The 72,089-nt window shown below is 40.1% G+C and overlaps 2 protein-coding genes across 2 annotated transcripts; both read left to right on the forward strand.

Moving 5' to 3' along the window:
- The first annotated feature begins 2,502 nt into the window (after window positions 1-2,502).
- SCIN (scinderin) lies at window positions 2,503-51,017 on the forward strand. The gene is made up of 16 exons (XM_071560815.1): window positions 2,503-2,758; window positions 7,030-7,184; window positions 8,677-8,838; window positions 19,278-19,427; window positions 34,251-34,343; window positions 37,131-37,263; window positions 39,027-39,115; window positions 39,318-39,533; window positions 40,644-40,765; window positions 40,950-41,040; window positions 43,473-43,643; window positions 44,151-44,328; window positions 45,174-45,295; window positions 46,954-47,031; window positions 48,352-48,412; window positions 49,334-51,017. Exons 1-16 carry the CDS (start codon window positions 2,560-2,562, stop codon window positions 49,465-49,467), a joined length of 2,154 nt encoding a protein of 717 aa, XP_071416916.1. The 5' UTR covers window positions 2,503-2,559; the 3' UTR covers window positions 49,468-51,017.
- Window positions 51,018-65,062: 14,045 nt separating this feature from the next.
- On the forward strand, window positions 65,063-67,982 carry ARL4A (ARF like GTPase 4A). Its single transcript, XM_071560816.1, has 2 exons — window positions 65,063-65,284; window positions 65,482-67,982. Exon 2 carries the CDS (start codon window positions 65,548-65,550, stop codon window positions 66,148-66,150), a length of 603 nt encoding a protein of 200 aa, XP_071416917.1. The 5' UTR covers window positions 65,063-65,284; window positions 65,482-65,547; the 3' UTR covers window positions 66,151-67,982.
- Window positions 67,983-72,089: the final 4,107 nt, after the last annotated feature.

A 72,089-nucleotide genomic window follows, 5' to 3' on the forward strand; every position in this document is an offset into this window, starting at 1 on the left:
GGTTTGTCCCCCCCTCCACATGTCTCTCTCGGCTGAGGGCATTCCCCATCGCGCCTTCTCGGAGTCAGGATTTAAATAAAACTCACTCACGGTTTGGTTTCCTGCGGCGTGTCTCGTGGGGTTCCAAGGTTGCTGCTGAGGTCCGGCCGCTTCTACAGCGGCAGCCGGTGGTCTCATTCGCTGTACAGAGGCGACTTCTTGGCTTTTCGCGGCGACGAACGGCGTGGAAAAGCTTTGATTCCATGGTTGCTGTGATTCTGTCGGGTTTTCCGGAGCGGGAGCGGGCGGTGCCGCGTCTGGGTACCGCGGTGGCGTTTCTGCGAGCGGCGGTGCCCACGGCGGTGCAGAAGGATGTTCAGGGGAAAAACTGCTATGTAGAAGCTGACTTTTTTCCCTTCTCTCCGGTAGATCGAGGTTTTTACGGGCTCGTTCTACCTCTAACAGCATTTTTCTTACAGCTGCATATGACGGAATCAGCTGTAAAAATTCTTCGGGTGCAGTTTGCACTAAATTCCACAAATCTGCCCCAATATTGTCCCATAATTTTATGGAAAGCGTGGAATTGGCATCTGTTAGGTGCCCTCGACTGAAGCACCAATCCAAAAATTCCTGTAATGCTTGTCTTTCAATGTTTGTTTTTGTAACACGAGCTAGTTTCTCAAATTTATCAAGCAATAACTTCGTTTTAGTCGAGTTGGAATTTCCCATGTTTCTTTAACTCACCGGTTCGAAGGTCGTGGTTCCTTCAGTCTCGTTCTTCCAGCAGCTCTCAAGGCTACTACACAAAACTCCCAAGTTTACAGGAGACAGAAGCTCTCAGGGGCTTCTCCACAAAGCACCCAAAAAAACTGGGGCATAGCAGCTCTCAGGGGCCACTTCTTAAGGCTCTAGGCAGGCCTGCAGGTGGGTTTCATGTTCTGAGACACGTTGGGGTCCACCATTTGTTGCCGCCATGGCCTAGCGGAGACTGCACCCACCAATGTGATGTAAAGCAAATCCCAAGTTTATTCAAATACACAGGTATATATGACCTCAAGTGACCCCACCCCAGGTGCGGTGGTCTGACTCCAATTGGTTGAGGCTGGAAACATGTCCTTTTAAGGTGAAAACGAAACCTGTAAGGTGGTCCTCCAGAGCCACCTGAATCGGGCTGCAACAGAGGGGTAGTGCATTTGGGAAGCATAGTGCTTTGTCAAGCAGGCTTACTACAGCCCTGGCAGATGGGGGACAAAATTCTTGGCCTTGTACTTGTGAAGGTGAGCTGTAACATATTCTCATCTGAGCTTTAGATAAAGCAGAGCACTCACAGTTTCCTTTTGTAAACAGTGAGGATAAAGCTTACAGTGTCTGTACACCTCTGACAAACTGATGAGAGAGTGCTCACCAAAATGGGAGATGATAGTAGGCACACATTGTGTAATGGCATCTTTTTCCTCAAGACAGTAAAAAGAGAAGGAAGAAAGGTAGTTAAACAAATTTCTTAGTTGTGGTGTGTTTTTTTAACTTTTTCTTTTTTTGCTTTTTCCCAGAGAAGATGATCTCCAAATGCTTTGTTGCATTTAGCAGTGCCTCTCCCATTTACTGAGGCAACCCCATTCTGCACTCTTCTGGTATTAACTTGGTAAAACAACCCAGTGGAGAGAAATCATGAGTTTCAAAAGTCATCCAGGTGGATAAGATGATGAAACTAAACAAAACATTTTTGAATTGTATCTTTTGATATATTGACACCTTGAGCTGCATCTACTTGTATCATGCCCAGGCTGATCTTTTCAATATCAGATGAAAACAGTTGTTGCAATGAAAACTGTGATGGCCACGCTGATGTACCAACCATTGATAAAGGAGATACACAAACAAGTGGGTTTAAACCTTTTGGGTGGTTGCACAGTGTTGAAAACACACCAGCTTCAAATTTTCTGAGAAGGGGAAATTGGTATAAATTCTGGGCTTCATCTAAAATCTTCAAAAAGATTTTTCCCCCTAGAAAATGATTGCTGGCAATATTAGACTAACGAAGTGGGATTACTGGGTGAATGAGAGCTGTGCTCTGCCATTCCAGCCCGGGGTGAAAAAGAGCTCAGCTCAAGTGCAAGCTACAGAAACTCTTTGTGTTCTGGTATGAACATCTTACAGAAACAAGCCAGATGTGATAGTTATAGAAACACACCTCACAGCTCTGTAACGCCCGTGGATACTGGTGTTAGCCCGCTTGTACTTTCCTTTCTTGACTTCTACTGTTTTTTCACTTATTATTTTAGAATAGAGAAACCATGCAGTGAGTGAGGCTGATTTTTTTTTTTAAATAGCACCCCTGCTTCGGCGTTGGGCACAGAAGGAAAAAGGACGCTTCGTGCGTTTTGCGGGCATGTAAAAAACGAATAACTGAAAGCTCAGCTGGTCCCGGGAGCAGCTGTAAAGGGGTGGGACAGGGCCATCCCGCCGCCCGCACCGCACCGCGCCGCGCCCCGCCCCGGCCGGGCACTATATAAGGGGCCGCGCCCCGCGCGGCGTTGTTGGTGTGGGTTCTCTCGCAGCGCTTGTTCTCCTAGTCCCGTTATGACTCCCGAGAGGCACCCGCCGGCCTTCGCCGAGGCCGGGCGCCAGAGCGGGCTGCAGGTGTGGCGCGTCGAGAAGCTGGAGCTGGTGCCGGTGCCTCCCAGCCGGCACGGAGACTTCTTCGTGGGGGACGCGTACCTGGTGCTGCACACCGAGCGCCGCGGCGGCGGCGTCGCCTTCCGCCTGCACTACTGGCTGGGTAGGAGCGGGCGGCGGGACCAGGGCCGTGGGTGAGCTGTGCCGTGCCCGCCCCTGCTGCTGAACGTTCGTGCTGGGCTCCAGGGCAGTGGGCCCAGGATTTTCCCTGCCCTTCTCGGAAGGGCAGTGGGTGTGAGCCCTCTGGCTGGAGGTGGAGGTAGGGCTGCCCCCAAAGATCAGGGTGATGCCAAGCCTCACCCCTTCTGATGCTGAGGGCCTGAGTGGTGAGATAGTGGGGTACGGCAGAAAAGGGAACACTTGCTCAATCTGTAATGTTAGTTTGGAAAAATGCTGAGGGGTTAAAGTCAAGTTTTGGGTGCACCCAACACATTCATGAGTGAATCTTGCCTTCACTTGCATGAAGAATTTTCTTGCCTTTGTTTCCACCTGGATGAAAATTTCCCTTTGGCCATCTCCCTGTGGTGTTGTTGCCCTGGTTTGTGTCTGGGTGTTGCTTTTTTCAGCTAGACTGATACAGAGACCAGATGCAAAGTCACCAGGTTTTCTGCAAAACCTCTTTAATATCAGTCTGACAGACTACTGGGAACACTGGAACTGGACTGATGTCTTTTGCCTTCCACCTTGGCTAGCACACTTAACATGAAAATAGAAGTCTGATATAAGGATGTTACTTTCTCATCTCCTGGAGATTTCTTATGACTTCCCTGTCTGACCACCAAGTCATCTAGCCATACTGGTTGCTGTGTAGTTGCCAGAAGCCTATTACTTTTTTCTTGTTTCACTATCAAGTTTGTGTTTGTAGGCAATCAATCAATGCCCATAACTATATAGGTTTATGTGTATTAACATTAATGTGTTTGAGTTGCAGTTGTTCTCATTGTACTTTTGCATGCATTGAAAAAAGAATAGCAGATAAAGCTGGGATTGCTTCTGCATGAGTGTTTGACGTGTGTTTAGCTTTGCATGTTGTAAGAGTTTTCCAGCTGGCAAGTGGGATAATGTCTGTCTCTGTCAAGAGTATAATCATAGATGGCAATGTGAGTGAATTTCTGGCAGAGCCTCTTCTATCAGCAGTGTAGCTAGTTAGTAGCAGGGTTTGGCTGTTTAGGCCTTCTTTAAAGAAGCTAGAACTACTTATGTTGAATAAGGTATAGTAGACATTTCCTAGGAAATTATGTAAGCACTCAGCAACTCTTTGAAAGTGAAGGCAAAACAGTGGCTGCCGCTTGCAGTAATTAAAACCTCTTTGCTGTTGGCTAGAGGGCTTTAGCTCTACATGCTGATGCACATTTGATGCTGATGTGATATCCAGATACTGCAAATGGCTTCAGGTGATCTGGGCAACCATTGTTGTTGTGCAGCTGGCAGGGTGGCAGTAGGGTGGCTCACTGCTGGGAAATCCCTTCCTGTTTGCAAGATACTCCAGTACCAGGGCAGAGAATCTCAAATGCTGCTGCACTCAATAGTAACAGGAGATCAGAACTTCAAACAAGATGTATGGGGAGGGCCAATCACATCCAGGGCAAGAAACATAGAATCATTTTGGTATTTTTAACTGATTTGCACTGCTGTTATGTATACCAAACTTTTTCCCCATGAGCAGCGTGTATAACATGTGGGCCGGTAAACTGTAGTAGTGTCTTTCTGAAGACTTCCCATAAGTTCTCTCTGGACAGCTACAGCAGTCACTGTCACTGAGACTTCAGGATGTAAAGAAAGAATTCTTGTGACATTAGATAGATGGAAACCCTGCAGACTTTGGGTTTAGATGCATAGAAGGACCTCACCATTTGGTGACACAGTTCGTCTCCTGCCCATTATTTCTGGTGTCTTATTGTGGGGGCCATATAGGGTGGCTTTTGAGCATGAATGGATTCTGACCTCAGCAAAAAAGATGTCCAAATGCAGAATAAAAGCAGAACCTCAAATTTTCCTATAATATATTGGCAAATGTCCTCCTAATACCTTGTTTGGGCACACTCAAGGGGTTAGAATGAGGTGTAGACCATGGGAGGATGGTCTGTGACTTTGATGTACTGACAGTCTTGAGCTGTGGTTGGCATCCTAGGGTTAAAATGACTCAACAGTTGTTCTGTCATCATGAAGCTTCCTGTGGGAAAGCCACTGTTTTACCAAATATCTCGCATACAGTGAAAAGCTGTCGAGGTTGGATGATTTCTGAGCAAGCTAACTCTGGTGCTGCAACAGTGTTGGCATGACTGAGCAATCAGTGTGGATCTGTGTCGTGGTAGCTGTATCCGTTTTTAACTTGGCTGAAATATCCCAGCTCTGTTGTCTGTACTGACACTTGACGGATGCCGTAGTAGCTAAACTACTAATCCTAAGGGAGCTGTCTGGACTTGAAACCATCACTAGAGGAAACAGTGTGTACTGTGCCAGTATGATGATCATTGTGGGAATAAGACTGGCTATACTCCACTTATGTCTTTAACAAAATCATGTATGGTGTTTGTTTAATTTTTAACCCTTGTCCCCAGATATGCAACTGTAAGATCTGTCCATGTGACCTGGGACTTAGTCTGATAAAATTTTATTCTCTTTCCTATATTCTGTCTTATTTTATAAAGATCTTTGTGTCTCAGACTATAAGGGAAATCTGGTTTTCATATAAACTTGAATAATCTATGCTTGGACTGATGCCCACTTGATTTTTTAAAATGGAGTTTCATAGCAGTAGTGAGTCCAAGCCTGGTAGTAACTCTTATCTCTAACACTGTTCAAAAACCATTTTTCCTCAACCCTGAACCCTGTTATGTAATTGCAAGCAATAAATCAGAAGGATCTGCTCCTAATGGATATCAATAACCCTATTAAAAAGGAAACAAACAAAACACCCCCCCAACCACTAAAACTTTGCCATCAGCTTGAAGATGGTACCCAGGTCTGAGAAAGTATATTGCTACATAGCAAGTTTTTCTATCATTGAGTGATGGGGGTTTTTTACAGAGTTTGTTGTGTTACATCCTGCTTTCAATAATTATTTTTTTCACCATTTTTGGGAAGGCCTAATACTCTTCTTCCCTACCTCCATTATTCTTTGGGCCCCTTCCCTTTTTCATCCTTGGTGCTTTCTGGAGGCTTTCATATCACCTGTGTCTCCACAAAAGCCATAGTGTTGGCAGTGATAGCATTGCTCCTGGGAGCAGCACAGCTATTGGTGGGAACTTGGGACATTCACACTGCTGGGCCATGAATAGGGTACTCATTCTCCCCAGCAGATGAGCGAGGTCAGTGATGTTCTTAGGCATTCCTGTCCCTCCTCTCCCCATGTTTTTTTCTTTCCTAATACCTTGATGGCAAGCCTCCTGACACCAACACCTCACCACACACTTCTGTGCTTCCACAACCTGTGAGAGGTATCTCTGTCCGTACTGTCTGGACTCTATGCTGTTTTTCCACTTAGTCACCTAGAAGCAGGGAAATGGTTAATGTAAATGAGAAGCTGCTCTTGAGAACTGCTGCTTGTATACCACTTTTCCCTCTTACTTGGAAAGAAAAACGAAAACTAAATGGAAGACCTTGCTTTTTCTTATTTTTTTTTCCTAAGGTTACTGAGAAATCTGAGGGTTTTGAGGCTTGACTGTATTTGAGCTTTTCTTGACACAAAGAAAATTGCTCAAAATGTTCAAAATATATAGGCACAGGTTAAAATCTTTGGTTTAATGTGCAGCCTGTTTTGCAGCATGATTAGGCCATTTACCACTAGGTAAAGAGGCCGTTTTGGTACAGTACCAGGAAGAGACTAATCTCTTAAAAGTATGAAACAGTGTGACCTCATGAAGCAAAAATCTGAGCCCCAAAACTGCTTCTCTTTCTCCTGGCTATACCAGGCAAACTATCTTTCTTGCATTATAGTGTGAAGAGGAGTGCCTTTGAATTGTTTTGGCTTTATAGCTTGGTGAGTTGTTCTTAGCATAAAAATGTAGTTTACGATCCAGACAGTCCTTTGACATGATCTTCCTTTGTCTTTGCACTTCAAAGTCCAAACATCATTACTGCTGACACTTGCTATGTTAAACTCAATTAAAATATTCTTTTAAGAGGCTCAGAGGGCACAAACTTTGCTGGTTTTCCACTTTTTTTCCTTACGAATGCAGTTCTACTAGTCAAGAAATGGTCTGAAGATCACATATTTGGTGGTACAAGGTTACAATGTAGTACTTTGCTGCCACATTAAACATTGGTTGTACAAGCTGCTGAAGGCAATGCCCAATTGTCACAGAAACAATTCCTCTAACAGAATTCAGTTATATTAGTGCTTTATAGACATAATATTTCTTCTTATTTCAGGGAAAGAATGCACCCAGGATGAAAGCACAGCTGCAGCTATCTTTGCTGTTCAAATGGACGACTGTTTAGGAGGAAAGCCTGTGCAGAGTAGAGAAATTCAAGGATATGAGTCTACTGAGTTTGTGGGTTACTTCAAAGGAGGAATTAAATATAAGGTAAAGACTGTAAAAATGTGCTCTAAATTTGCATGTAACACTGTGCTTCAGGTAAAAATCAAGCGTTTTTCTTTTAAATGGGGAGTTTAAAAATTGTTACTTAATTGTTTCATGGGCTTAGATCTGAACTACCCATCTTAAACTACAGGGAGTCCCAGGGCTTGTAGAGAAAGCAGCAGCTAGTTTGCAAGTGCCCCTTATGATATGTGAAAGCTTTTCCCAATTATTTTTTTTCCCCCAAAATAAAGTGGTCATGAGATTTCACACTAATATGTCTAAGGGAACTCACAGGAGGGACTCAGTCTGGGAAGTATTAAATCTCATGGAAATCACCTCTATGTTGTAGACTGAATCATCATGCTCAAAAGCAGAACCCAGTGTACTCAAGTGGTTAGAAATATGAACAGGGTGTAAAAGACTAAAAACCTCATTGAGTCTAAAAATGGTGCTTTTGCAGTCCTACTGCAATCTTTTCTCTTAAAGTAGGTAAACCTCCCAAATACTTTCCACAAAAATCTTATATTTTGAAAAGGTGTGGTGTCAGTGTCCTTGTGTCATAGAAGCTGAGTATTTGAGAATTTTTTGTTTTGCAACATCTGTGGGTTTTTCTAAGAATAAAGTAATGTATCTCTTGAGAATCTCACTAGGAGATCTGGGAGATGTGGCTCAGTCAGCCTTTTTTTCCCATTATAGAGGTTTGTAACTTCTCACAGTCTAAACAACCAATCTGAAGCTTTTAACTCTGCTTGCATAAAAGAGCTTGGCAATCACATGCCAAACTTTTAAATTTTATTTTTTTGTTTTGTGATTTCAAGAGGTAGTTTCTGTTCCAAAACAAAGTCTGGGTCTTCCAGAGGAGTGGAGAATACTGCCTTACAGAGGCAGACAGCCAAGCCTGTTTACAGGATTATGCTTATATTTACACTTACAGATTGTAAATCAACAGTTTGGTCTTGCTTCCCCAGTTTGGTACTCCTTGCTAGGTTGCCTTCCGAGTTGCAAATAATTGTTTTGTAAAATTACAGACCTGCTGTGGAATTGCCCATCCCTCTACAGATAACTGGGGATTAAACCCACCTGGACCTCCGAGATTCAAGTTTGGAAAACTTAAAAAGGAGCTGCATATTTCTCTGTTTTTCCTCAGTCCTTATTTGACAACCTACTGACTTTTCCCCTAATAGTGGTGTTTGCTGTTACCTCATCCTATGGAGAATGCATGAGTGCTGTAAATTGTGTTTTCCCTTTCCCTGTTCATCTGAAAACCCTTTGAAGCAGGGTAACATCTGCTCCCTTGGCTAAAGGTTCACACCTGAGCATTTGGCAGCAGCAGTGTCAGGTCTGTGGTCTACACGGTTAAACTGTAGATTATTTTGATTTGCTTCTCTCTGCAAAACTGATTTTTTCCTCTGCTAGCTCCTCATCTGTAGCAAAGAAAAGTATGTTTGCAGAATCAAGCTGAAATAAAGCTGACTGCTTTTTTTGTTTTATTCAGGCAGGTGGTGTTGCCTCTGGATTTAATCATGTTATTACTAATGATCTGAGTGCCCAGAGGCTGCTGCATATCAAGGGCCGGAGAGTTGTAAGAGCCACAGAAGTCCCCCTGGCCTGGACCAGCTTCAACAAAGGAGATTGTTTCATTATTGACCTTGGAACTGTAAGTGTTTCCTAGAGCAAAATACACTGAAAAGTAAGATGCAGCATCCCTTGTAAGGTCTGAATCATCCCCTAATGTGCAAAACGGATTTTTTTTTTACTCATGCAAAAGGACAGAAAGAATCTGCTTTAGAAAAATCAATTTGTCATACAACTTGTAAGGTTTGAAACTGCCCTAAATGTTTCCTGAAGTACACACAGATTACCCTGCAAGAAACAGTCACTTCTTCATTCAAGGCATTGAGATTTTTCATTACTGATGCTTTAATAGCTTAAGCTGTTCACAGCAAGTTCAGTCTGACTTTGGCACTATCTACCAGCTCAATGGGATCAGTGCTAATGTTCAGAGCAGAACACAAATTGAACCTTTCTATTATGAGCATTTCTTCACAGTCATGAAACTTTGATCATGACAACTCACCCTAAAGAAATAGCTGCAAAAGTGGTTATAAAACTAGTTGAATATTTCAAGAGATCACTTGGGAAGGAATACTTGCTTCAAGGCTTTCTTGCTGAAAACAGACAGCACAGAAGACTATGGTCAGAGAAGGGAAGATGATTTTACTTCAGATGACTTGAAGTGTAGTACTGTCACCTCAGAATACATATGAAGACTTTGATACTAAAAGTAGCAGCTGGGATGTAGTCCACACTAGATGCTAGTTACCAGTTTGAAATTATTCCTACACCTGATTTGCTCACATATATAAAATGGAAAGCATGTGAAAGAAAACGTGTTTATCTGTAGTTGTTTTTAACTGTAGTGTTTCACAAGGAAGTGGTGAGCTACTTCAGGATCTGAGAGTTCCCCTGACTTTGAAAAATTATATGAGCTCTTCTGAACTCATGTTGCACATTTGACTTTTTTCTCTGAAAAGCATCCCCTGGTATGACAGTGGAAGATAATCAATACAGTTACTTGGTACCAATATGTCTTTGATTTTTATTAAGCTTCACAACCTTCAGGTGAAGCACCAACCAGTGTTTTTCAAACATTATCCTATTTCTCCAATGTCACTGTGGTCTAATCATCTGAAACAGCCAGGTGATCAATATCCAAAGTTACCTCTCAATGTCACTTTGCATGAAAGGCTCAAATCATCTATTCCCTTTTGGAGTTAACCCACTGGAGGTGGCACAGTTGGAACCAAGCACTGCTAGAAAATGATGCTTTTGCATTCAGGCTGTAATAGGGCTTGAGTTTTCTGGAGGTAACCTCCTATTGCCACCCTGTGGAACTGTGTGTACTCTATGAATTCCACTTGTCCTGACCCTTATTGTGCTGCAGTTACCTAGTTTACCTAGACTAGTTCCTCAGGTCACACTGCAGACATGAAAATGATGCTGATGAAAAGCAGTATGGGTATATTGCAGTGTTACATATATAATTTGGGACTCATGCATTTTGGTGAGATTTGTTGAGAGGACAGGGCTGTGACTAAACAATTGAAATGTAATATTGCTTTAGCGTCTTTATCTAATACTGCATGTATGCCGCAAGCTTTTTACTTTTTTTGTATAACGTTACTGTGGTTTCTGAATTCCTGTTTGACAAGACAGAAGTCAAGCAGCAATGCAACCTTGTGCCTTCATAAGAAGAAAGATTAGATGTGAATCTCTTTTTTTAAACCCACTATGTGAAATGCTGGTCAAATCACATAACAGTTCTTGGTCTTGTCATGTCAATTGTTTAAGAGGCATAGGTTTTCTTGGATGTATTGACAAGGTGTTTCAGCATCCACACATTTATAGTAATTTCATCATAGGTTATTATATAAATGAGACTATGCATGTGGGAGGTGCAAAGGCAATGCATGACATAGTTCAAGATGAAGATGTGCAAGTCTAGTAAAGTGCCCATAGATAAATGGGTGTGGTAAAAAATACACTCTCGCAGGGGAAATCATCAGGATCCCACGTGCATGTGCACAACCCACATAGCACCTTTGGTTGATGTATTACCAAACCATGTTTTCAGATCCTCAAATACCCTGCCCAGATCTAATCTTGTCTCCTTTGAACTCTCTTGGCTTAAAATGGAAAATAGCTGCAGAAGGCAGAGAAAACACTGTCCATGATATGAGGGCAGTCATTAGCTGTGGGTAGTGTGTGAAGCCTTTTATTCCAGCAGTCTTCTATAACAATATGAACTGAGTGTGTTGGCCACCACACTGATGTTCTCATACAATGCATGATCCAGGAGAGTGCCTGGGGTGCCAGACCCTTTGATTAACTTGGGGATCTCCCCCAAGGGAGCCTTTGGGACAGGGCAGGCAAGACATGTGCAGGGCAATTTTTGAGAAGGCATGGAGTAGAGTACACCTTACTTTGTCAGATGCTGTTTAGTGTGTCCTGGCCTGGCATAGCTCTGCTCAAGTCCTCCCAGAAGCTGTCATCTTCTGCCACAGTTTCCATCTTGTCCTGAACTATTCCTGGTCTCCCATCTGAGAGGCACCAGGACAGGTTTGGTAGTTCTTGGCAGCCATAAACAGTCTGGCCTTGCTCTGTACCTCCAGATGCAGCTCTCCCTATGTAACCCCATCCTCCAGCTGCCTCCCCTTAGCCACATCCCTTTTTCCTCCATCTCCAAGACAATTCTCAGAACAGCAAGGAGCATGGGAGGGCATGGTAAATGACCAGAGCAGGCAAGGAAAAAGAGGAATCATTGTGCCATTTATGGAATGACACCCAGTTTCACAGGCTATTTTAGTATTTATCTAGATGCATATTTAAATGTACTTTATATATGTATGTTTTTGATAAGATATACTAATACTTTCATTTCATTTGTCAATTCCCTTGGTTTAAAGTGGGAAGGAAGGTTGTCAGTATTGTGAAGTTCACCTTGTGTGCATTGGTGTATGGTGGTGACTTACAAAACTGGAATGTTGAGATGTGTTGATAACTTTTTTAGTTATCAAAACTTGGAGCAGAAATAATGGGAGTAACAATACAATAAAACAACATGAAGTGATCAGCTGATTTTATTGAAAGCTTCTTAACTCAGTTTGGGAAGCTCTACTGTGTGAAGGCTGTCTAAAGTTGTATCTTTAGTGAGCAGCAAAAATATTCTGTGCATTTGTTTGTGTACAGCTTTATAAAATGTAAGACTTGATTCTCTTTGACTCATATCTTGATGGGAGGCAGCAGCAATGCTGAGAGCTAAATGATTGCAGAGGGCAAGGAGGGGGCTGCACACTGCTCAGCCTCCCCAAAGAAATTAAGAGGCAGTTGTTAAAATAAGGGTGTGAGGAGGGATGTTGATAACTACTAATCAGTTTTGAGCTTGGGTCTGATTGCAGCTGAAAAGTTTTGCTAGTACAATAAAAGTTCTGCAGATGAAACATTACCCTTCTGCCAAAGGAAGAACATAGATGGTAATGTGATACTATAAAAACTAAATGAAGACTGAAGGTAAACTGTACTCAGTTGTCCGTTCTTCCCATTCCTATACTGGTGCTTATTTGTAAACAGCCAAGAGTTGCTGGTTTGAAATTTAAGAGCCTGCAGTGTTCTTCACAACAGCTTGTGCTATCTAGCATTTAATGTATGTACTTTTTAAGGGCTCCCTGAATCCAAATGAAAATTACGGTCTTAGAACTCAAAAGTTCTGAATAGAGCTGTTGTGGTCATGTATCTGTCAGTATGTTTCTAATTAAACTCCTGGCATAATATAGATGTCAAAAGATGGAAAAAATGCTGCCTTGCACAGATACTAGAAAAAAATGTATCAATCAAAAAGGTTGGCTTTTTATGACAGATGCTTTTCAGAAAAGCTGTGAACTTGGTATAGATTAAGTTATGCTTACAAAAAGAAAAGTAACTTCTGCTTTTTACTGTAAAAAAAAAAGGGAACACATACTTGCTTATGATTATGACTGGGGAGTATGATTCACCATCACATTGCAACCATAAGCACAGTTGTTTTGCTTGCCTCTGATCACCTTGCCTTCTTGCCAGCATTAGGTGGCTTTGCTTCTTTTCCATTAGAGAAAACAGTTCACAGTCAGCATATTAACTGCTTTTATAAAGTCACTGTTTAATAAACAGGACTGGTAGAACAGATTCTTGCATTTTACAGTTCATCACTACGTTTTAGTTGCTTTCCCTACTAAGTACTAAAAAATGACTCAGGTAATTTTTCCACCATGTTTTTCTATTCACATTTTCTCCTACAACTAACCTCTTCTCCAGTTTCCCCAGCTGAGAGTTAAATTATTGCTTGTGCTATAGCAGGAAGCTGCCAAACAAGTAGCAGAGCTTGAAGAACTAAAGTGCTTTCATTCTTTATTAACTCTGTACACTTATTAACAGCATTAAACTGTTGTTATATTTATATGATGTGTATCTTGGTAAGAAAGCACCTAATTTTTCTGTAATTGTGTGTACCAATTACTTTTACAACTCTAATAGTTTTAACTCCAGCAATTCTGGGAGTTGCTGTAGTCTCAAAGTTATCAGATGGAAAAAAAATTAAGCCTTTTCCCACCCCACATTTCAATTAGAGTATTCGGAGTATGGATTTTTCCTACATACTCTATGGATTGGAAAGCTTCCCCTCACCCCTGTTTGTACACAGAAAAATGTCTGGACCACAGACCATCACTTAAGCTTCAGGTGGATGGGGCATACATGTATGCCCAAGGATTCAGTTAGTTTACTTCCTGATATTGCAGGAAATCCAGATGTTTTGTTGATTGAGCCGCTGTTACCTAGAATTAATACCCTCCTGGTATTCCCCCATTAATGCCCTGTGTTACAACAGTACCTATTCCTAGTATATACTAGCAAAACAGGTGAGAGGAAAAATGAATGTACTAAGTGCATGACTCTGCTGTATCTGACTTATTTTTAGTCTGAAAGTATGTTCCATTTGAGGCAAATGGGAGACTCCCAAGACTGGTTACAAAGTCACTATTGTCATTATACTAGGGCCAGGCTCACAGTTGCCTCAGCAGCAGTCTAGCTGAATGAATTCGGAGTTTGTTTTGGATTATCAAAACTCCACAACTTTCAATGGTTTACTGTATTGCAGTTTCAACAAATGTCAAAGACAGATTTGATGGATATGTGAAATAGGTTTTTCTTTTCCCTGCCTGTATCAAGAATTCAACAATCAGGACAGGAAAAAACCTCCCTGAATAATTTAAGAAGACTAATGCCTTCAGAAGGCTATGCTAAGCTTGTTGAATTCAAACATTCTTCTTAATATGTATCATCAATACGTAGAAAAAAAATGGGTTTAGTTAGCTATTTTTCCCAACTATTTGGACTTTATTTTCTTGATTTAGCACATTTTGTACTTAAAAAAAGCTATACATTCTTGCTTCTGGGCTCTCTATTTCCAATAATTTGGTGTTTGAAATATGAACACCAAGGTAATGTGCAATTGTTCCACAAATAGCTAGAGTTGAAGGCATAGGAAGCATTGCTATTGCTTACAGTTAGTATGTAAACTTTTTTCCAAATTTATTTGTGTTTTGTATTGGCATTTTTTTTTCTTTTAAGCATGTTAACTTTAATTAAGGGACTAGAGTTTAGCAAATAATAGTTTCAGCTATAATGAGCTCATGCCTTATCTGAACAGCTGGTTGTTAATGACTGTGAAGAGAATGGAGTCTTAGTTGAGTGTATGATAATTATTTTGATAGTAGAATGATATGTATAAAAGATTTGCCAGTATTAATGCATGTTCCATCTGACTCTAGCTTTGCTCTTTCTTTTAATACTTCCCTCAGGAGGGGAGCATTAGGAGTGTCAGCTCCTTTGGGCACTCCCAACATCACAACTTCTCTCTGACCCCCCTTTCTTTGTAAGTCTCATTCAGCCTTTCTTTTACCTGCTGTGAAATCACTACAGTGGTTTTCTATGATTTGATTATTTGTCTGAACAGAAGCGGCTTAAGCCAAAAAGGAGGGAGGAATTAAAGCATTTATAACTTTACAAACCTTCTTTTCTGGTTTTTCAGCCCTTTTGTTATGAGCTGTGAGGGTAAAGCGGTTGTAGTAAGGTGTGTCACAGGAGTGAGCAGATTTAGCTGAAGACCTTAGTCCCTCTGCTTTATAGCTGTGCCTCTATTGCACCTAATGCTGTAGTTTAGAGGAATAGAAGACAGCGTCCTGATGGACATACATTAAGTCAACATGAGTTATGTCATGTTGACATGCTATAGATTTAGCTGTCTCTGAACTCAGTGGTAATTTTTTTTTTTTTTCAGTTGAGATGCAGCTATATTCTGGGAGCGTGTTCTGATGTAGATGCAGGCAAAGGTGGACAGCTTTAGGGTTTATCAGGGCCTGCAAACAATGAATGGAGGCACACCAGCTTGTTTGCTTTCCTTAGCGAAAGCTTTAATTTAGTATTTTAGGATTAATGAGACTGAATCTCTTAAACATTTCACTGTTATTTTCTACCAAAACTGAAATTTTGCCACAAATTTGCTTCAAGTTAGTATTTTGAAGCCTATTTAATTTGTTTAGCTTTGTAATGTCTCTTCATGTAAGAGAATGCAAATCAGCAATTACAGTAGGAGCCTGAAAATTATTAAGTATTTAAAAAAATATATGGGTCTAAAACACTTGCGTGTTTAGGACATGTTTAACTGGAGCAAAACTGAGTTCTTCATGGATTTAAGCTTGGCTTTTGCTGTGACTATCCCAGCTAAGGTCCACAGAAAAGACGACAGGATGCAAGTATATTTTCATTTGCCTCCAAACTGAGCAGACTGCAAGTTGAGCACAGAGGTGGCTATGTATTAAAAGGGGAAAAATTGGTTTTTATGTGACTTCTGAACTGAGTGACTTTTTCTGCTTGTTTTTCCTTCTCTTGCTCTACATGCCATTTGGGCCTGAAGCGGGTGGTGTCCTTTGACTGTCCCCTTCCATACAGGGAAAAGTGCCAAGGTGCTCTTGCTCAGACTTAAACAAGCCATGCATAATTATGCTGCTGCACAGTTCTGTCTAGTAGCTAAATGTTGAGTCATTTGTAATGTGACTTCTTCAAGGCCACTCTGTGGGCCAGAAGCTACATGGTGACTCTTGGGGATGGTCCTGTGAAGGGCTAAGAGTTAGACTTGATGTCCCTCTGTGATTTGACAAGCATACTGATATCAATAATTGTTAATGTAAGGTGGCAGAATAACTTTCTTCCATAGCATCTCCCTCAAACTCTGAGAGATTTAAAAAAAACAAATACTGCTAGTACAAACTTCTGAAAATAAACTGGGCTTGGCACAGGAATTAGTGATGAATGAAGCTTCTTTTATTTTGAGGAGAGTGAACACTTGAAGTCTGTTTTCATTTTAATGGGAACATTTTTGGCAGTCCACCAATTCAAAATAAAGTTAGCAAAACAAGCCTAAAAATAGTCAAAGTGTTGTACAGCTGAGAAATTGTGAAAGCACTGAGTGAGCTAAGCTAATATTTTGGCTATAGTTTAGTACTTTACATGTCTAAAAGTAAATACATGAATATTAAAATACAATCCAAAAGCTCAATAGTCTGTTGGACACGGTTAGATAATTAGCTGACTGTATTTCAGGTAAATGTAGACCTAAATATTAAACTTGTCAAGAAGTGGCTCTAAATTTTAAATATGTTTTTCTGGCTTGAAACTGTTGAAAAACCAAATCTGCCTAGATGTTAAAATGGATAGGCTTTATATGAGGAAGACAAACTTGTAAATATCCAGTTGAGCAGCTCTACCTCGAAGCCTCAAAATTAGATACATTGGAAAATGAGATGATTTTACTTCAGAAGAGAAAATTAATGAAATCTAAGCTCCTGAAAGCTTGAATGCTTAAGATAGTTGTTTAGTGTTCATAAAAATTATAGTAATGTATTATATACTTTGGGACACTTTCATGACTTGTGGTTGCTCATTTCCTTCTATTAGATTTTAGAGTACATGAAGTTTAGCTTTCAGGCTTTTAATAAAGAGTGGTGTCTTTATTCTCTGGTGCTGAAGAGAAGCAGATTTTTGTTCCTCTAGCTTTTAAAATCAGTATTTTTAAAATAAGCAAGGAAGATGGAGCTTGTGAAATCCAGTTCAAGGACGTTTTCAGACACTGCTTGTTGATCCAAGTTGTTTTGTTTTTTGGGTTTTTTTTGTGGAGCAGAAGAAAATCTTACCACTATGATTTCTCAAAGTTACAGCTAATAAAATTTTGTATTTATTTTAGTTATGACTAAAGTCTTAGGTTACATTATTTTGTGGGAACGTGGACTCCATAAGGAAAATAATGAAATCTGCAAATCTAAAAATCTGAAGTCCATCACTGTAGGTTTTTTAAAGGTCTTTGTCTTTCCTCAGGCTGATTTGAAGCCTAGAGCCAGTGGACTCTAGGACAGCTCAGTTTAGTCACTTGATGACTGAAGGCAAACAGGGAGAATAAACTGAATGCAGGGTAGCTTGGGTCCAGTGTACCATGCAGGTGCTAAGAAAAGAAAATATGAATTTATTGTCTGAGAAGTAAAGGTCTTTGTAATTTTCAGTGACAATTTTAACAGTATCCTTTGTGGTCAGTACAGAAAATATGATTCATTTTGTAGATGTGACTACTTGTTTGAGGTTGTATGGCCATTTGCCAAAAGACTTAGAGAAGCCTGACAGGCACAAGTGAAGCTGAACTTTTAACCTTTCTGAACAAGTAATCTCCACAAATTGCAGCATCCACAGTGAGGTAAGGCTGTAGAAAACTAGCTGAAGAGGTGAGGCAGCTATTGACTTCTTTCTCTACCTTACTGCTTTTATATACTATGGGAAATAAAGATTGCCTGTTTATTGCTGCAATATCACTGGAGACTCCTGCTTTCTCATATAATTACAAATAAGCTCAATTAGTTAAAGGTAGGCCAAAATGAGAATGACACTGAGAAGTTTGTGTTGTGGAAAGTCTCACAAAATTGAGAAGACAGCAATAACAACTGTACTAAAACCTCTGCTCACATTGAAACTTTTCACTTTCTACACATGCAATTATTTTGAGAATTCTGTGTCCTCCAGTATGAACAGTATCTTTTTCTGGAGAAATATGGAAAGTCAGATTTAAGGTAAGGTTCAGACCTGAAGACAAGTGTCTTAGTGTCTTAGTACACTGACAGTATTTAAACCAGAACTTGGAAGCAACTTGTTTTTTCTTAAGCCTACAGTCAAGTTGGTAAATGCAGGTGAAAACTTCACAGCTTTCATTGCATAATATCTGTAAGTTGAAGGGGATGCAGTTCTGGGAATCTGGTGTAATCCTGATGAAGATTAAAACATTCTTTGAAGATGCTTCTGAAAGGAAGGGAACAGTCATATCACTGAGTATGAGGGGTTTTTTTGTGTCCAAACTGGTGAGGAGTAAATACTGGAACTACTAGCACTGTTTTGCACATGCAAATGGCATCAATATTAGCTGCTGTGCTTCCTCAGTGGAGGCATCTTTTATGGATGTGTCTCTTGTCTTTATTTTAGTCAGCTCCTGAGGCAGGAAGGGGATCAGGTGTATGTCTGTCTTCTGCTGGAAAGGAGAAGCTGTGTATTCCTGATCTGTAAATCTTTATAAGCAATTTATAAAGACATTTGTGATGATAGTTGTAAGGACTTGCATTAATCTGAGGTTAATAAATTTTATGAACATTGTATCAGCTGTATCCTGAAGAGAAGACTCCCAGTGAAGAAGACTTGTTATTGAAAACACATCATCTATTTGATCTGATTTTGTGCAGGAGAATGTGCAGCAAATATCATTCCAGAGCAAAAGTCTTGAAAACCAAAACTGAGTTGAAAGATCGAACTGTACTTTTGAGTTACACATACAATCAAGATTTTCCTTGAGATTTTGAAATTAATTTGTTTCTTGGCACAGATGAGTGCCATAAAGAGGAACTTCTGATATAAAATTTGCGATAGAAATTTAGGAGTTTCAGGTTCTTTAAATAGATGAAGCTGTCTGAAGTTGGGATAAAACTCAGCCAAACCAAAACTCTGACTATTCTGAGATGAAGTGATCTCCTAATAAGTGGAAGTTAAATTACATTATGAAATTATCCTGCATATTACAGAATCAGTTAGGTTTGAAAAGACCTCTGAGATTGAGTCCATCTTTGACCAAACATCACCATGTCAATTAGACTACAGCAAAAAGTGCCTGTCCAGTCTTAAACACCTCCAGATACAGTATTTCCATCACCTCCTTGGGCAGTTTATTCTAATGTTTATTCAGCTGTTCTGTGAAGAAATTTTCTTAATATCTAACTTCAATCTCCCCTGGTACAGTTTGAGACTACATCACATCTATGTATCTGACTTAGCAAATCTCTTCTAGAATGTATTTCTGAAAGATGTAGCTTCACTAATGTTCTGGTGGTTTAAAGTCAGTAAGGTAATTATTAACTAAGTTTCATAATTTTGCTATTTTGAATCCTACAGCTAATGTGTCTTTTTCCATTATTTTAGGAAATCTATCAGTGGTGTGGCTCATCATGCAATAAATACGAGCGGCTGAAGGCTACTCAAGTTGCTGTTGGCATTCGGGACAATGAAAGAAATGGAAGGTCAAAATTAATTACTGTGGAGGAAGGGAGTGAGCCAGACCGGCTCATAGAGGTATTGTAATATGCAAACTAATTGCTGACATAGCTGTGAATAAAAAGTTCTCACACCTCAGGAACTAAGTCAGATTGAGCTGACTCTAGGAAGACAGATACATCTTATAATAGGCCAGTTTATACCTTTTTCTTTAACCAAGCAGTGTTAATTGGACTTTACAGTCTGAGATAGTTAATCATCTGAGAATAATTTTTCAAGAACTAAATATTTGGTTTTCTGAGTTAGCTGTAGTGTGACTGAACTAACAGAACATCTCATACCTGAACTATACCATCTGCTCTGTCTGAGGAATGAACATCAAGCTCAGACAGCACCAAACAAGAAAAGACATAGCATTACTTTGTTTGGAAAGTAAAAAAAAAAAGGCAGCAAATTAGCAAATTGCATGTTGATGCATGGGGCTAAGCACACTGCTTTGCATACCCACTTCTATTCCAAGGTTGTATGCACCTTGCTTCTAGTAACCCCAGTGAGCCCCTTCCTTGTATATTTAGAAAGTTTAATCATTTATTTGAAAAAACAGATTTTAGATTTCATGACTGAGCTGATCAAAGTAGAGAGAAGAAAAATAAATCCCCAATTTATGGATTTTTTTAGATCTTGAAAAATTAACAAACACTGAGTTATTGTAGGCCACATACTAATAAAAACATTGTCACTTGGCATTTGTGTCCTCAATTAAGCTTTTTCCATTTTTTCCTCTAAAAAGAAGGAAGAGGGAAGCAAGGTCATAAAGGAGTCCTTCAACACAATGGAATGTGTACAGTTAGAATGTTGCCTTGTACTTCAGATTAACTTCAGGAAGTAATGCTAATGGTGCATGCAGGTGTGACATTATTTTTGGTGGTGCTTACTTTGTGTTGTCACATGCAGTATAACTAGTTATTGCCTATGCAGCAAAGCATGCAGGTGCTGAGCTGCCAGCCTGTGTGCATGCTGGCTATGTGACCCCTTTGGATGGTCTGTCCACATGCTTTCAAGGGCTTTTATTTTTGTGGGTGTGAGTACAGATGTGGCTGTGCTCAGAAGAGGAAGTGGCATCCAGTGCACCGGACATTCTTGAAACAGGGGAAAAAAGGCCACTAAAGAGTCCTCTATCTGGCTTTTTACTTCCTTGTACATACTTTTCACATTGGCTGTGATGTGGCACATATTTTACACCTATAACTTTTATGAGAAGAGTACAGGTTGACAATTAGAGCCCAACCTTCTGCTCCCGATTTGAATCAAGGCATTGGGTTGCAGCCCACTGCAGTTGTGACTGGGTGGCACTGTGGGAGCCTGCTGGCATGGTCCCCTGGCCATGGCTCCTACTGCCAAGCCTGTTCTGGGGTTACTGCTGGAGGCTCTGCACGGGGCTTCTGATAAGCTCACCTGTGAGTTGGGAGCACCGATCAGTGCAGCTACACTTTGCACCTCTTATCTGGCTAAGGTGGAGATGCTGATAAGTTAGAGTTATGTCACCACAGTGAGGACACAGACCAGCTGCAGGGGTGGCCACCTGACAGGCTCTGAGTGGCAGGGATGTGCAGGTCTCACTCCTGCATCTGTTGCCAGGCTTTCATCTGTGTGCAACTGTTGTTTTGTAGCAACCTTGACACATGATTAAGAGCACAAAAACCAGCAAGGTTGTGTTTTGATCCTATAGTGCATTGTTGTTGTATCAGGGAATAAATCTTCACTTACACAGCAACGTGTGAAGAAATTTCTGCTTTCCTTTTGAATTATGAATATAGAGGGAAGAAAAATGGGTAGTCCAATGCAACTAGGTTAATTGCTTTTATTGTCACCACTGTAATGAGCCCAATTTGAGTGAGTGTGTCTGCAGTAAGGGTTTATCTTCTAGTCTGAATCATGCTAGGTACCTTTGATTTTGGAAGTGCTGCTTCCATAAAAGGGTCTGCAGTTTAGCTGTGGCTGTCCCTGTCCAAGCCCTGAAATGTGCAGCTAATAAGCCAGGAGGGTACTTAATGTCACAAACATATAAAACCTATTAATAACTATTCCTGCTCAAATTCTATCCAGTTTCTGGTGCTTTTTGTTTGGATTTCATCTTGTTCCCACAAAATTGTCTCTTAATTTTCTATAACACTTTCCTGGGCTAACTGCTCTGGAGCTCACATTGTGTTTCTTCCCTCCACATCAGGAAGGATGGGGTTTTTTGACATCTTCAGCTTTCTTGAAAAAGTTTGATTTATTTTTTAGGGAAAAGTGTTATGTACTTTAAATACTCATTTTGCTATCCAATATGCCACTGTAATCAGAATGAGATTTCTTAAAATTATCTCCTCTGAAAAATGTCAAGAATCATTCCCCCTTTCTGTGAGCTAGAAATCCACATCCTTATCAGTGGCTACACTTGCTCATGCAACATGGGAAGTGTGTTAACATGCTCAGGCAGGGTCTGACATGCCCACCATGAGTACCAATGTAAAGAGCCAGTAAGTGACCTTTCTCCTACTCCATAAGCACAGAGTCATGATTCCCAACCACAAAAGCAAGACTTCTGTGCCTGCACCCCACTGCAGAGGCAAGACACGGCTAATTAAACTAACCCTGTCACACATCTGTCCTGCTATAGGACTAGCAGAGGCAGCTGTGGCTGTGTTGAGGGGGTGTTTCCTGGCCAGCCTGCTATCCTGTTGGGAGCTGTAGCACTGCAGGTGAGTTGAACTAGTCTGACAAGTTGCCTGCTCCCAACAACCACTTTTAGCCAGAACTGGGAGCAGGCTGGCACTGTTTGAACAATTTACCCATGGGAGAGAATTGTCTGGAGCATGGTGTAGGACTAGATGTATTGCTGTGGCAGGCCAGCAAGATACAGGTTACTTGCCCTGGGAAAGGAGAGTGACTAGAAGCTGGGTATGTGAGTAGTTCTGACAGCAGCAAGCCCTTTTTTCATTTGCTATGGTGAGCAGGATCCACTTGGGAACACACAGAAATCATCCTATGCTCACAATGAGGAATGTAGAACTAGATGGTCGAATTGTGTTACAGGAAATTTTTCACCTGCATGGGACCTATCCAAAACTAGGTCTTAGCAATAGCAATCCTTGGTTATGTTTGGTAGCTCTAGAGTGACCGCATTAGGGTTGGAGCTAGCTACACATTTTCCTAAATATGTGGTTTCAAACCTAGCCTAGGACCAAAATCCTCTAGGGTTAGTTGCTGGCCCTGTCTGACCCCCTTGGGCCCACTGTGATGACATTGATGCTAGTCCATCTGACTGCTTGCAGTGATAAGCAGAGATCTCACTGTATTTGGATACCCCAAAGATCACTGAGACCTGAAAGAGCAGCCAAAGTTAACAGGTAGCCAGGCCCAGGACAGACAGTTTTCTAACTGTACTTGGAATCTCTTCTCTAATTCTGAACAGAGGGAAAACTGAGGAAACTATAAAATAGTATCCCATGACATTGTTTTTTAGCACTGTGGAAAGTGGTGAGTGGGATGAGTCAATGACTCTTTGCACCCTGCTTCCTTTCTCCAGTGAAGTTATTGCCCACTGTTTGACTAATGAATGTGCCGCCTGTGCTTCTGTTATCAGAGTGATAGCAAAATTGAGAAACAAGGAAACAGCAATGTCTTTATCTGTGAAGTTTTGTAGTCAGTCGGCAAGCTGAAGGTGCTTGTAGTAATGCAGGAAACACAGAAATTCAGTTCTAAGTCATGCAAGGGAAAAATACAAAGCGGTCAATCTTCCATGAATAGCCCACCAACCTCTTGATCTGGCATCATAGCTCTAGAGATGAAGTAGGGGAGAAGAGAAAGTCTTAGCATATTTCCTATATTTGTTCAATTTGAAATATTAGACACTCTAAAGGATTTTTAGATTGATAGTACTGTTCTGTCTACATGGACTCATCTCCTTGTGATGCATTTTAAGTGTCTCAGGCAGCTGTAACAGTCTGTCTGTATAGTATAAGAGCCAATGAAAAAGTAGGATGGACTGAGTTTTACCTAAAGTAAGCGTTAAGTCTGCATCTGCACCTTCTAGCTAATTATGTATGTTCAGCTAACACTTTTCACGATGGTTCTGTTTTGTCTGTAGTCAAACCTGTCTGATACACAGATCTGCTCATTCCTCTACAAATCATTCCCTTAAAACTGCAGCTCTTGGTATCATGTGGTTGCTGCAGGTTTTACTGCTGAGTCTTTTAGCTTTTTTTTATTTTTGTAATTTTTGATGGTAATGGTTGAAACAATGAAATCTGAGAAGTGTGATGACTGAGGTCTAAAACCACAGGAAAATTTAATTAGTACTCATTGAAATGACCCCTCCACCTTCAAACAGGAAATGCCACAACTTTTATTGACTCAGCATTTTCAGCTGTCATGTCCCTGGTTTTGTTAGCTTTCTAGTGGTCTTACAACAGGGGGGTCCAAACCTCTCATAAAATACTTGTGTAAATATTCAGCTATTGTAAACATTGAGCAACAGGGGGAACCTGTTCCTGCTTTCTGATAACACACCCTTACTCCTCTTTTTTTTTTTTTCTCTAAAGCCCCTAAGCAATGCTTAATCATGGGAATTCCTGAATGCTATTGTGTTCAGTGATTGTTTTTGCCTATGGTGCGAATAAATACTATGCGTGAATGGATTACAGCCAGTCACACCCTTTCTACCTTTGTAACTGGAAAGGGACTGGTAGCTGTACAGTGCTAACTCAGTTTTGGGAATAAAATCCCAAGAGCACAGACAATAAAGAGATCCCACTGCAAATGCAAAGAGAGTGCAAGGGCATGCTTCTGTGAAGGAGCTGGGAAGGTTCCTTCAGTCTCTGGTCTTGTCACATGGGTCGTTACATAAGGTTCAAAGAGCAGTGCGTGCCCCACCAGTGGAGATACCGGTTTGGCATCTGCTCTTGCCTGAGCCAGTAAGAGCAGGATCTGTCATCACAACTCTAAAACAGCAAAAGCTGCTCTTGCTGCTCTCATAACATTTGCATTTCTTCTTGTTCCCTTGCTTTTAGTTGTATTATGAGCTCATCATGCTAAAGGGAGGTTGGTTTGTTTTATATACAGAGGAGTAGAGGAACAGTGAGAGTGAGGGTGATGCAGGAGGAGGAGGGCTAACTTCTTAGAATAATGTTCTGTTCTAATCTTTTGTGGAATGCAAACTCCAGGTGTTTGTTAGGAGTTAAACAATTGTTTAATCATGTAATTAGTACAGTTTTACTGAAATGCTATGTGCTTGTAAGCTTTGAACTGCATGTCATTCTTAGGGTCCAGCCTGACTTGTTTACTACCAAGAATATGCCCAGTATGAAAAACAAGTTAATGAAGTCCTATTCATGGCTTTGGAAGTATGTAAACCAAAGTATTTTATTATCTAAATGGAATGGCAAAAAAATGGGGAAAAAATGGACATGATTCCAGGGAATTTTGTGAAATAAATAGTAGAAATCAGTGTCAGTCCTGTGGCAGAGGCAGTATTGAACAGTCATATGCAAAGGAAAATTAATGCATTGAGAGAGGGGTGAGGACAATGGAACTTGTGCAGGTCCCCAGTGCAAAGACTCAGTAATGTAGGCACTTGGAGAAGTTAACTACATTTTCATGAAAATACAAAACTGAGGAAAGCTAATGGACAGAAAATAGAAGAACTGCTAGCTGTAGCTTCTATCAGTAGTTGCATTGGCTACTCAAATGAATAGCTTTCTCAGGCTGATTTACTCCTCAAGAAGATGAATACACTTCTTCACTGGGATGGTTTTGGATATATGCAGCTGCCAGCAAGATTTTGGGTCTTGTCATTTTGACCAGTACAAGTTTGCAGGATACAAACTTAATAATAAATACTACACATGCTTGTTCACCTTTCACAAGAACACCTGTCCAATCTGAGGAGTGGAAGTTTATTAATCATTACAGTGTTTAATTTAACTTTATTATGGGCTATGAATGTGGATACAAAGTACAAACACCTTAACCTGCAAGGTACTAGTTTCAAGCTGTCAAAACCACCCATCCTGTTTTCTTTCTGTTTACTGAGCAAATCTCCTTCGTTAAGCAGAGTCCTTTTTCTGATGCAAATTTGCATTTAAAGGACTCAGTTACACAACCTGTATTCAGACAAAATATGCATGGCCTGGATTTCAGTACAGTTTAGCTGCCTTGCACCAGCTGAGCATTTGGCCCAGTGTTTTCCCCACACCCAGGTAGAAAATCAGGAGTTGTGCCTGAGAGTGGCAGAGACTGGTAAGGACTCTTCAGCAATGTTGGGAGTTACCCCTAATGCTTTCAAGATGAGGTTTTCAGTCTTAGATGCTTAAAGCCAGGTACTTACATGACAGGGGACTGAATAGGAGCTGCAGGTAGCAAATACATCTGAAAGCCAGGCTTCTAATTAAGTCTCTAAATATGAATATCAGTGCCTGCATTAAAAATTTAACTTGAGAAAATAAAATGTTCAGGTATATTTAGCTCATGGCATGAGCTAAATCCTTTATGAACAGCTTTACTAATAGATGGTTGTAAACCTAATTCAGGAAAGTTGTTTTTATACTAGGTGTTCTAGAGAATTTCTAAGATCCTAATGATTTTCTGGAAGTGCCTGCAATCAAATTGTAACGTCTCATTTGCATTCTTGTGAATTAGAAAACCACTCATCTTTATTATGTTTCCCTCTTCAGCTGCTGTAGCGCTTGCAGGGTTACCACGTTAGTCATTTATAATCTTATAATTACATGATAGAACATTATTGGAGTTTGAATGTCTTTTTTTCCTTTCTGTGCTAGATTATCAAAAAATCTATTGATGAAAAAATAATTTTCAGTTATTAAATGGGCATAATTTAAAAGACCAGGATAAAGACAAGAGTTGTTAGCTGTTATCTCCACATGGAGTTGTTTGCACTTATTTCAACGTACTTCCACACAACAGGGGCATTTCATGAAGAAGAGTTGAAAGGATGTATTTTCCTTGCTGTGTAAAGATCTTAAAGTTATTATGCTATTAGCTTTCTGGAATCCTGCATTTCCTCAAGACAAATGCACCTTGAAGGGATGTGGGGGGTCTGTCTCATCCCAGTGCCTGTGCAGAGCAACTGGGATCTGTGCACAAGGTTGCTTTTGAATTTTCTTAAGTAAAAGTTCTGTAGTTCAGGAAAGGCCTCAGGGAGCAAAGCTTTGTAGTTTTGTTGTTTTTTGATTTGTTTTTTTCCCTAAGAGTCTTCATATACATAGATTGTTGTTTCCTGTCCAGGCCATATAGGATTGGAGTAGAAGTCCTTTCATATGTAGGCGAGAGTCAGGAACAACTGTATCGAAGAAAGCTTTCCATATGTTTTCCATGTGGAATCAGTTCAGTGTTTTTACCACCAGTGCATGTGTAATGCTGAAGAAATCTGTAAATACAGTTATTTTATCTACTGCAAAGCAGGTGGTTAGGGCCAGGTCTTCTGCTTACATAACTCGCTGTGACTTGATACTCCCTGGCTTTTTACCTGCAAAAATGAAGAGGTAGGTAAATTAAGATGGGTTTAAATACTGTAATAATCAGTGCTGCAACTTCTAACTCTCAAGAGCTGTAAATCATAGCCACTTTGAGCATTTTGGCTCCTCTACACAAGATTTGAGGAGGTATAAGACCTTAAGGACAGAAATCAGTTAGTGGAGAGCACCTAAACTAGCAGGAGGAAATTATTTTCAAAGAGCCAAACAGGATATGTCTTCTAGAAAACCAAGGTGAAAGAAACATCCTTGCTCTCTCTCTTCTGTCCTAATAAATACTTAATTTATTTCAAGCATCATCAGGAGGCATTAGAGAAAATCAGTCAAAATACTCTCTGATTTGCTTTCTTAAACATTAGGGTTCAAATCTGTGGTCTATATTGGATGCAAGAGTTTGAGTGTCATACCGGAGAGGATCCCCTGGCATACCTGGTCTGTTTGCTGTATGGGACTAGATATGCTAAGCTTGTGAATACAGCCAGTAGTGCACTGGGAAAATATTCCAATGCCTTGAGTAGCTCTTTTCACCTTTCCATCTCATGGACTGAGTGCTGAAACACCTTGCTGCAGCTCCTTCTGCTCACCCTGATGCTGCTATGTATCACAGCTGCCTGCTGGTCTTCCAGTTGCTGTGCATCCCCTGGGAGTACTGACTTTCTAGCAGGATCTCTGGCTGCCAATCACAGACTGCTGCCTCCAGGTCAAGCTTCATGGAGTGTTTGCCCTGCTCCTCTTTTTAGTCCATTATTGGTGTGGTCTGGCCTGCCACAGCCTGGGGACCAGCTTGCATGGTGGATCCACAAATGCACAGCTGCAAAACTGGAAGCACTTAAGGAACGAAAAGCAGAGAGTTTTGTGGATTTCATCAGATAAATCTTCTTTGTGTCCAAGGCTCCCTGTTGACATTTATTTATTTATTTCATTATTATCCAGCACATAGCATTCACTGTCATGCAGCACGTAAGATACTTTATCCACAGGGCTTTCAAAGAGAGATCTGAAAAGCTACAAAGACTTCAGTCTTTGCCTAAGTTTATGTCCCAATAAAGCAATAAAAATGGGCGTCTCAAGCAAGTGCAAGTGTCTGCAGGATTTGGGTTCAGTATTTAATACTGTTAGTATCAGAGAAGGATGTAACAATGGAGTAAGATTAAAAATTTAGGTAGAAAGGATTAGTATAAACGTAAAAAAATATATAGAGGTGATTGCTTAGTGAATTTTTAGTTATGTTGCAGGTAGACAGGTCACTGGACAGCCCAATTTCCCATGTTCTTTCAACAGCAGTAATGGCTACAAAAGAACTGCTGTGTTTGCATCGATATTGCCATTCACCCTCTTTGTTTCTTTAGTGGAGGATCACTGTTCATCTTGGAGGCATCCTAAGATGCCATCCTAAGGCATTTTTGAAGATAATGTAGGTTGGGGATTTTCTCAACTCAGTTCATGCACACCCAGTCTCAGAGTAAATATCTGGCTTAGATGCTGCCAGCTGTGCAGTCCCAGCAGGACAGAAGGTAGGGGTTTTTACCTTGGAGCCAAACTATTGACATAATCAAATTTGTACTCTCAAGACTGATATAGATACTTTTTTTTGTGAACATGTTATCCATGGCCAGTTTCACAGAACAGAAAATTAATGTCAGAATATTGTTATCATATAAGTAAAGGCTTTATTTTCAAATTATCCCAGACAGATATGCAAAGTTGCAAATACTGCATGAAAAACTGCCGAAGCCTAATGCCCTATTTTTAAGAAGTTAATTATAGAGCTTTGAATAAAATTACAATTTGCATTTGAAATTCCTGAGACAACAGAAAAGGGCTAAAAATGTAGGTCATAATGTATGCATTGAGTGCCATGAGCAACTGATGTGTTTTGCTATTTTATAATAATTTGAATTTGTACAGATCAGGTTTAGACCTTAATGCCAGAAAGTCCTGTGGATAAATTACATGGTAAACCCCCAGAAATTAACAGCATGCCAGAGCTATTTGTTAATATAAACCATCCTTTTGTCCAGTTTTTGGTGCATTATGGCTGTGTCTATCTTGTTTTCAATCTGTGTTCAAGTGAGTGGGAGATGGTCTGCTTTAGGTGACTATGTAATGATATCAGTTGTTGCTGGAATAACTAGTGAGAGGCAATTTCAGGCAGAAACCCTGGGAGCAGTTCAGTGAAAGGATAAGTTTCTCTTGTTGGGAGTGTAATTTTTTGTAAGGCTGTGAATGTTTACTCAGATTGATGGAAAGAGTTCCAGGTTTCAATAACCAGTAAAATAAGCATATTTGGCTATTCATAATGTGACTAATGTCAAAAGCCATTTTTGTCTGGCCCAAAATATCCTTACCAGTTGTTATGCTCTGGCAGAGGAACCAATAACACAAAATAATTAAACTTTCAACAGTTTACAAGCCAAGCTCTAAAGCCACCTTTACCTAATGATCTTCTACACTGGTACCCAGAGCCAGCCAGGTAGTTACTAGCCTGCATCATATTCATCCCTTCCCCTTTCTGATGATTTTGTTTTTCTTTTACTGGCTGGAGTAGATACTTGAAACAATATATACTTCAGAGAGATGTTCCTTGTAATACGCTTTTCTACTTTGAACATTAATAAAAATCTAAGCCTTTATCTACCAGTGAGTTCTGTTGTCCTGCATGGGGGGGTTTATTCTCTGTCACAGCCTACACGTGCACCTTGAATTTCTGGAGCAGGATATAGTTGTTTATGTCAGAGCATGCAAGAAAGTAAATGATGAGCTACTAATCCTGATTGTTTTCCAAAAGTATTAAGTAATAAAATATCAGGCACTCTAGACAGCTTTAAGCTAAGTAAAATTCTTGCTGTTCTTTCTGTTGTTATTAGGATATAAAGAGGGGAGTTTGAGTGGTTTTGTGATCTGATATTTGGGATCACAGCCACAACAAATAGTTCAGTTTCAGACCCAGAAACCTAACCCAAACTGTATATATGAAGAAGAAACTCACATTGCTACTGTACACAAGTTAAACTGTATAAAGCTGGTTTTCTCTCTTAATTAATCTTCACCTGACATGTTCTTCAAGAATTGTTTTCCTAGTTGGATTTTCAGCCTCACTGAACTCTTTAAACTTCTTGCCCCCATTAAATCAATATGCATTATTTTATGATGCAGACCTGGCTTCCCCAGTTATAAAGACAATGTTTGCTATTTACATTGTCATATTCCTTCAGATCAGAAATCTTTTGTCTGCCATTTTTTTCATTCTTTTTTAAGGGTGAAATTTCAGTTGTGAGTAAAATCACTGGTTCTGTGTTTTGCATTTCTCTGAGGGGGTGCAAATATTTACAGAGAAGAGCTCGTGCACATGCACTTATGAAACAGCTTTTGCAGGCAGGTTAAGCTACATTGCATTTACCACAAGAGTGAATTTGGGCAGTTGTAGAGGAACTGATGTTCCGTGGTTTTGCATTACAATATTCTTGGGCTAACCTGAGATTGTCAACACAAAGGTCTAATAGAACTTAACCAAAAAATTTAAAATTAATGTAGATTGACTTCTTGTTATGTCCTCCAGACAAGATCTAAAGGTTTGGAGTAAATGAATACTTTTGCGAAAAGAATACTAACTCAGCAGTCTGATCCTCTCATTGAGAGGTCAGCATTAGGCTGTAGCCATGTAAAGCAAGGTAGGCTCTGCTGTAGACAGCTGTGGGCATGTCTTATTCTGAAATAGCTGTGAAGCAGATTAAGCATTGAGTGGTCAAAAAACCTCAGATACACCATGAGGTTAGAGTACACATTGGCAGTCACTGCAGAATAGAGGCACTACGCCTGTGGGACCCTTTGCTGAGGCCAGAATTGCTCATGCTTTTCTCCAGGACTCTGATAAACCTGCATGCAGGAAGCAATGGTGAAGAGAGGAGAAGCAACACTTTGTGGTGGAGAAACAGAGAGTGAGGGGTGGTTTGACACTTTAAGCTGTCAAGGACAGATAAGATGAAGTGATATGAAGACTCTCTGTGGTTTGGAAATTATCAAGGCTGCTAAGCTCAAAGAATGAAGAAGCTGGGGCATGGGTGTGCTTTTAGGCCCCCTCGTTACTCCTGAGATTATTTTTGTTGTAGTAGTGAAGAAGAAGAAGGAAGAGGAAGAAAGGAAAATAAGAAGAAAGGAGAAGAAGAAGAAAAGAAGAAAAGGAGGAGGAGGAGAAGAGGAAGAACAGAGAAGAAGAAAGGAGAAGTGTCGTCTTTTTTAAAGCCATTTTGAGACCTGTGTGTGCACTTGTGTATTTATGAGAGGTAAGGTTTGAAGTTTGCCAATATGGTTGGATGCCTGGGAAAAGTGTGGCTAGGCTGTCTTGCATCCTCAAGAGAGCACTCCTTTTTCCAGGTGCATAGGTGGGATTTGTGCGTCTGAATTCTTGGCATGTTTGTAAGCTAGGGTCTCAAACCTCAGAGCACCCAGGAGAGCCAGTCTAGGGCTGTCAGTACTCTGGGTCGTGAGGTGCTAAGACGCAGTGGAGCAGTTGTTATAACATCCAGGCATATGTGTGTGGGCTCAGCCATAGTGTGGGAGTCTGCTTTAAAAGGAGAAATGATCAGTTCTCTGGAAGGTATGTCTTTGGGAAAGAACACTTTTTCAGCATAAATTGCTTTCTACTTAAGCACAGAATTTTTCTTCCGTGATTTGTCTCGTCTTCCAGTCTATAAGACAAACTTGCAACAAATGCGTGACGGAAATTACCTAAGTAGTTCCTAGCCATACATATGTCTACTATTTGTATTTCAAATAGTCCTTAGGTCCTTTAATCTTGTTATCATCTTGGGTTTTGATACCAACACTTGCAGGTACCCACTAATGATTCAGCTTGAGGCTTTTTTCTGATGGTTGTGTTGGCTCTACAAGCCCTCCTCACAAGTTCTGGATTTTCCTTCCTCGTGGCAGGAGGAGCACATCATGTCCTTTCTTAACAAGGGTCATCAGAATGCCAGGATCTACAAGCAAGTGAGACTTCAAATGCAGAAGAAGAGGCACCTTCAAGCCCTTTCATTTATTTTTGTGCTCCTATGAGAGACTGTAGAAGGATTACAAAAATGAGTAATCTATCTTTTCTGCTCTCCTGCTGAAGCCAGAGAAGCTACTAAGCAAGCTGCTGCTTAGTGAATTGTGAGTGGATTTCCCTGGAACCGCAATGTTTCTACCCTTTCCAGGGCAGTTCATCTCATATCTGTAACTACACCTGTGTAAAGGGGCTTCTGAGCCCTCTCTCTGTGCCAATAAACTGAGATTTTCTAAAATCAGACTTTGTGAGTCTGAGAATAATTCTCTACCTAGACCAGAAGATAATTCTACATGCAGTTTTAAGACACCAACAGGTCAGGCCAGTGATCTAAACTGTGCTGGGTCCAATTTTAAAGCCCGATTTTTAAAGTATAGGGAGTGCTTGGTTTAATTGCCACCACAGTGGAGCATGTAGGCTGTGCTGTGAATAGAGAAGCTGCTTGTGTCAAAATGCTTTCAAAAAACACCAACAGGAACTCTTTGTTTAAAAATATTCAGTGGCACTCAGGTTAAAATATTAATAAAAAAAAGCAGTTTATTTATATCACTTTACATGACAATGCTGCAAATGGTGGTGCCACAGGTATTCTATATGCACAGCAAGGGAACCACTGACTTTAACTGCATCAGGAATCACAACTTTTCATTGCTTTTTTAAAAATTTTTCCTGTAAATACCTGATTAGGCAGAGAACTAGTGAGTATGGACTTCTGGGAGTTTTATTAAAAGGACTCTTTTACCCTCTCTTAATTTTTTCTGAAAGTCAAATATTATAAACCTCTCAAACTTGTTCAGTGTCTTCAGGTAAAGATACATGCCTGTTATTTGGCAATTTTATATCCCTGGCATTACAAAAAGAAAGTTATTCTTGTAGCTCTATGACTTACGTGCAGGCTGGTAGGAAGGGAAATGTTTTCAGAAACCTTGTGCTGATAAACCACATACACCCACTGTTTTAACCATTCACCAGCATGGTGGCACTATGTTATGAACATATAGCCCTACTTTGCTTATACTATAGAAAGTCTGCACCTATGTAGAGTAAATTCAAGAAAAGCTGACTGATAGCTACTGAAGAGCTACTGATAACATCTTTCTGAAATGGCTTTCCTGTCTTCAGTGAGTCACAGCTAAAATATTTTACCTTAAACTCCAGCAATCACACTTGATAAAGTTATTTTAATTTTTAATTTTCTTTTACTATTTTATTGACATTACCAGGTCATCGAGCTCCACAGATGGCAGATTTCTATGAAATATTTATTCTCTATTGTTTTTCTTTCCAAATTCTTTGCAGCTGTATGCTTTGTTTGGCTTTCCTGTTATCAAATATTTGCAGTGTTTTTGTATGTGACTGCATGTTATATGCAAATGCACAGCATGTTATACAGATAGTGCTCAAGTTAATAGGAAGGCTCATACTGTTCTTGTACTTGATGTTCATATTTAGTCACTCAGACATCAATTCCTACCTTAATACTGGAACACAGTTTCATAGAAATCCATTATATTCTGAATGTAATGTTTAGAGCTGGTCATATATGAATCATTAAGGAAAGATCATTAATAAAGTGTAACTAGGATCTAGTTGTGACTACTGACCTAACATATCCTTGAGGAACCTCTGTAAATTTCTAGATAGTTCTTAGAACATTGCCCATGGTGTAAAACTACCATGATGAAAAACAGCTACAGTGTTAAAATTGATATTCTAGTGGTAGAACAAGAAAATGTATTTCTTACACCATAAAATAGACCCTAGCTAAATTTCCCCCTTTAAAATAGGATTAAGAACCTTTAGTTTTTAATATTATTGAACACCTAATCTGATAATTTTATATTGTTAATTAAAATAATTTAATATATTTTTCTCTGTCAGCTTTAATTTTAGTACTGTTGTACATTTTAAGAGTATTATTATTCGAAAAATTGTAAGATGTGTTTGCCAACAGTTTCAAAGTTACTGTGAAGTAAAAGGGAAGACGGACATATAAACACACTCTTTGAATAGGATCACATAAACCTTTCTTTGTGTTGTGTGTATGTGTCCTCTGAAGTGTTTTTCTATATATTACTTCCTATCCCAGTATAGATGCCCAGCAAGTTAGCCTGTGGGAAAGACATCATGTAAATATAAAGCTGCTGGAGATCTGACATAGTTTTAAAAAATTATCCATGTTTGTGAACAAGTCACCCATGAGTTTGGTTTTAGATTGGATTACATATACAGATGATCCCAATTATTCGATTACTGTGTTTAGGTATTTATGCTGCAGCACCTACACCCTCTCTGCATTGATTTTTTTATTCTCCTATACAGGTTTTAGGGAGCAAGCCAGCACTTCCCGAGTGTGGGGATGATGATGATGAGCTGGCTGACATTACAAACAGGAGAAGCGCTAAACTCTATATGGTAAGCTACTTCTTTGATTGTTTGTTTAGTTATTTAGTTATTTATTTATTGTTACGTATACACTCAATACTAGTCAAGCATTCATTCATTCTTTATATGTGGAGTTCTGGCTTCATTTACGGAACTGCCATTGTTTTAGTTGATTTGCAGCAAATGGACAAGTTTTTCAAGGGATGTCAATCAAGACAGCCCAGGTAATTCGAGGGAAAAAACAGATTACATTTCTGTTTACTCATTTCTGTTTTCATTAACCTTGGCCTATGACCCACTCAGTGGAGGTCAAAGAAGAATTAACTGGCTTGAAATCATTCTGTCTTCTTAATTTTAATAGTGAGAATTTTAGTAGTCATATAAGTTATTCTTAGCAGAGTTTGAAAGATAGACACTTATATTTCCTCCATTTAAATCAGTGGAAGTTCTATTATTACATTCATTAAAAGTATGATTGGCATACTGCTGTTTCCCAGAAGAGACATAAAATTTATTCTTTGACCTATCAACACAGTATCTGATCTATATATTAGCCTATGCATCTATTTCTGAAAAACAAACAAACAATCTCCAAGCCTCTATTTTCTCTTTTATTTTATCTGCCAAAGCTTCCCTTTCTTTCATGTTCTGCTACTTGAGAAAAGAAGTGAGAAAATATTTGGGAAAGGGGGATGTTTCTAAGGAAATCTAGAAAATACGTTCTCCTCCTCCCTGCCCCCAATAAAAAAAAAAAATTTCTTCTGAAGACTGCAAGGAAGACCTTCTTTTTATAAGCTTTCACTGGTATTGAGATCTGGACCTTTTTCTTCAGCACTTTATTCTCTGGCTCATGCAGTAAGATTGTCCTGTGTGACAGAAAAGAATCTGTCATACAATGTGCTTTATTCCCTTCCCCATCATCACTTAACAAGGAGGATTTGCCCAACAAGTGGCAACATGACAGCACATACAACTACTGGATCTCCATGTGGTGACCTTTTAGGTGCCATCTACAGTAGCTTTGAAGCTGCTTTGAAGTGTGAGAGAGGATGAGTCACTCCCTCTGCAGCTCCTGCATCCCATAGACCACAGCAGGATGAAACCATCTCTCTCCCTGCCTGTTACATGATTTTTCCACTACCCGTAGGTGTGGCTAGGGTTTATGAGAAGCCTGTACAAGATGATCACTGTTACAAGGCCATTTTTTAGTCCTAATTGTCTGTGTGTTGTGTTTAGTTCATGTTAATCATTCCTTTCATGCCAAAAAAAACCTGGCACATCTTTATAGCAGCATTTAGGGGGGAAAAGTGGAATGAAAAAGAAGGCCTCCAGGTATGATGAGGACCATTGTAGTAAAACATAAATAGAGAAGAGAAAGTGCTTGCAGTGAATTTTAGGATCTTAAGAACTCTGAAATTTCTACGGATATCTAATAAATTCATCTAAGTACGCAGTTCTGCTAACAGAGTTCTATTAGCTAGATTTAAATGTGCTACAATATATAACAGTGAGTGTCAAAGGCAGGAGACAGGCGAGCCCTCAGAGTAGGTACAATAGTTGATTTTTATCTGTTGTGTGCAGGGTAATTTCCTTCTTGTGGAAGATATATGTAAGATATAACTTACATATATCTTACCTTAATATAGATCTTACATTTTAATGTAAGATATGATGATGTATTTAAAATTAATTTTAAATTACAAAAGGAAATAAAGACTGCTAAAAAAGTTATTACAATAATAATTATTTATTTTCACTAGCAATATCTGGTATTTTCAGTTATACAGGAGTAAATTTGAAAAGGTTTTAAAGGTCTACAAGAACTTTAGTGGTCATAGACGTTACAAAGGAGATTCTGCAACAGCTTTTATATTACAGTTTTTAATTAAAGACCAGTAGGTTATAAATGTTGGTATTTGACTTGCTAGTATCAGTGTAGAACTATTTTGTTATCATTTCAAATGCTGTTTTTCACCATATACATTTACCTTTTTTGGGAAGGGCTCTCCCCAGGTGGGGGTGTGCCCTTCGAGCCTGCGCAGTGGATTTTTTAGGTCAGGCACAGCGTGCGCAGAACTGGCCCCACCGTTTAAGTCCTGAGGTCCATTTGCCACGGCTGAGCGTGCTCGGACAGTGACAGTGAAATCCTCAGGACTGTCTACAGCAGCCGGTACTAACCGGGGCCGACCCTGCTGAGCATCCGAGATCTGACGGGATCTCACGACCTTGTGATCCAGAGTCCAGAGTGCTCACCATTACACCACGGAGCCGAGGTAGATGGACCTCAGGACAGAAACGGTGGGGCCAGTTCTGCGCACGCTGTGCCTCACCTATAAAAAAATTCACTGCGCAGGCTCGACGGGCACACCCACATGGGGAGAGCCCTTCCCAAATCTTCATTCACGAAGTTTGGCCATACAAAAAAAACATTGACCTTTAGCTTCATTGTGGGTTGCTTGGTAGCAGAGACTCCACCAGTTTAGCTGAGTATAAAGGAGGGACCGAAGAAAACACAGATTTTTAACTTTGAGCAGCTGAATTAAAGTGGAAGAGAAACAGGTTTATTTTAAGAAGTTGTGAGACAGGGATCCAACAAACACACTAAAATTAACACCACATCTCCCTCTACTGGATGTAAAATGAAGTGAGACAAAAAATAATAATCATTGGCCTACTTTTACTTTCCAGCAGCACACAAATTTCATATAGCCATTTATACAGGAATGTCAACTGATTTTTGTAGTAATTTTTGGAATGGAAATTAATTTGTTTATAAAAGCCAGAGTTGATCTAAATCTGAAATGATTTCTTTCTTAGGTGTCAGATGCAAGTGGATCCATGAAGGTTTCTGTGATAGCAGAGGAAAACCCCTTCTCTATGGCTATGCTTTTGTCTGAGGAGTGCTTCATTTTGGACAATGGTGCTGCCAGGAAGATCTTTGTGTGGAAAGGTAAGAGGTCACTTCGTTGCAAATGCAGAAGTTATGCAGAGATAACCTAAGGAGTTGTCACAACACCCTCAGGACACTATCAAGAACTTAGTACTGGCTGGATACAGTTCTTCCCTGATGTGTTCTGTAGACAAGTGTTGTTCACTTGCATAAGGGCCTCAAGACTGAGTCTTGGTGAATGATCCTGGCTATTTTTGAGGTACCTGTAAGCTTGGGTGCTTAAATGCTTATTTGAGTGGCAATTAGAAAGCAAATATAAATAATTCTATGAGTTCTGTGTATTGTCATCAAATCCCTATGTTCTGGGACAAAATCTCTAGGCACTGAACATTTCATGTGAGTAGATATCTCCATACATTGCTCCTCAGAGGTGTGAAATCGAAAGATGCGTGTCCCATAAGCTTGCAAATACATTGACGATTTTTTTGTTTAGGTAAATATTTCTCTGAGGTATGTAGTGCCTGTAGCAGTGTCTATAATTGCTTTGTCTGAATGTTTCCCTACTGCTGGGGAATTAGGTCTGGACACCTTGTGGCTGAATTGTTGTGGTGCTGTCATTAAAATCTAGTGCTGAGTGTCTCCCTTTTTTTTTTCATCTGAGGCAGTGTATTAATTATTCTGTGGCATTTGCATTTTGTTTTACCATGTTCAAAAGCAAATAATTAATTGATGCACTTGTCAAGACTCTCAAGTCAGTCCAGGAAGCATTGTAAGCATTTTGCCTGAAAACTTCATTTGCAGTTAGGGAAGCATCCTTTAAAAGAAAATGTTTTGGGAGCATTATGCTCAGATGGCCTTATCTGACCCCCTGATTGCTGATTGTTGCTCTATGTGACAGCTCTTAGAAGAACCAAACCAACAGGATCAGGCATAAAATAAATAAAATATGATTTAGGCTCTTTGACTGTTGCCTATGTGCTCCTGTGTGTATCCTCACTTTGCTGCTGCTGATAACAATAATGTGTGGAAAACCCCCATTAAACTGTGAGTGTCAGCGTTGCACGGGGGACTGCAGTTCTCATCTCTGCTGGAAAACTTCAGACCACTATGCTGAGAAGTGTGAATTACTTCGGTAATATTCGCATTCAAAATGGGATACAGTGAATGGCTTATCAGAGCACCTGATTAGACTAACATTTCTTTGCAATTTAGTCACTGGCAGCTAGCTGGGGCACAGACCCGATACATAATGTTATCCCACAGAGACTTTCAGAGATGCCTAACACTGAGCAAGGCTGAAGAAGGAGCAATGGATAGGGAAGGGTGGTAGTAAATTGGATAGCCCAGCCCAACCAGAAAAAAATGGGAGTTTCCTTTACTCAGTCTGTGGCACTGCCTGAAGAAGTGAAGGCAGTTCTGGACAGCAGCTCTATTTACCATATTGCAGCCCAGGAAAGGAAGAGTGAGAAAAAAGACCCAGAATGTTCTTGTATGAACCAAGCACATATTATTAACAGGTTTTGTTTTATAGAAACACACACACTAAGCAAAACAAAATGCCCCCTTTTTCTCTCTCTCTCTTCTCCCCCCTCTCCCCTCCCCACTTTCTGTGATTTAAGTCTTTTCAGAACTAGTGAGATACTGTTTTGGCTGTTCAACTTTGTGTGAATCTTCTTGCTCATGCTATGTCCACCATATGTGTTTGCTCAAGACTGAGGGAAAAGGAATGTCAAAGAGAACCTGGCTCAAGGACATCTTGTTTTTGCAGGTTCTGTGAGCTCATTGCCCTTTTCCAGGTATTGTTATCCTTCTGTTTTAATCAGGCAAAGATGCTAACCCTCAGGAGAGAAAAGCTGCCATGAAGAATGCTGAACAATTCATACAGCAGATGAATTATCCTGCCAACACACAGGTGCGATCTATTTATGAAGTGATACCAGGACAGTATGAGCTCTGTTAAAGACTTTGTTTTTAAGTCAGCAAAAAAATTATTTTTAAGGGCTTATAAGATGTAAGGGCAATATTTCACTAACATATAATTCAGAAAAGTTTCTGTTTGAGTAACTGTGTTGGTTTTGTTTTCCTTTCATTTCATGTCCCTTCCTTCATTTCAGATTCAAGTCCTTCCTGAAGGAGGTGAAACGCCAATTTTCAAACAATTTTTCAAAGACTGGAAGGATAAAGATCAAAGTGATGGGTTTGGCAAAGTATATGTCACAGAGAGAGTGGCTAAAATTGAGCAGATTGAATTTGATGCTACCAAGTTACATGAGTCTCCACAAATGGCTGCCCAGCATAACATGGTAGATGATGGTTCAGGGAAAGTAGAGGTAATTTTTGTGTTGTATTAAATTGTATCCTATCTACCATCTACCTAATGTGTTCTGCTACTGGTACTGTACTGAGAGCTGCTACTCTGTATTTTAATCTTTATACTGTTGTTTATAGTAACACTTGTGGCAGTGTTACTTCTACCATCAAGGAACGCAATTTGAAGTGGAAAGGGAATCTCATTATCAACTGTACACTGGGTTGTGTTCATTTGGTGCTTACGAAAGACATACTGATTATCAATAGAAATCAAACAGGAGAAATATTCCCCCTTCTACACAAATATTGTAAATATATACTTTAATTATGATCCTTAGCCTAGAGAAGAACTTACAGCTCATATCAGCTTGAAATCTGGAATGGGAAGACTTGCCCTTGGAGTCAGAAATTCATTCCATCTCTTTATGTATGTATCCAGTCTGGTTTCTGTAGGAACCATCTTTGTTCCTAGTGTGTCTCGGGTAGACTGAATTTGGAGAGAAAAAGATGACTGTACAGTCTTTCTAGATCTGTCCATATCCCATTTCAGGACTACCTTTGGACTACACAGGGCTAGCAGGATATTGTATCAACATGGCCTGTTAAATGTCAATTGTATGTTGGGATTCTGGAAGAAAAAGAACGGATGAATCCCTCTAGTCTCATTGGTGTATTTTCTGGGTTTCTGACCTCACACTTGGGTTGGTTCATAGGCTTGAGCCAAAGTAGCTTAGAATTGAAGCATTTTTTGCCATATAATTTTAGCAGGATGTTTTTGGAGAACAGTTGTTAGTTGAACTGGGCTGTGGAAATCTGCCTAACGGTATGTTATCTGACTTCAGCATGCCTCTTCAAAATGATATGATAGTGTCTTGGGTTGAGCATAGCATGAGGTGATTATGTGGCACTAAAGCATCAAGACAAAGAAAAATATGTTGCAAACCCTTGTTGATGGTCATCTTTCATTCATTTAGTGGGCAGAGGGTGTATCTATCTGCTTCATGAAGCATCCTTCCTGGTTTTAATTGGAACAGAAACAAATGTCACTCAAGTAATGAAACAGTAAAGTGTTTCATGAAGAGTCTCAGGATGAAATTTAGCATTCTCCAGTGACTTCCCTGTTTCCCCAGATCTGGCGTGTGGAAAGCAGTGGCAGAGTTCCTGTGGAACCTGAGACATATGGACAGTTCTATGGGGGTGACTGTTACATTATCCTCTACACTTACCCTAAAGGACAGATCATCTATACATGGTATGTTTGGTTACCTTTGCACTGACCTTTAGCACATGGATATTATTTTATACTGACTTCATGTCCTTTTAAATAGAACCACATGTAAGCACAAGTTTGTTCACTGTGCATTTATCCTGCAGTATAAGCTCTGGGTCATTCAGGAACTGAACTTAACCATTACCTTTCTCCTTGTCTTCCTCAGGCAAGGAGCACATGCTACAAAGGATGAACTGACTGCATCTGCATTTCTGACTGTTCAGTTGGATCGGTTATTGAATGATCAGGCTGTGCAGGTTAGTGTCTTTTGGTTAAAATTCAACTGAGCATATGATACATGAAAATTTCAATGAGAATTGAAAGGAAGACATTGTGTTTAAAGACTGGAAATGTCAATTGCTCATGGTCTGTATCGACAAGCACCATGGGCGCCTTTTATAGTCACTGGAGAATGTCTATTCAAATCACCCTTTCTGTATGCAGATGTCCAAAAGAACACAGATATACTGGAACCTAAAACTGCCTTTTCTTTCCTTTGACTTTCACTGTTTACAAATTAGGTTCCAGTCCTGCCTAGAGTTACAGACTTTGTGCATGGCCACTGGAAACTGAATGATAAGATCCTCCCAGGGTAACTCGTTCCAGAGCAGGTGTCTGACAAGTCCGTACCTTGTGGGAACTCCCCTGTCTCCTTTTGATTATGGAGGAAGTTGTTATATGTAGCACAGGCAGGACACCTGAGTTTTTGAGGGCCAAGACTAGGAGATATGAAAGCCACATGACAGCCAGAACAGGAAAGCCTACTGGAATTGTGCAACAGGGTCTGACTTGTCCTGCCTTAGAGAGGAATGTGACCTGGATTTTCCCATTTTCAGCTCCGTGAAAGGAGGATACACTTCCTCATGTGCAGAAATGGGATATGTGAGGCAAAGCACAGGACACTGGCAACTGGAAGGCACAAGGAGATAAGCTAGTCCCTAGCTTAACTAGGTTCTGCTCTCTCTACATGACTAGTGAGAAGTGGTGGGTAGGTGAAGATGTGAGAAGTCTCCTCTTTTCACAGAAAACCTAGAGCTGTAAGATGGCAAAGGCAAAGCAGAGATTTTCTAGGCAGTAGGAGATAATTCTGTGACTCCCATTCCTTGACTACAAAAGTAAAGGGCTTCCCTCCCCCACCAAGGTACATTTAATTCAAATGGCAGGACATACTTTTAGCCATTAATCTGTTATGATTTATGATTGAAATTATACTAAGTAAGGATTAGAACACTTTTACATAATCACTGCTTGAAATATTCCTAAAGTGTGCTCTATTATTGGATAGAGTCCAGGACAATATGGTCCTGCCTCATACCTAAGGCTAATAGTAATAACTACAGTAATAACAGTATTACTACAAACAACTGTAATATTGACATGCTCAAAAAGTCTTTTTATGAAAGCTGAAGGAGATCCATCTCACTGCAATAAAAGTACTTTTAGCATGCAGTGACTTCAGGAATATATATATGTATGCATGTGTATATATACACACATATATTTATGTATGTGTACATTGTTCTGCAAATAAATAGAATCTATTACCTGTGATTAATGTCAGTATCAGCATTATTTGAAAGGTTGAAATGTGCTATTTTGTGTGGTCACTAGATGGCACAACAGTACAAATGACTATTAAAAAGTCACGCTTGCAGCAGTATGTTTCACTCAGCAGTTTTTGGAATTTGGGAGGGGGGGGTTGAGTTTGTTTGGGTTGTTGTTTGCTGGGTTTTCATATGGTTTGCTTCTTTTCCAGTTTATAAAATCCTACAGCAGACTATCAACTACAAGTATGTGTGTCCTAGGTTACCTGATCAGACAACTATCCACCTATGAAACAAGTAAAAGCACCTGCTCCTGCCCATCTGTAGCTGCTACTCTGAGCACCCTGGCCCCCATCTGCCCCAGGCCCCACGAGGGGCCCTCTATTTCTCCTACTCTGCTGGCTACACAGCATGTCTCATTCCCTTTTCATCTTTTCTTTCCAGGAGTGAAGGGCTGAGAGTTGCAACCCACCAACTTGGTGGGTGGTACTATTAAAGGAAGAATAAATGGTTGTGTGCAAATACAACCATTTATCATGCATTAACCTAAAAATAGTGGTTCTTCACAGTGCAATGTGTTTTTTTGGATGGCAGTAGCAAATTTTGCATCTGTAATGGAAGTCCATTTTTGTCATCCATGTTATCCTCTGGAAGATACATTTATGCTCATCTTTTTCATCCTCTTGCAGATAAGTGACATATAGCTGCAGATAAAATATGCATAAAAGTAATGAATAGGCTGAATAACCATTCTCTTCTGCTTAAATATAGGCACCTAAGCTTCAAAGGTAGTTTTTCAGGGGACTTAAGGCGTTGTATAAAACACTATGGAATGACAGTTCTTCTGAAAAAGAGTGATTTCCTTCTTACAATAGATAGCAGCCATTTTAATCAGCTAAACATTATCTTAGAAATTTGAATCTTGTCTTTGTGTCAGCATGATTGACAAAAAAATCTCACAAATGCTCTAACTCTATATGTGTGGAACTGTATTTTTAGATCTTCCCAGCTTGCCACTTCTCATTTTTGTTCTCATTTTGTACTTAGCATTATTGGTTAACATCCCCTATGCTACTCAACAAAGACCAAAAATAACCACCTGTGTCATTTCGTTTCTTTTATTGCATTTCTTTACATATGTACAGATACGAGTCAGTCAAGGCAAAGAACCCGCACATTTACTGAGCTTGTTCAAAAACAAACCACTTATTATCTACAAGGATGGGACATCCAAGAAGGAAGGTCAGAAACCTGCTCCACCTACACGACTCTTCCAAATCCGTAGGAGCCTGGCAGCCATTACTAGGATTGCAGAGGTAAGGTCACCTGCTAAGTAAACCAACTGTTCGCAGTGGGAAATGGTATAGCTGCTGTGAGCCTCTCTGACTAATCTTGTTAGGTAGTCACATCTGGTAGAAGTGCAGAATGCCAAATTCAATCCACTGCTCTATGTGACCAAGCCATCTAATAAACCAAAGAGAACATGCTGTAACTGGCTGCAACCAATCTACATCATTCAGAGGAAACTGTAAAATACAGTCAGTTGACAAAGAATAGACAAGAAGTCAGCAGCCTCTAAGAGACAGTCTTTCCTATTTTATGAGATTTATTTTCCAACTGCAAATTGTCCTAAGTTTTGCCCTGCCAGTCAGTTCCCTGTCTTAAGTTCTTCTCTAATTTGTATCAGTATCCTAAAACTAGGAAAAATTGAAGACCAAAAACATAGCTGATTAACACATCCTACACATTTTATAAAAACATGCAAAATAGTGATTACATTATTTGAAGTTTTGAAGAATAAAGCAATTTCTTTTTTGATCTAGGTTAAAGTTGACACAATGTCACTAAACTCCAATGATGTCTTTGTTCTTAAACTGCCAAACAACTCTGGCTACACTTGGGTAGGAAAAGGAGCAAACAAAGAAGAGGAACAAGGAGCTCAGTACATTGCCAGCATTCTTAAATGCCAGACTGCTAAGATTAATGAAGGCCAGGAACCAGGTTAGTATGATGCCCTGTGGTTGATGGTAGGCAGCTGAGAATACACAGCACTGCATGGAGGTACAGTCTAAATGCATTTTGCAATCATATATTTTGTAGGCAGAAGCGTATGCTCACGCTCTGCCTTTGAAAAACCAATTTGACATTTACCATGGAGATCCATCCAGAACTGGCTCATCCACAAGCAAGTACAATGCCCTGTGAGTCTGTAGGACAGTAGCAGGAGCTGCAGAAGAATGGGGTCCTTTCTTTACCCTGAGTGCCTAAGAGGGGAGAAACATAGCGCACTGCCAAGGCTAAGAGAATTGGGATTGTTCAGCCTGAAAAAGAGGAGACTTTGGCGTGCCCTAATTGTGGCCTTCCCATACCTGAAGGGAGCCTACAAGAAGGATGCAGAGAGACTAGTGGCAAGACAAGGGGGAATGGCTTCAAGCTGAAAGACAGTAGGTTTAGGTTAGGTATTAGGAAAGAATTCTTTACTGTGAGGGTGGTGAGGCACTGAAACAGGTTGCCCAGAGAATTGGTGGATGCCCCATCCCTGGAAGCATTCAAGCCAAGCTGGATAGAGCTCTGAGCAACCCAGTCTAGTGAAAGTTGTCCCTGCACATGGCATGGGGATTGTAACTAGATAACCTTGAAGGTCCCTTCCAACCCAGGCCATTCAATGATTCTTTATAAGTCTGCAAGTGATATTGTTATTTTGACAAACTGCAGGAAGTACTATAACAAAATTCATTCATCTTTGAGACAGCAAATAGTTTGAGGATTCCCGAAACACTATCTAACAAGCTAAAATATCAAATAGTAAATCCACTGTTGAATAAATTATACATTGTGTATTACAGAGGAATTTTGGAAAGCACTTGGAGGTAAAAAAAATTACCAGACTTCATCACAACTCTTGACAAAGGCTGAAGATCATCCCCCTCGCTTGTATGGTTGTTCTAATAAGACGGGTAGATTTATTGTGAGTATATAAAGGATACTTTCCTGTCTGTGTAATTATATAGTTTCTGGTATATTTTGCCCTGGGAATCAGTGGAATTAAATGAATTTGGGGATCTGGCTTAGTTAACCATGCTTAGCAAGAGCTAGAGAGTTGACATTTGGTGCTTTGAACAATCCAAATGCAAAAGATGGACAGAATAATTAATACTGCAGAAGTCTGCATGCAGAGCCTGCTCCAGCCTGGAAGTATAGGCTTGCAGATATAAAAATATAAGGTGCTTGCCAAGTCAAAAGCAATTTAATTCCTGCAGAGCATCACCAGATTGCTATCAATTTATTGAGAAAGCGCAGGTCAGTGCCTTGCCCCTTACGTGTTTGGTAGTGGTGATGAGGAGAATTGTTGCTTGCCAAAACTCCCTAGCAGTCTGAAATTTTCCACAGTGATTTAAGATGTGTAATTATGCCTTTAAGGTGTTTGCCTGTGCTCAAGGAGGTAGGAAGATCTATTTCCTTGGCAGAAATACCCATAACCATTCCCTGGGTATTAAGTCTGTGATTCAGGCTTAATTACTTATCATATTCTAGGAGGGCAACACTGTGTCACTGTTTGGCAAGGATGCACTCATTTTTAGGTAGGGGACAGAGTTGGCTACCATCTGCAGTCTCCTTAAGGCACAACCCAGTCTTTTGGAAAGGGATAAAACAAATAGGATCCTTTAATAAGGACTTTAAAATCTTGTGAGAGTAGTAAAGTGTATTCTTCTAACAAGCTTCTAGAATACTCCTGTGAAATACAGTAATAGGAACCAACTTCTCTGTAATAGTCTGCTGGGAGCTATGGACTAGCTTTTTATTTTAAATTCCCTCCAAGTTCTGAGAAATCCCCTCTTTCCTGTAGCATTTCTCTACTAACTGAATCACCAACATTAGAGGTCCCAGAAGAGGTACGTCAGACCATTGACATTCTGGTCACTATAACACAGGGTGAGGAAAAGGAATATCTTATGCACCATCTGCATATCTTTCCTTTATCACTCCTACATGACCATGCAAAGCCACACCTTTGGCAGTCCTTTAAAAGTAGGAATCTGCATTAGCTACATTATTATCTCCTCTTCTCATACAGAATAATACTGAACTGCCTTCCTATCTGCCTGTAAATCCTTGGAAGACACAAGCAGTCTGCCTTTCCTTTGGGCACTAATTCTCAATGGCTTAGTCAACTGTAATGTCCCATAGTCAAGTGACTGAGAAGCTTGATTGTATGTGTATTGCATCACTGAGCTCACCCACTGCAAACCAAAGCAGTTTCTTTTCCTTATTAATGAACGTAAACTGCATGAAGATATCAGCTGATATCAGTTTGGTTCATTCAAGGTGCTCTATGGAAACATCCCTGTCTCCTTCTGACAGACCTCAGTCCCATTTTAACAGAAGTCAACAATTACAATATAAATCTTTGTTTCTTCTGAGAACATCCTACCAATTCTGAAAAACAGAGCTGATTTTATAGGACATGCCACTACGTGATTCGGTTTTGATCCTTTAGGAGCAAGAAGTATGGCTTGCTGGCTTTTGCACTTACCCTTTTAAAATACTTTTCATCTGCGCAAAATTATCTATCTTGATAAATCATTAAAAACCTAAAACCCCCTCAAAATATAATATCCTTTTTAGATTGAGGAGGTCCCAGGAGAATTCACTCAGGATGATTTGGCTGAAGATGATGTCATGTTGCTGGATGTTTGGGAGCAGGTGAGCTGTGTACTTGACCACTGCTTTTTGTGAGAACAAGGATAATTTATTCTTAACCACTTAGTTTGTGAGATGAGAGGAAAAACGATCTTGTGAGAAAGGAAGCAGTTTTGTTTACTTTAATTTATACCACATACTGTAGTTCAAAAAACTACATGATGTGCTAGTGTGAAGACACAACTGAATTTCCAAGGATAATGTGAAACCATGGCAGGCACTTCCTATTTAAACCAATGGAGGCTGCAAGAGTATAGGCCCAAGCAGTGTTCTGGAAGGATTCTCAATAGTGTCCTTGACTTAATCACTATAATTTAGTAATTTTTTAAAAAAAGTTATTGGACTAAAGATACCTAGAAGGCACAAAATCCATGTAGCAGCACCTACAAAAAAGTCCTGGTAGAAAAAGGGACAAACACTAGACCTTTACACAAATTTCTATGAACATGATGGAGTGTGACAGAAACGAATCTTCATCCTTTCCCAGATTCACTGAAAACTGAAAATGTGGAGAGCTTTTTGAATGATAGGGAAGCTCACTGTGGATGCAGAAAGCACATCGTTTCTCATAGTATATTCTCTCTACCCTTCCTCTTCTCTTGGAGGGAAAGGGGAGGAGGCCACAGATCCCATGCTTTATTTGTCTTCTTCAGCCTAGCCCTTAAGGAACAGAAGGCTGAGGTTTTTGGAAATGAGAAAAAATGTCCAAGGTCCATGTGGGAAGGAGTCATTGGGGACAGTGGGAGAAGAGCTGGTTGGAAACAGTTCAGACATACCGACTCTGGTAAGAAGAAAAGAAGTCTGGGACATAACTGGTTTCCAAAGGGATCCTGGACAGAAAAGAAAAAACCAAACATAGGATGTGTTGGAGATGGGGGGGAGGATTGCAGATTGAGGCTGTGGTTGTTGGGTATTTCAGTACATTATCTAGCAGTTGCCCAGAGTAGCACTGATCACAGGGCACAAATGTTGCTGCACACACAAAGCTCAAACCAGAGACAACATTTCTACCTGCACCCAAAGAGCATTTCCTGGGCAAATTGTAAAAGATATCTATGGAAAAGGTAACTACAGTTCCTTTCATCAGAATGCATAAAGGACTAGCCTTCCAGTGTCATAGAGAGCAGTGAGATTTCAGAGGACAACTACAGTCTTTTGCAAGGGAGAAAAAACCACCAATTTTGTCTTGTGAGAGCTGTGTATCTCTGCAGTCTTTTCATAGTGTGTATTCTTTCTCCTAGTGGAGCAACTATTTTGTAATTTACCAGCTGTACACAACATCCTTATAGCAACACGGGAGCTGTATCTTTCTTCTGTTTGCAGGTTTTTGTCTGGATTGGGAAGGACGCTAATGAAACTGAGCGACAGGAATCCGTTAAATCTGGTAAATCAAATGAGTCTGGCAGAATTCTGAGTGAAGCAGCATCAATATTACTTAAAGAATAGAAAAAATATGATGTAGAAGGAATCTAGTTAGATTTACAGTATTTAAAATGTTACTGAGCTTATTAGGATTAAATACAGGAGATTTTTGCCTTAAATGTGTTTTAATATCCAGTAAGTTTATGAAGGATAAAATTTATCAAGATAGCATTACTAGGCTGCAGAGCTTTTTTAAGACTATGTAGGAGAGCTCCATGAAAAGAAACTGCACTGAAAAGAGAAAGAATTTAAAAGGAGGTCCTTACTGAACCACTCCCTGACTAATATATATAGAGAAAGGAATGCCAGCAAGTCCTTACACTGCCACCCTTCACTAAGTTAAATTTGCAGGAGGAAATTTCAATTGCAGAATAAATCAAGAGAACTTACATGGAGTGTATCTCCTTGAAAAATTATGCATCACCTCTGGTGTGACTTCACATAGCTGAGTGATTCTGACAAAATTCATGCTGAAAATGCTTGCATCTGTTTCCCTGGAGCAGCTGAGATTACCTGGCTGTGTTTCTGATATGTACTGATGTCACATTGCAGTGTCAAGGGAAACTACACTGACTTTCATGTGGGAGAAATGAGAATGGACCTTGTGCATCCTCACAGCACTAGCAAATTCTTTCTCCTGTTCGAGAGCCAAAACCCAGCTGTATGACGATGAACTGATCAGAACAGCAATCCCTCAGTTTTAACTTCATGCTGCTGGCTGGGAGAAATCAGCTATTACCTGATCATTTCATTGCCTTTGAAATAATTAATTTAACACCGTATTATAGTAGCCCTGGGCTCTTTCACTATGGCTTTTAATGTATTTTTTATACCAAAGGAATGAACTAATACATTAAATGTTTTATTTCCTCTCTGCTTTTAGCCAAACGCTATATTGAAACAGATCCTTCTGGCAGGGATAAGAGGACCCCTATTGTAATTGTGAAGCAGGGGCATGAGCCCCCAACGTTCACAGGCTGGTTCCTGGCTTGGGACTCCAACAAATGGAAGAACTGATCTCTCCAAGGGGACTCCAGCTTCAAGCCAACGAATGATCAGAGCCCTGCTACTTTCTAGTATTTTTAAGCATAAGCTTATGCAACAATACGATGCATCTGTTGTTACACTTTCTTGATCTTTGATGTATTTCTGTGAATAACCTAGAAATTCTTAGTACTAGAAAGGATAAATGATAATGATAATTATAAACTGGCCAAATGGGGTGAGTGGGCTTTTCTAATAGTAAATACAAGAAGTGCTACCAATCTTTAATATTTAAAGAAATTTACTTTCTTTAATCTAATGATTATTCAAACAAGCTGTGGATCAGTTAATTTTAATATGCTAAAATGGGCCAAATTCTGCCTTCACTTAAAAAGCCAAACCTATGCCACAGAAATTCCTTTTGATTAAGATCAGCATTATATTGTGCAGAATTTGGCCTGATAAAGGAATAATTTACATCTGTTTCAAGGATAAGACTGGACCTGATTTAATTACTAGGCCAATATATTCATACAACTCACTTAAAATTTCAGCTGGTGTCTGATCCACAGTTGGAGCTGTGTCTTGCAGGGGGCAGACAAAGGATGGGTATTTTGAGAAAACTGTGCTTAATATGTTTGCTTGCCCTGTTAATACATATATTTGGAGCTTTGGATTGAATGCTATTAAAATATGAAGTTGACAAAGGTTTTTTTGAGGAACTATTTAGCTTACTGTTGTGAATTCCTTTAGATTTATCTCTGTGAACCAGCTCCACCAGGTCTTTCTAACAATAGCTATTAAACACATTGTAGTGCACTAGTGCTTTGAAGTGGAAGCAGAAGAAGCAACAGCTTCAAAAACACATACTCTGCCTTACCCAGACCGCAGTTAAGCCATACTTTGCCTCAGTTGCCTTAATCAGCAGTACTCAATTCTTTTTCAGCAGGCAGACTGTTCACCTTGTCTGGTGCAGGTTGTCTTTCTATTTTTCTATGCAGGTCTTAAACAAATATCAAGCATGTCAAGAGCAAGGAAACCCCTTGTTTCAGTAGCATTTCTGGAAATTTGGAGTGTGAGCATGCACCACAGAATATGTTCTCTCAGACACAGTAATGTGGGCTTTTTTTTTATTCTGGTGAATTTAAGAGTACATTTTCAAAGTGGGTTTTTTTTGTAACTTAGCCAGAAAAGGGTACTTAAGGGCAGTGGGAAAACTTCTTCAAGTCTTTAGCACTGCTTATCCTTTAATGCTTGTTTTAAACAACAATTTTTTAAATCTGTAAATCATGTCAATGTGGCTTTTTAATGACAGCGTTTCAGTGGTTTTATTATTCTTGTAAGTGAGGTTGGAAAGTGAAAATTTAGACATTTTTGTATTTTTTTACATGACTTATTTTGAATCTGGGTAATGCAAAAGAGTGAATTTAGTCTGAACACATAATATCAATGCTAAAAGAATTGCAAAGCCAGGAGATTAATTACAGGAGTTGGTTAGCTTTAAAAATTTGTTTAAATCTCTGCTAATATAATTGTGCTGTATCTGAATATAATTTCATTTAAAATAAAATTACGAAAACCAGTATTCTAATTTCCAAGCTGATCTTCCTGTCTCTGATGTATTGTTGATCAGTGCTTCCACTGGTGTCTAGCAAAACTTCCTAAAAAGACAAGCAGATACCTCCATTTTTAGATGAACAGTGCAAGGAAAAGTTCTTACTTTGGTGCCATTTTACCCAATGGAGGCTTAACTCTTCTTGAAAACTTGAAAGTTACAAACCTAAGTGAAAATCAAAGAACTGGCTACTTATTAGCTTGTTATTTTCATCTTTAAGAAAAGCTACCATTGTTGTTATCAAACTCTTTGGTTTCATAACTTTTTGTTTGCAAAAATTTTTGACTACAGAAATAACTATTTTATAAAATAGGAAGAAACAAGTTTAGGTTTGTTTTTAAAGGATAAGTCTTGCTTTTCATTTGTGAGTAGATAAGATGTTCTTCTGCTGGAAGGAGCACAAAGACCTTTTTAGTTCCTCAGCCACTGAACAGCCTGTAATTATCTGATTGTCGTCTTCAATGCATGCATATGATTCTTCTCATTTTTAGAAATAACAGTTATAATAGCTTCTGAACCAAGGATTAGACAAGATTTGCCCTTGTTGTACATAAATAACTTCTGGAACACTGAGGGCTCTGAACTGGCACAGTCTGCCAGCATATTCTCCAACACTGTGAAAGCCTCTTTTCAGTTCCCCCACATAAGACAGAGGAGCTTTTGTAGTCTCCTGGCCTGGGTGTTTGAGTTTGTAATACATTGTCCTGGCATGTTGATTACTGATGTTGAGAAGAGTATTGAGAGCTTATAAGGGAACAGTGTTCTCAACTGGACTTTAAGCACAACAGCTGCTAGCAACATTGTTCTTGGGTTTACTAGCCAATGGGGAAGTTTATTTTTCATGCATATATGTGCAGTACACACAGAGATGTACTTCTTTCTCTCAAGACAGAGAGGGAGGGAGGACAGACAGGATGGACTATGAGTGCTTGGAAATGTTAAAAATTATGTTGTTTCCGGGAAAATATTTAAGCACATAATTGTGAATACATACAGCAAACCTATCTGCCTTGTTTTCAGAATAAACAGAAAAAATTTAGATCAGTGAAATCAAGGTCAGTCAATAATAAGCTATATCTTGCACCACTATCACATAGTAACAGTATGTTCACTCTATTTGTAATGGCAAAATTAGACCCTGATTTAGCAGTTTCATTGTGCTAAAACCCAGAAAGCATTCATGTTCCATTGGTTGTAAATACAGCATCGTTTTTCATATTTATTTCCTTGCAACAGAAAATGTTAAGAATCCTTCAAACCATCAGGACATCATAGTACTATATAGTATTTATATTACATAAAATACCATAATCTTAGAATATGACCACAGATTATACACTGGAGAGGAGCCAGTTTATGGCATCATTACTATAAATACCCATTTTGATCATAGCACATAGTGCTATATAGCATGAGATCTGCTGTAAAATCTGATTATGTTAAATGTAGCTAAATTCAATGTTCAGTTTGATTTTTAGCCTGTGCAGATTCACACAGGCTTCACCTGCACCAACAAGAAAATAATGGAGATGGGAGACAGTGGGGTTCTGTACTATCCCTCAAAGGAGAAGTATGGAATTATGCAGAAAATATTTTGCTCATTGGACTATTAACAGGAGGTGCTCTCAGACATCTCTGTAGGCTACAGTAACACTTTTTGTTCTGAACTTTGTAATCTTCTTGTAGTCTTCATTTTTACTGGATCTAAATGGGCTAAAAAAAAAAAAAGAAAAAAAAGCCCTATTCTTTTCCATGGACTGAAGTTACTTCTCAGAGTCCAGGTCTTCATAGGAAAGCCTGGGAAAAAAACTTCAAACTTTGCTTTAGGATACAACTGCTTCCTCAGCATCCCACTGAAGTTCTACCTTTATGGCTCAGTTGAGCCAAATGTCAGTATATAAGACAAAAAAAAATATTATCTAAAAAAAGCAGAGCTAGAGCATACTTTGATGTGCTGACTTTGCAAATCCTTATTTTTTTCTTTTTTTTAAAAATAATAATTTTGTCTTTAGATAATTAAATAGTACACTTTTCCTCTCTTATGGCTAGGACTTTTGCTACTGAAATCATAAGAACTTCTGATTTCATTGAAAATACAGTCTTTAATCTAGTACACATCCCTAATGTCTGATTACATCCTCCCTTGACTGACCTAAAGTTACTTTGACCTTCTTTGCTTATTAGCACATTACTTATGCTTAAAATCAATATACTACAATCACTTCAGCTAAAGCTTCCAAAGTGCAAGAGGGAGAAGCACAGACCAGTAGGAACTGAGAAAATTAGTGAATTTGACATTAAAGCATATTTGCATTGCAGGGGGAAAAAAACCTGTCTGTACAGAACAGAACACCTAAGCTGACTTTTTTCTTTTAAATAATAGCAAGCTGAATTATTCTAGGGGAGCAGAAAGAAGGGGATCAAGCTTCTTCCTAAACACATCTAGACTTCCACCCTGTGAGTGCTCTCTCTTCAAACAGATGCTATGAGCATACTGAGTACCAGAAGGCTGGACATTTTGCCACCACATTTAATCAGTCATCAGTGAAATGTGGGTTTCCATGCACATGAAATCAAATTATTAAGTGAAAGCATTGATTTTTATTTTTTGTTAGGCTGCAGATCATTTCCTTAGAAAATCACCTAGATGGGGGCAAGCAGGGACAGTGAAGTTACTTGCAATGCTTCTTTGGGAAACATATCAGGAATCCAAGCAGGGAGGTTGGGAAAATCTGAAGGATATGCTATTGAAAGGCCCAGAGATAGGCACATTTGCTTTAGAAGCAACAATGCTTTGATTATCCTAACAAGGCCTCTTGACCAGCGCTAAAAGAGCACAGCTGTCCCTGCTGCTCTTTAACAGATATAAAGGTGACTCAGGGTGATTTCACAGCAATATTAACATCAAGGCTGGATGCAATCAGGTGATTTTAACATCACTTACCCAGCAGGCCATCATGTTTTTTGTCTGATGCCCTTCCTACAGAAGAAGCAACTACAGAAACAATCCTGATTAAATTGACCATGGATAGGAAAAATGAAAGATTTCTCTTCAGGCCTAGATTTCTACAGAAGTGGCTCAGAAAGGTCACAGGCTTCCTGTCACAGGCATGGCAGCACAGCAGAGTCTGCACTTAACCAGCTGTGGGGCTGTAGATCTCTCTAGGTGGTGGCAAAGATTGGTGTCCTTCCCAACACTATCCAGCTGCTCTCCTACTGTCTTTTGGTGAGAAGTTAGTTGTTGTAGCAGAAGGGAGAATGGATAGGAGTGGCAGTGAATGTCTCAACAGCCAGGAGAACAGGCAAGAAGCCCACTCTTAACAATCTCTTGCTAGACAGGTCCAGTCAACATTACCTATCTCATGTGCCTTCTGCTACCAGACTCTGTCCCATCGTAGCATTTGTAGATGCACTCCAGCATCCAAATAATCCCATGTGTGAATTTCCAAAGTTCAAACTGATCTTTTTTTTAAGAATGTGTGAGGAAAGGTGATGGAAATTTGTCCCCAGCAAACAAGGATTCTGGTACCTGTATTTCTTGTGGTCTGTGTGAAGGAAATGACTGAATTTCAGTGCTTCTATGTCTATCAAATGAGGGCTTCTTTGATCCTTTCCCTGTTTATTTAAGCTGCTCTGTCTCTTACTGTGTTTGTACAGTGCTTGACCTACAGAAGTCACTTCTCAACACTCATCTTGTAGGTATTGCTCATAATCCAGACAGCTGCCCGGGTTATTGGTGCCAAGCTCTCACAGTGAAAGCTTGGAGTTAAGGGCCTCTGTTATGACTGCTAATGGCTATCATTTTCTCTCAACTCTGAATTATCACAGGTGTGAAAAACACAGAAAGACATATATTCTTTATGTGCCAGACTGATTTGCCTTCAATCCATCCTCAGCACGGACTCAAAGATGAATGATTTGCAGTGGTGCTAACCTAAAAATCCCTCTATCTGCAGTTGCGTTGAGATGAAAGACGGTGCAGATGTCAGTGTCCTTAAACAAAAGGGCTGGGCTCTTCAAGTGAGACTCAGTAGGCAGGATCTCTCTAAGACTTAGTAACAGGCTTTCACAGAATGACCTATGGCTTCAAAGGCCTTCCATTGTTAAACTGTGAGGAAGACATGGAACCATTTGTTCTCTTTAAAGCATTCTGATATGTTCATTCAAGATTCAGTTTGCAGTTGCATCTACTCATGAGCTGTATGCATCATATATTTATCATATCACTTGCCATTTGAAATACAAAGTCTTCAAAGCAGCATGAAGAATTCCCTAAATAGATACTTTCTGTTTACAGTATGTCCATGCTTATTTTTTCCTTAGATAAGAGGTATTATTTGTTTTATTTTTCTTTCGCAGTAGTAGAGACCTTGAACAAAATAATTGAATTAGAAAAAAAATTGATTATAGTATCCCACTGCTGCTTCTGCTTCCTAGAGTCCTGCCTGGACTCTTCCTTAAACTTCTCTGATCAGTCCTGGTAGAGGTGAAGAGGAAGGCCTTCAAAGAGAAGATGAAAACTGCAGTTTTTTTACCCTTGCAGCACTCTGAATTACTGGCTCTTGCAGTATTGTCTCTATTCACTGAAGTTAACGTGATTAAAATCTCAGCTAAAACAATCTGTTCTTCCCCAAGTTTGTTTATCTGCCTTCCTTACTTTGTTTAAAGTCTGCTAAGTAGTGTGGTGTGGCCATGAGAGCCAGAACAGGGGGAAACCCATATTCTGATAAAATGCTGTGGTGTCAAGAAAAAGCTTAAAAATGTATATGTTTAAAAATTAATATTTTGCCAGGTTTTTACATGAGTTTACAATTCTAGTGGCAGCAGCTCTTTTGTGCCAGATTCTCTGAAAGAGTTATCTTTTTCCATATTATGTAACTGGAATGTATGATGTGGTTTGTTTGAATCATATTCCCTCTGAGGAGAAAGCAAAAATCATTTTGCAGGGACAGATTTTATAAGGTCTTCAAAGAGAGTTCACTGTTGTTTCCATACAAGAATTGAAACCTAGGAGCGTGAAAGAAAGCTTTCTGCCTAGCACCCTCATGATCAGATTTGAAATCAATTTTTAGGTGACTTAGCTTTCAGAGTTTATCAAAAAGTAGGCCTAATCTTGTATTCATTTGAGATTTACTTGTTAGCTTAAAAAGAAGATATGGTAAACTGATAAGATTAAAAAATTCTAGACTATAGCTGAGCAAGGAGCTGAAATTACTACTCCCCACCCACACAATGTTTGTCTTCCCTGAAACTGTGTTCTTTCATCCTCCTCCTTTGGTTTGCTTCTTCTTTCCTTTTTCATCTAATCATAAATACAAGCTTGGGAGCTCCCTAGGATAAGGGGTTTTCCTTTTGCGATAGTGTGCTGTAATAGGCTCAGATTTCACACTGAAACTTCTGAGTATTGTAACAGAATAAAATAATTACTTTTTTATTTTTGCTTAAGTTTTAGAAACTGCTACAAATATTCAGCACTTAAGTATCAGATGCCCATTGTTTCTCAGTGGAAGAACTGAAACCTTCATGCAGCAGTTCAGGCTAACGGGTGTCCATGGCCCTGGGGGAAAGAACTCGTTTGGAGACCCTGAAACTTTGTAATCCTTATAATATGTGGCCCAACAACTCTGTTTGGGCTTGAGAAAAACCCAATCTATAATGCTTAGCTCTCATTCATATTCTGCAGACTGAAGTTTACTTTTCATACCAGAAATCAAAGCAAAGGGATATTTCCTCTTTCTGTTCCCTCCTGTAAAGCTGATTAACACTCTCCTGCTTCAAAACAGAATTTAATGTATTGGTCAAAATCCAAACATGTTCAGGGGCTGGATACAGCTGTCACACACCTGGCAAAGATCTAGACCCGCTATATCACAGTTTGTGTGTGCTATACCTTGGAGTACTGTTGGGTTGGAAGAGGTGTAAATGCAGGTAGGTCTTAGCTCAAAACTCCCAGTCCCCAGTAAATCTCCAAATGAAAAGCCAGTCAGAAGTCTGACCTTTTTGCGAGAGGTCAGATTAAGTATTTTCCCTTGTGCACTTCACTAAAACACAGATTAAAAGATCCATCCAGTGACAGTTTTTGAAAACTTCTCATAAATGCCTCACAACTATAGAGCTAAAATGAAGTGTCTGGGGAAGACTGCTGGTAGGAAGTGAATGGGACCAGTGGACTGCACATATGCTCAGTGGCCTCAGTCTTCTGTGGTTTAGAAACACCAAGTTAATTTGTCTGTTAAAGCATCTATTTGCTATTTTTCTTCAGGAACATTGTTAATATATTAATTACCTCATTAAAGAAATTATGACTACACTTGAGCTCAGTTTTCTGACTAAATAATTAGTTGTTTATTTCTTTAAGAAATAAAAACAAACCCTTCCCCTGTATCTAGGGAGCCAGCAGATCTTTCTTTTTGCACATCTAAGAAAGAGATGCTTTCAGAAAGCCAGAGAGTAGCTATAGAGAGCACTTGCAAGCTCCCATTAGGAGCACTGATAAATCACCAAACAGGGGTTGGAGACCATCAAATAAATTGTTTGTGCTCTATTTCATTGTCTCAGTGGGGACTTCTATCACCTGTTGCCTCTGAGCACCAAGCTCAAGGAAATGTGATACTATCACTGTACTACCTGCATTATTATACACTGAAGCAGAGACTTAAGATATTTTCACAGCCCTCCTGGGACTTAGGCATATCTCCCATAAATTTTATTTTCATACACTGCAATCTCTGTGAAATCTGTTTCTATTGCTGCTATGTTTTTTTTTTAGGAGAGGTAAGCAACTGAATTTCCTCTTCAAGGTGTGCACTTAACTTGATTTACAGAAAGTTAATACAGATCAACAGCCTGGTCGTTTTTACAGTGGACCCTGTTTATTGGATAGACTTCACCTCTCAGCTGCTGCCAAAAGGGTTGGAACACATCCAAGAGCCAGCTGTGCTCTCACCACACAGGCACAGGCTCCCTGCTCCAGCCAGCCAGAGGGACAGGCCAATCCCTGCAAATTAGTGGAGCTCTAGCACTTTGTCCCTTGTGAGTGTCTTTGAAATTCTCTCCTGGCAGGTTTCAGTGCACTGTACTGGTCATTAAGCATTTCATTAAACATAGGGTAAGTCCTACTCTGTGGACTGAGTGCTGTATGCTTCTTCCTGCCCTGGCACTTCCTTTTGGATATATGTAGTACGTGGAGAGCAAAGCATAGATCTTAAATAAGTAACTGTTGCAAGCAGATGGATTGTTAGGAAATAACTGGCTTAAATGAATGTTTCATCCTATAAACACTTTGTCAGAAGCCTCAGACAGAACTTGTATCTTTTTTTTCCACTGCAGTAAATTAACTGAGACACAAATTATTCAGAGAAAAGCCTTCTTAGTTCTGATGTTCAAAGTCTGTTTGTTTTTCCTATCTTTTACAATTCTAGCAAATCTCAGCACCCTGATACATGTTAAAGCTTTACAATGCTTCTAAAGTTCTTCAGAAAAGAAAAAAAAATTGCAGTTCTTTCTTCATCGTTACTCTGTGCTAGCTGTATCACAAAGCAAACAGCAGTATCTGTTATATTACTAATATTTCCATTATTATTCTGGAGCTGGGAATGTACCCTATTAAATCTAACTATGCAGAAGCAAAATAAAACACATGCTGCCCTTGTATTTGGATTTGAAATTGTAGTACTTTTAATCTGCTTGCAAACTGCTCCCATTGCATTGAAGTGCTGTACTTAAAAACTGTGCAACTTTTTTCAAAAGAAGCATTGTGAGGAGATGGCAGCTGATACTGAAATCTCAGTTTGATAGAATTTTAAACTATTTAGAATTACTCTGGCATATGAAAAAAAAGCTCTTAAAAAGCTCTAAAGTACCCATGGCTTTTCTGGAGAAAAAAAATACTAGGGGAAAATAAAGATCTTGGAACCAGTTCTATAACTGGCAAGATTTTCAAACAGTAGCATTGAGTAGCCCAGCATTCCCAGCAAAAGAGTGGAACTGACTTAAGTCATTATTTTCAGAAAAAAAACCCAACCCAAACCAAAAATGCTGTCACAGACTCAGGGTAGGGGGTGGGGAACCTGTTGCTGAGGTGAATAAGTCTTTGATCAGTATAAAACCATTGAATAAAACATGCAAGCCAAGGCTTGCTTGTATGTAGTATCACACATCGAACACTGGAATTACTTATGATGCAGAAGTCTTCCCTCATATACTGAAGGATTAGGGTAGGAGGTACTTTTTCCATTTATTAAAGAAACATGTTTGCTGGGGTTTTATTTTTGGTGCCAGCTGCTTAGTGGGGGTAAGGAGACTGGAAACCACGGGTACCGAAAACAATAATGCTTTTTTTCTACTCTTTAAAAGTGCCCCATAACTAGTCACATGTTTGGGTTTGAATGTTGTGACTATAAACTTTGTATCATATGAAGACGGGATCTATGCTTAGCCTTTATCTTGCTATTAAATGAACAATTTATATGGCAGAGAGTTTTGTCATACAAGTCCTTAAGGCAAGATGTTATTGGGGACAGCCCTTTTGCTGTCCCACCTGGTCGCAGGAAGAAGGTGCTCTACTCACACAACTACATGTACACAAAGTGGTCAGACTGTTCCTTGTTCTCTGCAAACATGGAGTCACTGCCCTCCTATCAGAAGATGAAGCAACCAAAATTCACAGAGCTTGGAAGGTGAAGGTGGAGATTACAATTTCAGTCACCCTGAGCCAACACTTGCTCAGTATGAGCTAGTACCACTTTATTTCAGATAACACACCTAAGCATCATAGAAGATGTAACAAAGTGTGACTGTCAGTATCAAAGAACAAGGCCTTTTGTTAGCCTGCTGTGTGGTATATGTTTATTTATGAAAATAAAAGCAGCAAAATGTAAATGTTAAACTTCATGTGAAGGTACATAGTAGGAGAATAAGTGTAATTAGCTGGTCTCATCAGAGTGATAACTTAAATTGTACACACAGCGACTCCATCTCCTAGCTAACAAAGCTCTAAGCTTTGCTATTTATTGTGAGGAAATAAATTAGATTTTCTACCACCAACTCCTTTTTAATAATCAAAGCAAAATAATTCATGGAACGTGTAAGTTATGAAAGAATTCAGCAGATGTAACAAAGATGATAAAAGGCTTCTTTGTGCAAAACATTTTCTATGTCAGTTTAAGAGATGGTCTTAAGAGCAAAACTTCATGTGTTGCAATTTGACAGCTATTTCATTCTTACAGCTCATTTTCAAAGAGGTTCTCAAAATCCATGATGAAACTGCTGTAGTATTTTACATAGGAACTTGATATTCTTTTAGAACTATATAATGACAACTCAAAGCAATACTTTTTTAACTCTAATCCTAGATCTAGGATAAAGTTGAAGAGAAGTAACTTTAATTTTTGAACTTACCACAAAGCTATCATTAGTTACTGTAACAATAAATATTATTGCTATTACACCTTCATTCTTACATATTATACCAGCCTAGGTCTGCCATGTTGTTGTACTGAAATGCAATTGATTTTTCTCTTTCATACACATTGAGAAAACTGCTCGATTTCCACATGAAGCAGCAGGAATTGGTGGTGTGAGGTTGCTAACATGTCTTTCTCACGGAGACGGGGGGTTGGGATCCCACCACTATATGCCAGCTATTGTAGTTGGCAAAACATTGTCCTTGCAATTATTTCATTCTCCTTATGATTCATTCCCTTGTGTTTTTACAACTAATTCAACACTGTGGTTCCTTCCTCTGTCTGCTTCGGCATTTGCTCATGTGTACTTTTTGTCCTTTACCTTCTATACTTCTGGCCAGATCTCTCTGCATCTGCAGTATACAGACTCTGGGTCATTCGTTCAATGTTTCATTTTTCACTTGATTTGTATCAAATTTGTTACACAACACATGGTGCTATTAAAAAATAACTCCAAGGTGATTAGCTATGGAACTGTATAATAAATGTCATTAGTCTGTTCTAGCATATAGTGCTTATCTGGACAATTTCAAGTCCACTGACTTTGCTTTTGGAGGAATTTCTCATCTGCTGTGTCACTAGATGTGGTTATATAACAACAGTCATACCTACTCGAGTGGAATTAATCTTTTAAAATGACCAGCACTAACAAAAACTCTGATTTAATGTCCTGCTACAGTGAACATCTCATGAACTGCTAGCTTTCAGTTGCCATGAATTGCTATCTCCTTATGAAAGACGGTTTCTCGTGAAAAATATGTGCAGCCTTGCAAATGTTTGACGATTCTTTGCATTTTTTTTACCTGAGCACTGTGAGACAGCTCCTGCAGTACATGAGGCAATGTGTGTTAAAAGGTAACCTAAGTCTCTGCTGTGTAATAATATTAAAATTTCCAAGAGTCTTATCTTCCCACTGTATGCCAATTCTTTCTTGGCAACATTTCAAACAATTTCATGGTCCATATCCCTAATAAGGCCTATCTAAGTTTCACAAAGTCAGGTAATAGCTGGAGCATTGGAAGCCTGGTACTCTCAAACCTGCCCTGAACCAAAATTATTCCTAGACCATTAAGGAATTTTAAAAAACCCAAAACACTACTTTACCATAGTGAGAAAGTTGCATGTTACACAGGTACTGCTTCTTTGTCTTGAAACACAGAGGTTTGTCCCAGACTCTATTCTGTGTGGAAAGTATTTATAGACTGTATGTAGGAAATATATGTATAAAATAATATACTACTATTTACTCTGGCAATTGGTATCCAGGAAAGGGGAGAAGGCTTTTAGCTAGAGAAGCTGAAGTTGCAGTTGTTTTCATGAGCTAAGGAGTGCTAAGCCTGAAAGAACTCAGATCCACAGACATTGGATAGGAAATGAGAACAGTGTAAGAACTTAAATGACCCCAATATAGAAATTAGGCACCTCCTTATTTTGAATTAAAAAGTCTGCACATGGCTTCAGCCTTTTTCCATTGTTTCCTCTTACATATATCTTGTTATTATCTGTCGTCTAAGATCAGCCTGCTCACCACACTCCAAAAGAAAGTAAGTACACTTCTTTCTGTACACTTTCTTCATTCAAGACTTCTACAGGATAATCAAAGTCTTGCTCCATCCTTACCTTCAATTTTCAAAGGTCGAATGTGTCAACTCCTCTACACTCCCACTAATTTAGATACCATTACTCCATAACACCTGGAACACCTGCCCAGTATGCACGTTTGACTTCTAAAGTAGCATGAAGTGCATGGGAGGAGTTGATCAACTTGAGTGTTATTTAATAATTGCTTTGCAGAAATGCCTACAGGCATTAATTAAGATCAAGGTACAAAACACTAAGAAGACTTATGGTGAAAAATAGTCCCAGTCCTGGAGAGTTCATAATTCATTTCATAGCAAGTTACAACAGGTATATGTGATAATTTAACTGTAGGGAGTGTCCAAGCATTTTCTGGAGAGCATGGATCATTTTCATGTATATATTACAAATACAGGTATTCTCATGTTGCTGAAGATGTTAATTTCTATCAAATCTTAAAATTATCTCCCTGATGTCATAAAACTCGTCTTCCAAAAAAGGCATAATCTACAAAATTCCAACACCTAGTGTGTTGGATATGCTATACCTTAGAGAAACATCAGTTCTGTATTCCTTCCTTTTCAAGGGCACAAAAATATTATGTACTGACTGCTGTACAGCAGAACAAGAGATAAAGGCAGGCTTTATGCATTTTATGTTTAAAATTAAAATACCTCCAATAAGGGTTGGAGCTGGCCAATATCTGTCCTCATGGAATTAATTGTAAAATGTTTTAAGATAAAGCTGTGTGAAGTTTGAACAGATCCTGGTAACAATCAGACATTACGGTTTAGAAGACTGTGATATCTAACAGGCTTATTTTCCCATTAAAAATAGGGGATAGTTATTTTTTTTAGGTGGAAACAAAGGTCAATTTGATTTATTTCAGCTTGTCAAGTTTCATGAATAAATCTATTATCTCCAGTAATATTCCTTAACGAGGTATTTCTAGCTAGTTTCTTCCAATTTTAAATTACTGAAAACCATCCATGACATAATTAAGCCCCACTTTTACTCTCACTATAAATGCTTTTCTATTACACTGTATGCTGTGCAGTTCTTTATGTTATGCAAAAGTAGTGTGAAATACTACCAAATCAGAAACCTTGCCAGTTGGCCTTAGGGGTAGTAACTTGTCCTTCCTTTCCACAGAAGTAAAATCACCTTCCTATACAAACAGGACACTTCCTCCAAAGAGAATCATCTGCCAGATCAGGATGTAAATAACTAACAAAGATAAAAGCAGGGAAACATTAATCTCAAATGTAAGCAAATTAGAATTTTGCTATTTTTAGTAGGACTAGAATGGGTATCAACATTTCCATAACATGAAACCTTGCCTACAGCATGCAGTGGATTTTTTGTTGCTATTATATGTCCCTTTACTATTAAATTACTTCTCTTTATATAAATTCTCTGTGATTTAAAATACAGGACATAGTGCTTTCAAGGAAAAAAAAAAGATATATGATTGCCAGAATATTCTTATAATTTCATCCCTTTTCAGCAGCCACACTAAGAAATCTTAAAGTCTTCTCGAAAAAAAAAGGCAAGACTAATATCGAAAATGTCCTTTTTCTCTTTTACAGGAGCCCAGCTGGTCAAAGACTTGGATGGCTGTCCAGGGAAGTTGTGGATGCCCAATCCCTGGAAGTGTTCAAGGCCAGGTTGGAAGGAGCTCTGAGCCACCTGGTCTAGTGGAAGGTGCCCCTGCCCACAGCAGGGGGGTTGGACTAGATGATTTTTAAGGTCCCTTCCAACCCAAACCATTGATTATGTGATTGCAGTACAAAGTAGAGGAACTCGACTAGTAGAACAGAGTAGTACAGTACAGTAGCTTTAACTATAAGTTAAGCGTATTTTTTCATCAAAAAAGTTGATTTATTAAATTTTTATTTAAGGGTTATAGAGGAAGACTTTTGTAGTACACTCTGCTTGGAGCCACTGATGCCTTCCAGCAGGAATAACCACCCACATTGCGGCAGCTGTATGGAAACTACAGTGGCAAAGGCAGTTCATGGGGAAAAGGCTGTGGGAACGATGGCAAAACAGCAAAAGTAACAGACAAACTACTCCTCTAGGCCTCCTTTAAAACCTGTATGCTGTGGAAGCAGCAAGTATGTTCTCAGACATTAGTAATTCGTTCTGGGAAAGACTTCACTGCTCAAATCAGGCCGCAATATTAAGAATTACTTAACACACCCCTGTGCTGTGGGAAACCTTCGTGTAACCAAGCCAGGTGCCATGCGTGTTCCCTCAGTCGGGAGCGCTGCTGCCGTCTCTGTGACAGCGCCCATCGGCACCGTCCTATCCGCCCCGCTACTTCCGGCTCCTCCCGATCCGTGCCTCCCGTTTCGGGAGGAGAGGCGAAATGCAGGCACAGAGCTGGGTCCCGGGGAATTTGTGTTCAGGCAGCAACTGCAAACACGCCGCTAACAGGTCTCCGGAGGGCCCCTGAGCGGCACAGAGCGCTGCCATCGCCGCCCAGGCCCGCAACGCGTCCCAGTGGTGCCGCAGGTGCGCGGGGAGGGGGCGGGCCAGCGGGCCGGAGTGACAGTGCCCTCTCCCAATCAGCGCCCGTGTCCGCGGCTGAGGGGCGGAGTGACAGCGCCCGTACTCAATGAGCGCCCGTGCTGCCAGCGGCGGGGCGGGACGCTGAGCCCGGTGGAGCGGCGCTGCCGCTGCTGTGGGCGGGGGCGCCGTGTGCTGTAGCGGCTCTGCCCAGCGGGGAGGCGGAGGGAGGAGCGGGGCCGCCCCAAGCCGGGCGTGGGCGGGGAGCGGCCCCTTCTCTCTGCTGCGCTCGGCCCCGATCGCCGGGCGGGGGGCGGCACGACCCGCGCTGCCCGATGAATGGCCGGCGCCGCCGCCCAATGGGCGAGCGGGAGCGCGCCTTTCTCCCCGCCCCCGACGCGCGGCGAAGCCAATGGGAGACCGTGGGGCGGGGCGCGCCGGGCTAGGCACGCGCTGGGAGGGGCCGGCGCCGCCACAGGCGGTAGAGTGTCGCGCGCGCGGCAGCGGCGGCGGGAGCGGCAGCCCGAGCAGGAGCGGCAGCGGCGGCGGGAGCGGCAGCAGCGGCGGCCAGAGCGGCAGCAGCGAGAGCGGCGGCGACAGCAGCGAGAGCGGCAGCAGCGGCGCACGGGCACGGGCATGGGGGCGCGGGCAGCGCGCGCCTCCCGGCGCTGAGGCAACAGCGGTACGCGCGGGGCGGGTGCCCGGGAGCCGCAGTGACGGCCGGGCTGGGCCGGGCGGGAATACGTGTGGCGATCCGCGTCGCGCTGCTCCCCGCGACCGCCCCCGCAGCCAGGGCGGCGTCGCTGTGGCCGGCGCGGTGCGGCCGCGCAGCCCCGGCGCAGGCGGAGCAGGATCTAACGCCGCTTGTGTCGTTGGCAGGATCCGAGCGCAGCCGCGGGAGCCGCCTCTGCTCGTGGCAGCCTGCTGTCACCTTCCCTGCTGGCAATGGGGAATGGACTCTCGGACCAGACGCCGATCCTCTCCAGCCTGCCTTCCTTCCAGAGCTTTCACATCGTCATTCTGGGGCTGGACTGCGCTGGGAAGACGACGGTGCTCTACAGACTGCAGTTCAATGAGTTCGTCAACACTGTCCCCACTAAAGGATTTAATACAGAGAAAATCAAAGTGACGCTGGGCAACTCGAAGACGGTCACTTTCCACTTCTGGGATGTGGGCGGCCAGGAGAAGCTGAGGCCGCTGTGGAAGTCGTACACAAGGTGCACCGATGGCATCGTGTTTGTGGTGGACTCTGTCGACGTTGAGAGGATGGAGGAGGCCAAAACAGAACTTCATAAGATTACTAGGATATCTGAGAATCAAGGAGTGCCTGTCCTTATCATTGCTAACAAGCAGGACCTGAGGAACTCTCTCTCCCTTTCTGAAATCGAGAAAATGTTAGCGATGAGTGAGCTCAGTTCTTCAACACCCTGGCATTTGCAGCCTACCTGTGCAATCATTGGAGACGGACTCAAAGAGGGACTGGAGAAACTACATGATATGATAATTAAGCGAAGGAAAATGTTGAGGCAGCAGAAAAAGAAGAGATGAGTTCTATTTTGACCTTTCTGTTTTAGAGTAGTTACATGGTCAAAATTTGACATAAGACAACTTCCAAACCCGGGCCTGCCTGTTTGGATGCCGTTAAGCTTAGTTACGTTAAACAAATCAGTTGCACAACCTTCCTGTGTGGAAGGAAGGCTGTGCAGTTGGGGAACTTTATTTTTGTTTTTTTCAACTAGTCCCTTCTGAGTTTTATGGCTCTGTATTATTTCAGAAGCCCTAATAGGTGATGTAATGCTATCAGGAAATGGATGTCTAAATAGCCAAATAAAACGAGGGTTTTCTGCTTAGTGTTGTACTCATATGTTTGAGGGTGCCCTCTGCAAGCAGTTTGCGTTGAAGGTGTTTGTGTTTTTAAAATTCTAATGCTCATAAGTGGCGTGCTTAGGTGAACACTATACAGCTTTAAAAACATGAAGCTAGTAATCCGTAATTTCGTTGAGGCTGTTTTTTACCTTGTTTGGGGATTTCTATGAAAGCTTGGCCACACGTGTGGTTTTTTGTTGTTTTTTTTTTTAATTGGGCACTTTTTGAAATTAAATAATGTTCAGGTCAAACAGTTGAAATTTTAAGTGCTGCGGATTCATCAACTGATAAAGACTTTGACAAGTAAAAATATATAAACAACACACTGGAGCATGAAAAAGTGATTTCCCAACATGTAGCATGTTTTTTGGTATGTAAGGTTTTTATTTTTTAGAAGTAGTCATTCATCATTACACAGCACTAATCAGGTTTAAGCAGTTACTCAAAATTAGTAATTTATTTCTAAATGCTGAGTATTATGTCCTCCTAGTACAAAAGCAAAAGTCAGTGAAGTGCAGTAAAAGAGCTATAGAGAACAGCTCTGGCTGCTGTGGTTCCAACCAGTGTGACATTCTTTGCTCTACTGGTGACTTTCTTGGCTATATAACATAATAAAGATGGAGTTAAAATTAGCAGACCACATCTTGTATCTCCCCCAAACACCCCATTTTATTAAAGTGGTATTGCTATGTCACTTTCAAAGTATGCTTTTTTTATTGTGACTCTTACAGTATTTTGTGGTTAGGAATGTAATAATGCTTTATACACTGAAACATTAGACACTACCGGGGGCAGGGGTGGGGGGGAGGGAAAAGGGGAAGAAGATTTTCAAGACGGGCCTGTGTTCTGCTTTAATTATGCTTTAAGCTGTTCTTGTTTACAGAGTGTGCAAACAGTGTTAACTAGGCAGGATAGTGCTTGACAGAAAAGGGAGTGTAGTTTTTCTTACTGGTACAGAGCTTCAAGTGACTCTCTAGATACTTGGTTAGCAATTAAAAGGGCTAAAACAGAGCCTGGATTTTTAAGACTAACTTTAGTGGTGCTGTAAAAATTCATCAGAATGTTAGATTATCTTTAAACTTCTGTTGGAAATACCAGATTTTAAAAAAACAGCAAAATCTGTTTCCTCCTCTAAACCAGCAAAGTAATACATTTTTCTTACCTGCTGCCATGTGTCAGGAGGATGACAGCTACAAATCTGAATGTCAATCGATGTAACTTAGCTATGTTTAAAAACAAAAACAATCAAACTTTTTAACCAGCAGCTGTTTGACCAGGAGGTAAACAAAAATGCACTTTAGTGTCTTCAGTAACTGAAAGTGACAGCTGTTTGAGTTTTTTTTAATGACATCTTGGTCCTTTTTAAATAAACTGAAGTAGCTTCCAGTGGAGCTTTTGTATGTTGGTTATATATGTACCTGCACTGGTGACATTGTAAGTCACTTACTCAAGTAATGTCTATATTTATAGAAATGTGGATGACTTCTTAAAGCTCAATAAACAATTCAAAACAAGCCTGCAGAGAGAAGGTGTCTGTCGTCTTGTACTGCAGTGGTACATTCTCATTGACCTCTGTGCACGTAGTTCTGCTGTTACTAGAACCAGTATTTCTATTGCAAACCAAAGTTTTATAAATGTGGTGAGGTTCATAAATGTCCTGGAGTTAGAAACTGGAGGTGTCTCAAGATCAATGGCATGTCTCTGTATTCACAGAAGAAATACTAGCTGCAGTGACTCAAAAGTTTGAAAACCCTTTTATGTAGCTGAACCTATTTTGTGTTATGTGCAACGTTTAATAGGCAATTTGGACATATATCACATGTACTCACAGGTGGTACTTGATTTAGTGTTTTTAAGCTCATGTATCTGAAGCCGTCTGAAGGATTCACGTGTACATAAGCCCTGAGTGAATTTCCTCTTTGGATTTTACAGCAGTGAGTAGCATGTATCCAGATGGGAAGCTTCTAATTAGTTTCAGGACCCAAATACAGACAAGATGACCTTTGTTCAGCCTGCAAATGAAAATGGCTAGGTTTGAATAAGAATATCCAATCATGTGTCTCAAAATGCTGATATTTTCATTTCCGTTTATGTAACCGATAGCACATCAAAATGTAGGTTACTCTTAGTCTGGAGGAAAAAGCTACATTAGTGATGCTGAGCCCTGGGAATTTGGGGTGTAATTGGTATAAGCTGGCTAATATTTTCCTTCTTGTCAGATGCACTATACTACTAGGCTAAGGATGGTGAGATGGCAGGCTGGCTCTCTGTACCCAGTAAATGAACTGTGATACCAAATACTAATTGCTTCATTTTCAGTATTAGGCTTCTACTGGGAATAGCTGAAAAGACAGACTGCTTAAAAAAACCCCTGTATTTTGTTTTGCATATTAAACATGCTAGTGTTTTATGTGGTGGCAGTCTCCCTAAACTCTTCTATGCATAAAACCAGCAATGAGTGATTTTAATTACAAAGTTGTGACTAATCTGTACTGTAGCGGTCTGGAGGAAAAAGAGAAGGTGGAGGGTGGAGTTTCTAAAATGTTATGGTTGTTAGTGTTAATACTGACTTGGAAGGAGAAGACTTTGGGGGATGAGTTTTACTTTCAAGCTATACCTTTATCTGTACTGGAACTGTTTTGCTGAAATTTTGCAGTAACTGTTCTGAGTACAATATACAAGTGTAGCTGTACCTCTGAAACTGTATTTTGTATGGCTATGAACAAAACGGTGATTGCAGTAATGCTTTCGATATCTTAACTGATTGAGTTTCTGCTGGCACAGTCCTGCCAGCCTGGGATCACTTTATTCTGTATTATGAATTGTCAGCTCTGGCCTAAATACTGGTATGTGTAAGAAAATCTTTTAGAGGAGCTAAATAGGCAGGTATGATTTGATTACAATGCTGGAGTCATGCATCTTAAAATTTAAAATACTGTTTCCTGAAGATTCTCTAATCTTCAGGATTCCAGGTAAATATCTTAAGCTGCTTCTACTTTAAGGAGGTAAGGAATTGCATTTAAATCAGTGCAGCCATACTGAACAAACAACAAAGTCTTGTAACCTTATCACTGTTGTTTTAGCTTACAAAAGTTGGTGTGGCATTACCTCAGCTGTTTATGCACATGTAGTCGTTTACAGTTAACCAGACTTCAGGATCTGGTCTCTGTTTTCTTGCTGCATAGCTGCGTGTTAGCTTAGGACTGTTTCAACTAGGAAAGATACTGTAGGATGGTGAGACTCCTTCAGGTTCTAGTATCACTTAAGTTGCCTTACACTGAATGTGCATTTACATTTGAAAAAAAAAGCGTGTTTTCAGTCAGATGATAAGTGAAATCTTTTCCACTTCAAATTTTTGTTTTATTGAGACATGATTAATGCTTTGTGTGGAAAGCAGTATCTGCAGCCAGCCCATGGTTCCGAACCTGACTTGGGTGCTTATAAACCGCTTTACACAGCACGTTGGTCATGCAGGAGTTCATTAGCCACGACTCGGTGGTCACAGAGCAGGGAGGAGCTAAAAGCCGTCAGACCCCGGCAGATCTGAGTCAAGGCAGTTCTGCCTTCTTGGCGGGGTTACCTGCATCTTGGATCATTTGTTTACAAATAGCAGGGTGTTAATTAGTGTCTGGCTGAAACTTTTTGTTGAGAGATGAGTGCCATTCTTGACATGGGAGGAGCATTTAGATACTACAAAGGAGTTGGTAGGGCAGAGTATGGAAAACACGCACTTTTACCCGCTATGTATATATAGGGCACCAGCCCAGTGCAGTCTTGAGTCAGCTGTCAGATCGCAGCACATGAAGGCTACCAAACATTTGCTCATAGCGCTGCCTAACTTCTGAGAGTGAAATCTAGGCATGAATCAGTGCTTTTAGGATCAGTGTTTTCACTTTACTGGTAGGTGACTCATCTTTTGCGAGGGTCACAGTTTACAGCCTGCTCTGATAGATTCGTGTCCACAAGCCAAAACAACTCTTGTTGCTGCTGGACGGGATGTGTAGGGAGATGCTTGTTTAGGCTGAGGGATGAGGAAAGCATTTTATTTTTTTTAATCCTGATTGACATAGGTATGTGGAGGCCTGTCCCTCATGCTGCTCTGCAGACTGTGATTATTTTTAGGAGCAGTAAGAGGCTGTGGAGCTGTGTGAATCAGCTGAAGGGAAATACACAGCCTGGCTTCACAGCAGGGTGATGCTGGGGGTTGTCATGTGGGCTTCCATGGCCATCCTCCCCATCCGAGAACAAACTAAAAGGCCAATATGTAGCTGGTACCTTGCCCTTTAAAGCATTAGTCAGCTGCCTTAACCTAGCTGTAAAGAAGCAAAAATGCAGTTTTGATGACCTAGCTGGAAAAAGTCCCACACAGCAAATGAGGAACTTAGTTTTCTCCCTGCAGGTGTCCTGTTCTGTTGGTGCTGGATTGGACTGAGCTGAGGGAATGATGCAGGGGTGATGCTGCCTGCTCACCACAGACCTGAGTAGTCACTGATTTATGTTCAAAGGCAAACCCAAAATCTAAGGAGAAAAAGTAACCAGGGAGGCTAGACAGTACTTCCAGGCTACATACCTGCTTGCAAACAGCACAGAAAAGTAAGAGACAATAGTTCCTGGGTTTTGAAGATTATGGTATCTTTGTTCCAGCTATATTTACACAGCTGCTCCACCAGAATTAAGAGGTAAAGATGACAGAATACTTAGAAGATCAAGTACAGTTGTTGGCTATGGGGTGCATGGAGGGAGAGAAGATTTGAAATTGTTGGGTTTTTTCCTAGCTTTTCAAGACACAGCCTTAGAGAAATAGATGTGCTTTTAGCCTGCTTAATTGATTCAAAATCTTTATTATTTCATGCACTGCATTTTTCCTATTGCTGAAATAAAACAATACCTCATTTAAGAAAGCCAGCTAATCTCTGCATTAATCTCCAAGTCCATTGACAAAAGAGAAGGTTAGCAAGGGTGTTGAGCCTTGTAAAATGTGTTGAAGGTTCCTGACTGGCTCACAAGCTGTTGTATTTCAAGGTCCTTTCTAAAAATAACAGAATTATAGAATTTAGGTCAAACAAGATAAAGGTGTGAAGCCTGATACCTCAGACACTAAATACACATAGTCCAGAGGTACCATCAATCCTGTAACCACTTAACTTCCATTACTGTTTAAGGGTTTATAATTTAGAATATTTTCCTTTGGAGCATAACATTTTCATCCCTTTCTTGTTTGTGTCATTTGCCCTAAAAGCTTTAACAGGTTGTTTTGATACTGGAACATCATTGAGTTGGGTGTCATAAGGATGAGTTTGTGAATGAAGGTCAGGAAAGAGTATTCACCTCTTCTTCAGTGACTTGGTTAGCTAAAACCAGTCTTTTCGTAAAGCAGGCTTAACATGAACAGAGATGATCTAAAAGAGAGAAATTTTCAAAAAATATTTTGTTTCTAACACTAGCTGAACTCTGCTGATCTTATAATTACTGCATGCTATTGAAGCCCTGGGCTGCTGCTGTTTTCTTAACACCAGTTGCATGATGATCTCTAAGATGCCTTCAACCATTTAGAGATAATGAGTGTAAGGTCTCCATGGTAATTCTGAATTTATATATCCATGATGGAAATTTTTAGCTAT

The sequence above is a fragment of the Pithys albifrons genome, chromosome 7 (genome assembly GCF_047495875.1).
Source record: "Pithys albifrons albifrons isolate INPA30051 chromosome 7, PitAlb_v1, whole genome shotgun sequence".
NCBI classification, from domain to species: Eukaryota; Metazoa; Chordata; class Aves; order Passeriformes; family Thamnophilidae; genus Pithys; species Pithys albifrons.

Coding starts and splice junctions, on each gene's coding strand:
- SCIN (XM_071560815.1), top strand. CDS start 2,560: ATGACTCCCGAGAGGCACCCGCCGGCCTTCGCCGAGGCCGGGCGCCAG. Junction 19,428..34,250: donor AGCCAGACCGGCTCATAGAG/GTATTGTAATAT, acceptor TCTCCTATACAG/GTTTTAGGGAGCAAGCCAGC. Junction 39,116..39,317: donor ATTATCCTGCCAACACACAG/GTGCGATCTATT, acceptor CCTTCATTTCAG/ATTCAAGTCCTTCCTGAAGG.
- ARL4A (XM_071560816.1), top strand. CDS start 65,548: ATGGGGAATGGACTCTCGGACCAGACGCCGATCCTCTCCAGCCTGCCT.